Below are 72,089 nucleotides of genomic sequence, written 5' to 3' on the forward strand. Positions count from 1 at the left end.
AGAAGCTTTTAGCTAAACAAATGCTATTAAAATATTTAAAACCCCCAAGTATCAAAAGTGTAATAGCCACACAAATATTATGACCGATTTACGACATTAAGTTTCAAAAGTCTTCATTTCTTTTTTAAACTCTGTGCCCGTTCAACTTTTGCCACATAAATTGTTAGTATATCTGTGTTCAAAATCACAAAACCGGTATATACGAAATAATCTGGAAACAATTAAACCAGAAAATCAGAAACGTTAAACAAACATCCGAACCCACATAATTCACTGTGTATCCTTAAAGGAATTTAATCCTCTCACTGTACCCGAGGTTTTGGACTACTTCCTTGTAGCGGAACCTCAAATGCCACTAACTTTGTTGAACTCGACGAACAGAGCACTCACACGACTCTATGATATTTTTTGTTTTGAAAACAAATGCAGAGAACAGTTTTGAGGGGGAAAGAATCCAGATTTCAGTGTCTAAAATTTGAGGCTAAGACCTCTGAATTTGTAGACAATGAAAGGGTGAGATGGAGAGTTGCGATACAAAAAGTGTCTTTTGGGTGCACTTTAAAAGGTCATTTTCTCATTTCCATTCACACCTTAAAATCCCACCATAATTGGAACAGAGCTATCAGAGTAGTAACTTGAAATTGATCTCTTAAATAAAAAAAAATAAAAAAAACTTTGCCAAATGTAGCTTCTTCACTTACATTACAATTCTCTCTTTATTTCTCTATTAAGCATACATAATTCAGTTCAATACATCATCATTTTTGCTGCTATACGAATAAATTTACAATGAGGTTGATACAGACAGAATAACCAAAAAAAAAAAAAAAACTTTAAATAACACAGTTTCTATAAACAGAACAAATCAAATTCTTTAAGAAAATTTAAAGAAAACAAGTATTCAGTATCTATGTTGCTCGGACTCTTCCAAAATGCTCTCGGGTGCATGTCGGAACCGACACAAATGTGGAAACATTTTGGAGAGTTCGAGCAACTAGTTCAATATCTTTTGAGACATGTTGAGCACCTTTAGTTAGATTTCTGAGCCAGCAAACTTTCCAAGAATTTCTCCACATAATTCAGGCCACACTGTGTCTTCACAACGGGTAATACGGCAGGTACTTCCAGATAGAATTCTGAAACGGACCCGTCGAGCTTGCCCCAAAGTTTGAGCTGCTCTCGTGCTGCTTTAACGGCTGCTCTTGTTGCACAATGGACTGAAGCTGCTAGAAGCAGCGGCGGTTCACCAGATGCTGCAAAAAAGTAATCCAGAGGCTGATGAGGATTTGAAGTTTATGTGTTTAAGTTAAAATATAATAATAATTGGATTCACAGTAAACTATTTTTGGATATTTAGTGGATTTTTTAATATATATACAGGGGCTGGACAGAAGTTACTGGATCCTCGTAAACTTATGAATGAATATACATATGCCATATCGATCCAAAGTGAGATACAATGATTCTATTTGCAACATTTTCCGCTCAACCAAATGAAGAATGAGTTAAAAGACTGTCCACGACTTTCACAGTTATGAACGTTAAAAGACTGTCCACGATGTTCACAGTTATGAACGAACAAGCAAAGAACTTGGAAAACTTGTTGACAGCAGGGACAGGAAAGGAAACGAAGAAAGAGTAATACCTTTAGACGAGAGAATACGTTTTTCATGATGTCCGCTATTAACCACATGAACATTGAAATTCTGGGGTATGGTGTCAATTGTCGGGATCTTGTATGCCCAAGTGCTATTCGAGACCATTAAGCCGTCTTCGTTTGTAAGATATTCTTCGTGCATGAAAAATCCTATTCCTTGTACGAAAGCTCCTTCAATCTGCAAGGAAAAGAGAAGACATTTGCCACTATTTAGAACAATCTTGTAATCAAGAATTAGATAGTTCTGAAGTTTGAATAACAGCTCAAATGCATGATGCACCTCTAATTATATAAGCAAATTCTAATTACAAAATCTCAAAATCTACGATAAAGGGAAATACCTGTCCCATATCAACGGCTGGATTCAAACTCTGCCCGCAGTCATAAATAAGGTCCGACTGCAAAATTGTTGTCTGTCCAGTCAGAATATCAATCTCCACCTGCAAAAAAAGCACTATTGTTACATAGCCATATGAAATTGCTGCAGAAGATATATTGAGCTGCAAAATGGTCCATAATCCTTGAAGCAGACTGAAGCGGGGAACGTTACCAAGACATGGATGACAGAACCAGAAAAAGTGACAGAAACAACAAGTTTACCTCACTGACAGCAGCGCCGAAGTTCAAATAACTCATGGAACCGGATTCTGGTACATAATAAGAATTTGCTGCTAAATTTACTGACTGCATTTGTGCCTGCAAAACAAGGGGCGTGTGGGAGAGAAGTGCAAACTCAGATATTTAATAAACGAGAAAGATTGGCTAATCAACTTAAATTAACAAATGGTTCCCAAATTGCATGTATGTGATTGGTCCACCTATCGTTCCAAGCTATATACATGCAATTAGTTACTTTTAAGTGAATCACTTTGTTATGTCTTCAAATTGAATTCAAGACTAGACATTTCATAATGAATGACCCTGAGATTGCAGAGTTGAAATGTCGGAAAAAATGGAGGAGGTGGTCATATAGTGGGAAAACAAACCTGGCGAATCAGCATTGGCCAATCAACAGAACCATTTTGTTCCTGCAACTGTTTCTTCAGAGGGGTCAATCTTTCAACTAAGACATTACAGCAAAGTCTAACAGCTTCACAGCTTGATTCCGACGTAGTGCTACCTGCCGTAAACCCGCCTTGCACTACGCTTAAGGTGTCTGCTTGCACGACTCGTACTTTCTCGACAAGGTCTTCAGCCCAACTACTCTCAATTAAACCAAGAGCATAGGCAGTCATCTGTTTAACCTTTGTCCACAGTCCTTGGCCAATTTCAATCCCTCCAACCTCTACAACAATTGATCCGTCTAGCAAAATACTGACTTTTCCCGGGGTAGGTCGTTGCATAGCTTCATACACAATTGGCACTCGAGAAATACCCCTTTTCTTCCATGTATTTTTTTGGTTAAACTGTTCTACCATCTTGCTTCTTTGGGAAAAGCTCGAGGATGCAGCCAACTTCTCCATGATACTAGGCAATGTATATTCTCCTACTTCTGTTACAATGTTATCATAGAAAAAATTAAGACTTTCAATTGTATGAACATTTTTATTTCTCACACAGTCCACCTCCATCGATAGTAAACTCGATACGTGCTCCATTATAGCTTCGGCAATATAAGATCCTTGGACCTCACCAGGGGCACGCATAGCCGATTTGCTGGTAAGGTTCGTCTTGCATACTTTCACATCAAAAGATAAGGCACCCCAGTCATATTTTTTCAGTGCTTTAATCACATTTGATGGTAGGATAGGGCTTATATCTTCCGAGATACCGGCATTTATCAATATATCAAGATGCAATGCTGTAATCTTTCCGCTTGACTTAAATCCTACACTGTACGTTACTTTCATCGGGTGTCGACCTCCTGTCATTATCATGTCAGCGTTCCGGTTGACATATATCCTGACAGGTCGCCTTAACTTGTATGCTGCAAGTGCACAGGCTGTGGAGACCTAAAATCATACATAAACTTTGACATCAGAGTCGGAAAAGTTTACAAAGTAACACTAGAAGATAAACTAATAATGTTCCAAAATGTAACCATGCAGATTGTAAGTTCCCTATTATTATTACAACGTATTTTTTTTTTCAATATACTCACAGGCATTGCTCTGACTGCCTTGCCCCCGAAGCCACCTCCAACCCGTCTAGTAATTACACGGATATTGTGTTGAGGAACACCAAGACAACTGGCAATAACCTGATGCGCATTTTCAGGGCACTGGCTTGAAGTATAAACAACCATGCAGTTGTCTTCATCTGGAATTGCAAGGGCGGCCTGTGTTTCCATATAAAAATAGTACTCGGAACCGAGCCTTATCTGGAAATGATTAATAAAAGAGCTGATCAGTAACAAATTTGAACCTTTAGCATACATCTACGGTTAGCGTTAGACATGCTAGATCACCATCCAGGAAACAAAATTCAGGAAACGAACCGAACAGTAGAGAAATCGAAAGTACCTCAGCAGAGAGAATCTTGTGATCAGCTTCAGCCATTCCTTCTGAGAAATCGCCGACCTGTTTTGGATATAGAAATGGTGGGATTTGGATAAAGCTAGATTTCTCAACAGCTTCCTCAACTGTTAAAATGGGTGAATCTATATTTGCAGTGTCGTATTGAACAAGGGCCGTTCTTGCAGCCGCATCAGCAGACCTCTGACTGTCAGCAACCTGTGTCATTCGACCACCATATCGAACAACGTAAAAAAATAGTTCAAAATTCCTCTGGATTAAAGTGTATTAAGAATTAATAAGGAAACTTGAAGTGACTCACCACAACTGCAATTCTTTCACCAGCACATCGGGCGAGGTCGTCTGCAAATAAGGGCTCGGAACCAAAGAGTAACATAGCTCCTACGTTTGCCCCTCCACTTGGGATATCTTTATAAGTAATAATGTCGGTGACTCCTTCTGTTAACTGATTAGACTCAAGCTGGATTCCCTTTACAGCAGCTAATGGTTTTGTACTGTAGATAAACGCTCCATGCAGGCAGTTTGGTGGTGATGGAATGTCATCTACGTAAACAGCTTCACCTGCAATAGTATAAAAACCAGCACATTTGAAGTCTGGAATGTAGCAGACATTGTTGGAAAAGGTTTGGTGATGATCACATTAATAAGAACAAATAAGAGACAAATAAAATATAGTAGTAACAATAAAGATAAGAAAGAGTTGAAATTGAAAAACCCGATTCAAGGCACGCTATTGATGGCGTTGTCTTCAGAGTAGATTTCCGTCGCTACCCCGGTGCAAATAGCAAAGTGACGTTCTACTCCCAAGATACAACGAACCACTCAGGAATCATCTAATGTGCACTCAAATAGAAGTTCCGGAGAACACTTTTAATCTCTCGATGCTTTAAGTACTAGGAACTCAGAATAAGAAGAAAAACGGACTCTAGAAGAGAATGAAATTATAGAGAGCCTAAAGATCTAGATCTGCAATGGGATTGTATTTATATAAAGTGAAACACACCTCTTCATGAACAGATGTATCCGTTACACCTTTTCACAATGAATAGGTGTATCCTTTAAAGAATAGGTACCACCTTTTCATAATAAATTGTGTCTTGTCAAAGGTGCTTTTAAATTTTGAATTACTCCTAAAATTATTCCAACAAAGTTATCATTAAAATGATATGCAGATAAACTATATGTGTTAGAAAAATTAAAGCATGGCGAGAGGAATACGTGAAAACGAAGGCAGCAAAAAGGGAGAAGAAATGACCAAAACAACTGGTCTAGAAAAATACTGAACTTTTCCAAATCCACTTATATCTCAGGAACTTCAAAACAAAATGATTGTAATAATCCTAGGCATAGGTGTACCTTGTCCATTACCATTTATATCTCAAAAAGTCAGCAGCGTCAAAGCCAGAAAAAAGGGTATGAAAGAAAGTATTAAAAGGAGAGAACGAACCCGCAGCTTGCATTGCAGCTCCAACCTTCTTCATCGGTTTACCTACTGGACAGTACTCGGTACTTGATTCCACAACCTGCTTAGCAGAAGACAGTAGTGTTTGTTTTCTTCCCTGACTGATGCAACCATCCTTACTACTATTGGAAACTTTCTCAACCGAGATGTCATTAATTCCAGCGAGCAAACCACCAGAAATAGCAGAATGAACATCAGTGAAGGGATAAAGAAACTCGAAAACATAACAGACGGCCAAACTTGATCTGTACTCCGGGTGTAAAGTGCCATCTTCCGGTACCACTTCTAGTTTGACTAATTTAAGTGCTTCATATAAAACATGTACGTTTAATATCTTCCCGGTTAGATATTCCTCCACCTTTTTAGCCCTTGTTGCATGTTTTGTGCCATAAGCACCGAACGCCAACTTGATATTGTTTATCAGGACGTCATTCTGGCAGAGAGAAACATCAGCCTGGAAAGCAGCATTTACATATGCCAAAGCATTCCCGTGAGGTCGTGGAGCAGCTCGATAAGTTTCAAACAAAAATTTAGAATTTAAATCTTTCTTAAATGGGACTGAAACACTAAGAAGCACAGTCTTCAATTCTAGTGGTGGTCTCGATAATAATTCCTCCCATGTGAGCTTTTCAAGTCCATGACTGGTCATCAAGCTAACGCTAGCACAAAGCCCGAGAAATAATGTAGCAATATCTGAAGGAAAACCGTTCTTCTGTGCCATAACCAAATTTCCTCCCACGCTAGCAGAGTTTCTGACAAACGGTGTAGCGATCTTCTCCATGTGGTAAGCTAGCTTTTGGGACACCAACTTCCCATATGAACCCGAATCGACTTTGTTTTCGTCTTTCAAGAACGAAATGAGTTTAGAGATAGTCACAGTTGCTCCGACTTCAATGCCAGTCTGATCACTTTTGATGATTGAGAGTTCAGGAATGTACCTGAGATCAACGTAATGATCATATCGCTGAGTTTCCTTATAATAACCCGTGCCGGTATTACCAACGACTAGTTTAAAATTTGCACCGTTTTCCGTCACATTGGAGTTCAACAAGCTCCGTAGCTCCTCAAGGGAAACAGGACTGTACCAAGGGTACTTTGAGGAGTCCAAATTCGTGGCTGATTCACTTTTCAAGAACTCGGGATATGTACAAAAATTCTTGGTTGGATAATAGGGAGGTAATTTACTTACTTTCAGTTCCTTGGAATCTCCCTTTTTCCAAAAAGAATTGAACCCCAAATCCTCTATATCAATATCAGCAGCAAAAGTCTTGCAGGCATCAGCAATGGGACGGTATCCAGTGCACCGACAAAGGTTCCCCGCTATGGCCTTTTCAGCTTCGGATGAAGTAAGCTTAGAGAATCCTGGTGGAGGATCCGGCTTGTTTCCTTTTTCAGCATTGACAAGAGCTGAGAAAAATGACATACACATGCCGGGAGTGCAAAAGCCGCATTGAGAAGCATGGAAACCGGCGAATCTTTCATGAATAGAGTGGAAACCGTCTCTGGTGTTCCCAAGGCCTTCACTAGTAGTAATTGAACAACCATTTAAACTGCAAAGAAGTGTAAGGCACGAACTCACGCTAAAATCTTCGACCTTTTTAAGCTTCGAATCATACTTCGATACAAGAACAACACAAGCCCCACAACCACCTGTAACCATAAAAATAAGCAAATACTTGTGAAAGGGGCATACTTGAGGCTAACGGAATAACAGAATCAGAACCAGATTAAAGATGGAAGGTGAACAAATGATACACCTCTAAAAGTCTAATGAAGCAAAAAGGATTTCTATTTAGGGTGTGTTCGGTATGGCGGAATAAGTGTTCTTGGAAAATAAGTGAATTTCTACTTATTTTCTCATGTTCGTTTGGGTAGTGAAAAATAAGTGAATTTCTAACTTATTTTCTCATATTCGTTTGGTTGGTAGAAAATATTTTTCGAAAAATACCCACCCAAGCCCCACGAACTCCACCCCCTCTCGCCACCCCCCACCGCGTGGACCCATACCACACCAACCTCCACACCCCACCCCCCAATAAAAAAAATTGAAGTTTTTAATTTTCTTTTCTGGATTTTCTACACCACCACATCTCCCTCCCAAAAAAAAAAATCTTAAAAAAAGTTTTAAAAGTTACTTTTTTAGAATTTTTACACCACCCACCCTCCCAACACCCCACCGGGTCTTCCAAAAATTTTAATTTTTAACCATGCAAACTTTCAATTTTTATAATTTTTTTATAAAGGTAAAATTAAATATGAAGTAGAAAATTCGGGAGGGGGTAGGGGGTGCGTGCAGGGGTGGGTGTAGAGAATCAAAAAAAGAAAACTTTTCAAAGCTTTTAAAAAAAAAAATGAAGGGGGTGGTGGGATGTCGCGAGAAGGGGGGGGGGGGGGGCGGTCAAGGGGGTGGTGGGGTGAAAAATAAAAAAAAAACCTTTTTTTAATAAAAAAGGAAAAAAAATTTGGGGGGGAGGGGGGGGGGGGGGGGAGGGATGTGGTGGTGTAGAAAACCCAGAAGAAAAAATAATTTTTTTGGGAGGGGGTGGGTGATGCATGGGTTGCGGGAGTGGTTGGGGGTTGGGTTGGGTGGGGGATGGGTGGTGCATGGGTTGCGGAAGTGGTTGGGCTTTGGTAGTTAGGGGTTGGGTGGTTAGTGAAATATCACTTGTGGACTTGTTCTCCCTAGTTTGATTAGAGAAGTCATTTTCCCATTTTTAAGGAATTTGTTTTCCTACGGAAAATATTTTCCTAAATTTTTTATCAAAGGAATATGAGAAAATTTGAAAACATTTTACGGAAAATGTTTTCCTCAATATTGAACACACCCCTAGTCTAAATCAGCAAACAATGAATTAAACATCTCATTTAACATGTAATCTATGTAGAAAAACTACAGAAGTTAGCCATTTTATTTCATTGTACCAGGAAAGTAATTCTACACTCGGAAGCTGCAGTAGTTAGCCGACTATGTAAATCAGTTCCATATGGTGAAACCTTAAACTCTTTGTTGTTTTGATTAGTAACCTTAACTCTTAAGATTTAGATTAATCGAAAATAAAGGACATATTATTTAAAGAACTGATTGAACAACTCCTAATTAACCAGAAGAAAGAGAGGAAAAGGAATTACATAAAGTAGTTTAGGAATTACATAAAGTAGTTTAGTATGAAACTAAAAACTCCATTTACTTTATGGATGTGTTCGGTATGAAGAAAGTGTTTTTCACTGAAAATTTTTTCCTGAAAAATGTGTTCTTGAAAAATAGGTATATTATATCTCACGTTTGGTTGGATAGTGGAAAATAAGTAAGTTGTCAATCGGTTGGTTGGTAGAAAATAATTTTTGAAAAATACCACCCATGCCTCACTAACTCCACCACCCCATATCACACCAACCACCATACCCTCCCCACCTCCACCACCCACCCCAAGCACCCCCCCTCCACTCTCCAACCACTTCATTTTCACCCACCCCTACCCCACCCCAACCCCACCGTGCTCTAGCCAACCCTCCCACCCACCAACCCCTCCCAAATTTTCAATTTCATATATTTTATTTAACTTTTATAAAAAAATTCTTATCCACCCCACCACCACCCTCACCCCCACCCCCACCTCCCAACTACGACCCACCCCTCACCAAATTTAACCACACAAACTTTTCAGTTTTATAAATTTTTTATGAGGGTAAAATTAGATATAAACTTTTCTTTTAAAAGAAATTATTTTTGTTAGAGGGGGTGTTGGGCCCGCCAGGGGGGGGGGAGGGGCAGTAGTAGAAAACCAAAATTATTAAAAAAAGAATTAATATTTTTTTTTTGGGGGGGGGGGGGGGGTCCCACGGGAGGGCAGGGCCGATGGGTGGTGTAGAAAAATAAATTTAAGAACTTTAAAAAAAAAAATGGGGTTGGGGGAGGGTGGTGGAGGGGGTGGGTTGGGGTGGGGTGGGGTGGGTGCGTGGGGTTGTGGGAGTTGTTGGGTTTGGTGGTTGGGGGTGGGTTGGGTGGTGGTTGGTGAAATGTCGATTGTTCACTTATTTTCCCTACTTTGACTAGAAAAGTCATTTTCTTCATTTTTTAGGAACTTATTTTCCAATAGAAAATATTTTTCAAAAAATTTGATCAAACGAACATGAGAAAAATGAAAAACATTTTCCGAAAAATATTTTCCTACCTAGTTCCTACCGAACACACCCTATATGGAAAAAGAGAATAAAAAGCTTGCAACCCACGGTATAAAAGAAACCAATTCATGTGAATGGAAGATGTCATTGCATGAAAAAACTTCAAGCATCTGGTGTCCGGAATCCAATGGCTTGATTAATCCATTATAGCACTGTGTCTTGAAAAGGACCTCATTCTCAAGATTCAAACCCGAGACATTTGGTTAAGGGTGAAAAAACCTTTACCATCCCACCACAACCTTCGGTGGTCAGAATAAGAAATCTAATCATGCACAGAAGTCAAACCCAATGCAGAAGAAAGAAAGCACCCTAAAGAAATTCCTAATAAGTTGACATAAACTTTCTGCAGGATGATTGGTGAATCAGAAAAGTACAGTAGAAGTCAAATTTCCAAGAAAAGCACAGAAGCAACGCAAAGGGAGGATTTTCCATAAGAATGCCAATTTAAGTATCTACAGCTTTAATATTCCCTATGTACTAGTACCAAAACAAATAGCTAGTATAGAACCATCAAATTTCAGTTCCAAATTCCAGAGACAAAAACACTTAGTGATTTTTTCTGTTGTGAATGGGCCCGGACAAGTATTGACAAAATAGCCCAACACCGAATTAAGTGGCTATATTTGGAATCCAAATTGATAAATAGCGATTTATGGAACAAATTAGGCTTGTGTATTATGTTGCAACTTGCAAAGTCTATGTCTCTTATCCCCCTTTCTTTGATCCTACTGTAGTATCCTTACTTTCAGTACTTCAATTGTAATTCATTCAAGTATCAGTTTGATTACTAGCTATTGTAATTGCATCAGTTCCTATTTTGGTTACTGTTTCATTGGCGTTTGTTACATTTTCTTATCTGTCCAGCCTTAACGCACAGAGTTATCTGTTTACCGGTACCTGATGAGAGGTAGCAGGTATCATAAAATTAGTTGAGGTGCACGCAAACTGGTTGGACACTACGGTTATTAAAACATATAGTATACCTGTAACAGAATGGTAAAACAAAAAAAAAAGGAGAATTACCTTCGCCACAACCAAGTTTTGGACTCTTGAAACAAGTGCCAGAGCGCAAGAACTGAAGCAAAGTTGTAGAAGGATCAATACATGGCAACTCAAACCTCTCTCCATTAACTGCAAAAACCAAACTGCCTTTTTTCTGTCTTTCCTCCATTTATATAACAAGATTCTTTGGCTAGCTCAAACAGTGAAACAGATAACTTTCACACTGACCCTTTATCAACAATCTTGTCTTCTTCTACTTTGTTTTCACTGACTCAGCTGAAAAAACATCAGAACTGAAAAAATGTTGTCTTCGTCTACTTTTTGAGCTGAAAAAATATCAAAACTGAAAGAAAAAGCTTTATGGTACACATGCAAAATGGTCAACATACAACATATATAGTAGATTAATTCGCCATGTTCTTGCATATATCATTATTGGTTAAATTATAAAGACTTCTGAGCTTTCATGTGGTCCATTACTTCAGAAAATTATAAGCTAAGAGCCTGTTTGGATGGGCTTATGCCTAAGCTGTTTGCAGCTTATAAGCTAAAAACAAATAAGTTCGGGTAGTCTAACTTATTTTTTTTAGTTTATAAGCTGCTTTAGATAAGTTAAGTCAAATGGACCTAATTATATTTTTGAACTTATTTTAAGCACAAAATAATTTTAAGCTGACCAGTCAAACACTGAAAGCAACTTATAAGTCAATCAAACGGGCTCTAAGAGGATTTGATATATAGGTATGGCCATTATTTTTTGAGGCCATTAGTTTTTGTACTTTTTTAATTTGTGTTGACTTTTAGAGAATACATTTATTATTTTATTATATAGAAACATGAGTTTCACAAGCTGGATCGTCGACATCATTCCAAAGGTAATTTCGAAATTGTATGATTTTAGTGCCTTAAGAATATTATATTTGACTGCTTTATTAGGTGTACTTTTATCATTATTGGACATAAAAGCTGCCCATATTTTGTTTTCAACCTTTTGTCCGATGAAAAAGCTGCACCTCACTTTAACTTCCTATGCTATAGGGCCCAGCTGCTTTCCCTGTTTTCACGGCTCTTTGGTTCCTTACATTTTCTTTAACACCAGCGGACCCACCTCTTTATTTTGGATAGACAAATTTCATTTCTCTTTACTGTGTATTACTACTATTAATATGCGTATTAATTACTCTGTTACTAGTATATATTACTTCTATTAACTTGTTCGTTTTAGTGGCAAATCAATTTTTATTTATATAAGTCATTCAATTTTTCATCTGAATTCCTTCAAATGTTAATTACGTACTCCATTAATACTCATATTTTATTTACAAAACATTTTATAGATGAAATAAGGAACTCAAAGGCTATGTGATTGTTGTTTGTTCTTATACTAATGTTAATAATATTTATCCACGGTTAATTTTACGTTTAATGAAATGATTTATTATCATACAAAAATATAACTTTTCAAAGCGTTTCAAATAGTCTAAAACAAAAAAAAAATATACTATAATATAAATTATTAAATCCGTGCTTCCAAAACTTTTAGCTTTTCACACATTTTCACGAAAAATCGTAAACTGTGTAGATTTTTTTTTAATTGCATAGGGATAAAATTATATATTGGGCCGTGCTAGCACGGGATCCAGTATCTAGTATATATATATTGATGACACACTAGCATTGAGAAACTGCCACGTAAGTATTGTGCTCTGAGGAAAAGAACTATTCCCTCCGTGTGACACTTTTTGCCTGCAGAGATTCAAACCTACATGAATAAGGATAATTTTAAATTTTGTGATTCTAAATTAAAAATATATAAAATTTACAAAAATCCTCTTAAATCTTGTAATATTATATATTTCAAATAAGATATTGAAATTAAAAATTACTGGATATAAAAATTGCTCCATCCATTTTAATTTAAGTGTTTTAGTTTGTCTGGACACAGAGTTTAAGAAATAAAACGAGATTAAAAATAATCAAAACTTTAATCTTTATTTATATGAAAGAATTACAGGTCATAATAACTTTATAAATATATTTCTATGCAGGTAATGCAAAAACAATTAAAAAATAGAGGCAAATTTTTAAGAATGGTTTATTTATACTCTAAATGATTTTTATAATTTAAAAAATATTCCATCTGTGACAACGACTTGTTTATTTATATAAACAATAGATAATTTGAGAGAAGTGAAACTTAAATATACACACATGCATGTACCTACATATATATACATACTTACTGCATATAATATTGAAATAACAATCATAAAAAATAGCATTAGATTTTGTCACAAATTTATAAAAGTATTATTCTACTTATAATATTAATGAACTTAAATAAGAATCTATAAATATCTAGATTAAAAATATAAACATTATATATAATATAAAAATGTATTATATAAATGGAAGATTGAAAAAACAAGGGTGAAATAGTCATTGCATTGGATAAAGGGGGTAGAATGTCTATTGTTCAAAGTTGAGGGGGGAGTTTGATTTTTAAAGCAAAGTTGGGGGGTGAAAATGATTTTACTCCCTAGGTTTATATTTTGTAATATTGATTGTTTCTATCCAATTTGCTGCTTTTATATTCAGCTTCCGTTTGGCCATAAATTTTGGAAGCATTTAAAATATATTTTCAAATATCTATTTGGCTAAAGAATTTTGAGAAATTTTGAAAATATAAATCTTCAAATTTCAAAATCTGTTCGAGACTTATTTTTTGTCCAAGATATAATCATTGGTTTTTTGTTTTTGTTTTAACATTTAAAACTTGCCCAATTTTTTATATTTTGTAAGTGAAAAAAAAAACCCATCTAAGTTTTTACAGTCCTTCAGCCGTTTCATAATAAGTGGTGTTTTTATCTTATGCACACACCTTAAGAAATTGCTCACTTGTAGAAAATTAGGAGTATCTTTACCAACTTACCTCTAATCAAAATTTACCGCTTTCCTAGAAAAGCTACTTAATGATTCTTGATTATGTAAATAAGATTAATTTTGGAAGAATATGATCAATTTCTTTCTTGAAATCCTAAAACGTTACTTATTTTGAAACAAATTCAAAAGCCTAAAACACTATTTATTTAGAAAAGGAGGAAGTATATTGTAATGGATTCACTAAATCAGTATAAATAATAAATTTCAAACTTAATAAATAAAATAAACTATGCTAAAATTACAAATTCAAATTAATAAAATCTAAATCTTAAATTCGTTTTCTCCAGAGTGCTTGTTTGGATGATTGTTACATATTGTTGTATCATGTTGTATTATATACTTCGATGAACATATAACATTTTGATAGAAGTATCATTTTTCATTGATATAATATCACGTATTAGAAATTTAAAGAATAAAGTTAATATTATAAATAAGAAAGGATATGGGTAGAGTTATTATAAAACAAAATAGAATTATTAAATTGTAAAAAAATATGATGATGATGCCGTCATTACATAAAAAGTTTGATGTCTCAATCCATTCCAAGGGCATGTGATGGTTACCCAACGAACGTAGCACTGTTCATAAATCATAACCATTCCTAATTCTTACCAAGTTTTAATTTGTTCAAATTTTTTTATAATTTATTTAATTACCTAATTGATTTTTGTTCTTTATTAATTGAAATTATATAACATATCAAACAAAATAAAAAATTTATAAGGTTTTCATGGGTCAACAAGTAATAACTTTATCCAAAACTAAGGAAAAAGCTAAAAATATCATGAATCATTACTTACTATATACACAATAACATCAATTAACATTAGTTCAAATACACATTTTTTCATTAATAAGAAAATAAGCATAATGCAATTAGTAATTAATCCTTGGGACCTTGATATAATTAAGCCTCTGCTTATATTAGAGCAGCCAATAGCTTTGATTTTATTTGTAGTCTAAGGCTCCTCTTAAGTAGGTAGCCTATTAATTTTGATAATCGTAGATACATATTGAATAGCTCACATTTATTGATTTTTCTTGATATTGTAAGCCTATGCTTATACTGGATTAGATCATATATATCGACATTTCTCCTAGTAGCTCCCCATATAGGGAAGCCTATAATCTTGATATTCAATATTACACGTTATTTAAAAGCAATAAGGAAGTGTCATTGAAATGCAGAGGCGATTTAGAATTTGATCACTGATTTTGTAATATCATTTTATTAATTTTGAAATGGAAAACTTCTTCATGAATAGCAAACTTTATTAAAAGTTCTGATTTGTAGGAGTACAATTCTTCATTGTTTCTATAGGAGATCGACAAATATAACATGAAAGATATTTGTTGAAACATTTCTCCTATTCTAATTGTAACTAGTCATAAGAGATTATTTTCTCTTGGAAAAATGATAATATTTACACTTTAAATTACATAAATAAAATAGTGAAATTGTGAGGAGTTTGAACTTGTGGGTTTACATTTTCTTAATAAACATCTGGTACTATTTTAGCGATTCATATTCGTCGCATAGGGCCCATTAAGCCAGATAAGGCACTCTTTAATGTCCCTACTCGAAAAAAATTGTTGATCGAGATCGTGAAACTATCACTTGAGAAGTAATTAAGTAAGTTGGTCCTTGTTTAATCATAATATAATAATAATAATAATAATAATAATAATAATAATAATAATAATAATAATAATTCTTAGGTCAGGGACGGCTATGATAATTTATCCAATAGTCAATAGATGTTGACAGTCACTTCAATATTACTTGGCGAAAACATCAACTTGGGATGAATTATTTAAATTAAAATAAAGAAGATTTCTTTCGTTTCAAAAAGGGATAAGAGATCAACATCTGCCAGACGTATCGTATTTGAATTTTCTTTGCTTTTAATGTTAAATTATTTATTCAGAAAATTAAAGGTTCCTTCAATTATTTTAATTTAAATAATTGACTTATATGCATACTTTTTGGAACAGAAATTATAAATTTAGAAACTAAGAAAATGGAAGGCACGACTAAACTTCAATTTTAAATTGAAACTTATCAATCAACTTTTTAAAAAGCTTACTTAACAGCTACTTCACAACAAATGACCAAACGAAATTATCCGGTTCCACGAATTAGTATATCAGCCACATGTTTGACCTCTCTTATGTGCATATAATATATACATCCCCATCTCGATCCTCATCCATTCGTCTTTTTTGTCGAAGAAGATTTTTTTTCTTTTTTCTTTTTGTCATCTTGAGGTCAGGGAAAGATCCGATGTATGACAGATGGGCTCACGAGAACCCAATAGCTTTTTTTTATACCTTGTATATTTATTAAGAAATTAACTAAATATTGTTACATATTTGATTGTTAACGTACTGATCCGTTATTAATATTATATATTAACTCAAGATCATTATAAAAATTCATAAACTTCAAATTCTGAATCCGTCTCTGCTAGATGTTCGTACGGTTGGTGAGAGGACCTAGGAATCCTCTCACCAACAATATACATAGAATGACCCAAATGGAGGGTTTCCCCAGCAATCGCACGTACAACAAAAGAAATTTCTAATGCAATCTAGTTGAAGTAGTTTCCCACATGTTTTTAGCATCAGTTCTAGATATTGCAACGCGCCAATATAGTTGCACATAAGTTTAGGCGAGTTGACTTTGTCTCTCAGGATCCACCACAGGTTGAGTTTGAGAGCCGTGTGATGGATGACTATCAACATAAAATGAAAATGACACTATAACTACTTCAAAACAAAATTAAAAAGTAGGTAGAATTTAACTTTTGAAAATATCAACTCAATACATTCTCAAACAATATCAGTTGTGACCGACATCCAATCAAATCACAATAACCATAAACCAACATTGGTGTTTCATGCCACAGTGTTGTTGTTACATTCCATAAGCCGTTATTAATATGACCCAACTTATTATTAGTAAAACCTTTTTTTATTTAAATTATAATAACTTGTCATAGGAGATTATTTTTTCTTGGTAAATATAAAAAAATATACTCTTGAAATTAGAAGAATACGATACTGAAATTGTGAGAAATTTGAACTTGTCGGTTTTCATTAGTAAATAACAGTTAACTAATGAAATTGGTTCTGATAAGCTCAATTGTTTGACTGAAATCTTACTCTTCTAAAATGTGAAGGATGTTTATTTTATTATTTTGAAAAGTTAATGGGAGCTTTGGGTAACTAGAAAAACATAGAAGTTAGGCTGTGATTAACTTATCCAATAGCCAAAAGAAGTCGTCGAATTGGCAGTCACTTAATTTATTAAATAGATAATCTTTTAAATAAAGATAAAGAAGACACCTTTCTTTTTCAAAGAATATGAGACTAAAGTATTTGAAATTTCTTTTTTTGTTTAATGTTACTTATTTATTATCACGAAAGCAGCCTTCATATAAACTTTTAAACTAGGAAAACATATAAAAATAATATCAAAATTCTTCCATAAAGAATAAGGAAAAGTTGCCAAATTTGTGGCACCAAAACAAATCACACGCCTAACTCAATTTGGGTCATTACGGGCGTGAATTGCATTCCTTTGTGGGCTGAATTTTAGTTCCTCCCTTGGGTTCTTCTTGGCCTCCATGTGGGCCCTTTATCTTGGGCTTCGTGTGGACCCTATCCTATTATTTGCAGGACTGTCCTTCGCTGGGGGTGGTCTTTAATTTTTAGCCCTCAAAATGGTGGTCTTTAATTTTTATCCCTCAAAATGGTAAAGTTTGGCCTTCAGGCAGAATTTCTGCCTTACGGCAGAATTTGCATGGGCAGAAATTCTGCCTGTTTCGCTGGACAGATTTGCAAAATTCTGCCTTGCGATTTTTTTTTTTTACTGAGCTGGGGTTCGAACCCACAATCTCGGGGTGTTAGGCGAGGGGTAAAACTTAAAGACCACCAATTTGAAGGGCAAAAATTAAATACCACCCCAAATGAAGGCATTCCGCAGAAAAAAAATAAAAAAATTCAGGCCATTCGCACGAATGTCCTTATTCAGGAGTGGTCTTTAATTTTTGTCTCAAATTGCTAGTCTTTAAGTTTTGCCCTTCGGCACTTTAAGTGGCCGAAAATATCCCTGAGATTCTGGTTCGAACCCCAACAGAGTATAAAAAATAAAATTTCGCAAAGCAGAATTTGTAGCAAATTAGGCCTATTTTGGTAAGGCCCAACATCTATAGAATCGCAGCAGAGTTAAAAAAAAAATTGTAAGGACAGTTATGTCTTAAGGCATAGTTTCTATATAGAAGTTATCCCTTAAGGTATAACTTTACCCCTTGTACGATACAACTTTTGCCTTAGGCATAACTTAGAACTACAGAAGTTGTGCCTTATAGGCCTAACTTGAAACTACAACATAACTAATTCATTTTTTTTTTTGCGCGGATTGCCCTTCGTTTGGGGTGGTCTTTAAATTTTGCCCCTCAAATTTGTGGTCTTTAAATTTTGCCCTTCATATTTGTGGTCTTTAAATTTTGCCCTTTGCTTGGAAAGATGGGCGAATACATGAAGTTCTAGGTTCGAACCCCCGCTCAGGCATAAAATAAAAAAATAATTTCGCAAGGCAAGACTGGGGGAGTGTATGCCGGATCCAGCATACAATCTTTAAGAAAAAGTTAAAGTTATGCCGGATCCGGCATAACTAAAAGTCTGCCCCTCAAGGCAAAGTCTGCCCCCTCTGGCAGACTTTTAGTTAAACATAACTAAAAGTCTGCCGGAGGGGGCATACAAAATTTAAACTTTGCCTTATAAGGCAAACTTTTAGTTATGCCTTAAGGAAAACTTACGCCTTATGGGGCATAATTTTAGTTATGTTTTATGGGCACACTTTTAGTTAAGGCATTACTAAAGGTTTACCTTGAAAAGTTAAAAAAAAATACATATATATGCTTCAAGGCAAAGTTTGCCCATAAGGCATAAGTATGCCCCCATCGGCATAAGTTTGGTAATTCCTTAACAAGTTTATGCCGATGGGGGCATACTTTTAATGGGAAAACTTTTATGCCGGATCCGGCATAAACTTGTGAAGGAATTATCAAAGTTATGCCGGAACCGACATACTTATGCCAAGTCTGCCCATAAGGCATAAGTATGCCGGGTCCGGCATAACTTTGCTAATTCCTTCACAAGTGTATGCCGATGGGGGCATAGCGAAATTTAAACTCTGCCTTGCGAATTTTTTTTAAAATTTTGACTGTGTGGGGGTTTGAATCTGAAACCCATGGGATTTAGCGAAGGGCAAAATTTAAAGATTTCAAATATGAGGGGCAAAATTTAAAGACCACCCCAAAAGAAGGGCAATTCGCAAATTTAGGCCTTATAAGGCCTAACTTTAGCGAAACCTTACCTCACTAATTTTTTCTTTTGGTTGAGCCGGGCTTCGAACTCAGAACCTCAGGATATTTTCGACCACTTTTTTAGGCGAAAAACAAAAATTAAAGACCAACAAGTTGAGGGGCAAAATTAAAGAGCAGAGCATTTGAAGGACAATCTGCGCAAAAAATAAATAAAAATCCGTCTCTTAGACTTGGATTTGGACCTTTCAATACCTATAGCACTTAGCCACTTCTCGCCATAATTTTTGGGTTCATCTTTGGACACTTTTTCTACGATAAGCATCTTCTTAATTTCCCGTTGAAGCCCGTCAACTAAAGTAAGCCCCCGTGAATGCTATCAGTGGGGTTTAGCCTCCAAACTGCACGTGAGATGAGTTTTTGCCTCATACAGCTCGGGGTGAGTCATGGAGCTTGTAACAAATTCATTATACAAAAATAGAAATCGGATGTAGCCCGCCTACAGATCAAAAGTAAGAAAATGAACTGTGCCGCCACCAATCAAGTGTGTGGCCAGATCACTGAAGCTCTACATAGTAGTCCTCAACTCATGATGCAATATAAAGTAACCATTACCAAAACAGGAATTAAAAGTGGAAACAATATTACAACATTTTTACCTGTTATAGATCGTAGGTTATAGTAAGGTCCTTATACACCCAATGAACAAAGTGAATTTGTTCATATTTCTATTAATAGAATAATGCAAATAGTCATCAAGCAAAATAATGTACTACTAACTATTTAGCTTCATCTAGACATTAGAGGACCTTTACATAAAATACACATTGGTGCTCCAATCGACCCTCGTACCAAAACAAATGTGGAAAGTATGGGACGTTAGAACATGTTTTCGTAAAATTGAGGCCTTGGACACTCACCAATTAAGGCGTGTTAATCGGAAATTTAGGTGGATGGTTTGCTTATCAAAGTTTCCAAGTATTTCTCCACATAGTCCAGGCCACAAGTTGTCTTCACAACAGGCATTATGGCAGGGACATCCAGATAGAATTCTGAATCGTACTTGTCGAGCTTACCCCAATGTTTCAGCTGTTTTCGGGCTTCTCTAATGGCTGCCCTTGTAGCAGAATGGACTGTAGCTGCTAAAAGCAATGGTGGTTCACCAGAAGCTGCAAAAAGTACTCATGTTATGTTAAAAAATCCATATAATTACAATTGTTTTATTTAAGTATTCAAAAGTCGTACTATCAAGAAACTATGTTGCTCAGACTCTTCAAAAATACTGACAGGTGTGTGTCAGATCCTCCAAAAGTAGTGCATTTTTTAAGGATCCGACAGGGGTGCGACAGCATTTCCACAAAGTCCGAGCAATGTAGTCAAGAAATGCTTCCCACTGGAATATACTTATAACTTATGTCACTCGGACCCTCCAAAAATGTTTCTACACTCACTCAGATCCTCTAAAAATATACTAGTTTTAGAGGATTTGACTCTCACCCGTCGGTATTCTTGAAGAGTCCGAGCAACACAACAGTTAGGACCTATGTTGCTCGGACTCTTAGAAAATACTGCTAGGTGTGTATCGAATCCTCCAAAAGTCCGGCACCGGCGCGACAACATTTGAAGGGTCCGAGCAACACAACTTAGAACGGGGAACACATGATTTTTCAAGTTAATTAAGTTTCTAAAAGTCCATAAAATTTGTTCTTTTTTGTTTTGAGAAATTAGCACTTTTAGTCCCTCAAATACTGACAAATCTTGATTTTGGTCCTTGTGATTTCTGAGTAAGCATGCTTAACCTTCAGTTAATTCATATGTTCATTTTTGATCCTTCCGACCATGAATATTCACAAATTTAACAAATTGTTAAGTGCTAAACTCATTCAATTATTGATGTATTATGTTCAATATTGTTACTTCATATTTGAGGGTAATATAGCTCTGAGATAGTCTAAAATTCTAAATATCACATATTTCTTATACAAAGGGACCAAACACACACATTTAAGTTAATTGAAGATTAAATATGCTTAGCCTAATATTACAAGGACTTGCTTAGCCTAATATTACAACGACCACAACCAGAATTCATTAATAACTGATGGACCGAGAGTGCAATTGTCCTTTTTGTTTACGACGGTCTTAAGTCATTTCTAATGAAATTTCCTCTAATTCTAATCATCAGCATTCACATACTCTTTCACCTAATATTATTGAGAAATTATACATTGGCTGTTGCAAATTGCAATGTTGATTTGAATCAAAATCTATAATATACTACTAGTTGATAATACACTTTTTTTCTTTGAAACATTCTCCACAAGAATTTTTCTGCGCTCAACCATATTGAGAATGAGTTAAAGAAGTCCCTCACAACTCACTGAAGCAATCAGTATAACAAGCAAAGAAGATGAAATGAAGAAAGAATATTACCTTTAGACGATAGAATACGTTTTTTGTGATGTCCACTGTTTAACACACGAACATTCAAACGTTTAGTTATGGTATCAATCGTCGGGATATGGTATGTCCAAGTGCTATTTGTAACCATCAATCCGTCTTCGTTTGTAAGATATTCTTCAAGCATAAAATATCCAATTCCTTGTACAAAAGCCCCTTCAATCTGCAAAAATACAGCATTTGCGAATAGTGAACTCTGATATTCGTAATACTAGTGAAACGTTGAAAATTTTCTAAGAGATATGCTTCAAGTGAAAAATTCACTCATGAATTGCAACAACTTTTTTTCAAGTGAAATTCTTGCTAAACACAACTGCAACATCGAAATACTACTCTTTTTCAACTTCAACCATATATTGTCCAAAGTCCATATTTGTACAACGATTTCAAGTGCTAATAACTGATATCGAAACTTAGCATTTGTATGTTTTAGTAAATTTCTTAAACACATATAGGGTTTAGACCAAAGCTATTGGGTTCGTCAGAACCTATAGCTTACATTGTGTATCCGCTCCTGATTATAAATACTAATATCTAGATAAAAAGGGACAACAATCTTATAAAAGATGAACCTGTCCCAAGTCAACAGCTGGATTCAAGCTCTGACCACAGTCGTATATAATATCTGATTGCATAATTCTTGGTTGTCCTGTCAAAATATCTATCTCAACCTGCAAGAAATCAGCATCTTTATTGTTAGAAAGTGCTGCAGTTGGTCACTTAGTAGTCGTTTGGACATGAATTCAGTGATATTTGAAAAAAAAATGATATTTGAAATTAAGTTGAAAAATGGTATTTGAAATTTGAGATTGTGTTTGGACATGCATTTCACTGGAAAAGAAGTTGATGTTTTGTGAGAGAATCTTGGAAAGCTTTTCTTCAAGTTTGGAGTTAAAAACTGAGATAGTGTATAACCAAACAAATTTTCGAAAAACAATCTTGAAAAATGCAAAAAATATCACAGCCAAACGGGCCCTTAATTGGTTGCCATTGCCAAAAGCTCCAAAAGGTGAATGTCATGCCATGCTTTGCACTCAGTGAATCATGAGAGTTGATTTCGATTGGACTCTTCAAATTGCCACCGGGTGCGTGTCTGACCCTCCAAAAGTAGTGCATTATCGGAGGATCCAACACAGGTACGACAACATTTTTGGAGAGTCCGAGCAACATAGGATGTAATGCTTCAACGCCAATACATTGACCAGAACAATAAGTGGATAAAAAAACTTTACCTCGCTAACAGCAGCACCGTAGTTCAAATATTGCCCGGAACTTGAATCTGGGACAAAATAAGCATGTGCTTGTAGATCTATTGGTTGAGCTTCTGCCTGCAGAGAGAGATAGGCCCGCGGAATAATGGGGTTTTAAGAATTTGAAACTTTATGATATTCAACATATGGGAAACAATGTATAAAAAATCGTTCCCCAGCTACACATTGTGCAATTCACTTTAGCCAAATCATAGTAAGTTTTCATAGTAAGTTTTCAAAAGTAGCATAGGATAACAGTTGAGCTGGTCTTTTTCCAGAAATTATTAGCATTAACATCTTGAACTTAAGTCATCTTTCGAACTAGAATTTTAATTAGAGAGAGAAGAAAAACCTCGCGAATCAGTGTAGTCCAGTCGACAGAACCATTTTGTTCTTGAAGTTTTTCCTTCAGGGGAGTCAGTCTTTCAACCAGGATATTACAGCAACGCCGAGCAGCTTCACAGCTTGATTCGGACTTCGTGCTTTCAGCGGTAAATCCAGTTTGCACTAAGCTTAATGTGTCTATTTGTATGATTCGCACCTTCTCCACGAGTTCTTCGCTCCAACTTCTCTCGATTAAACTAAGAGCATAGGCGATCACCTGTTTAACCTTTGTCCATAGCCCTTGGCCGATTTCAACCCCTCCAACTTCACAAACTATCGATCCGTCCTGCAGAACGCTTACTTTTGCTGGTGTCGCGTGTTGCATAACTTCATGCACGATTGGCAATCGAGAAATACCCCGTTTCTTCCACGTGTTTTTCTCGTTAAATTCATCTATCATATTTCTTCTATCGACAAATCTTGAGGATGTCGCCAATTGATCCATGATACTAGGCAAGGTATATTCTCCTGATTCTCCTGCACTATGCTCGTAGAATAATTTAAGGCTTTCATAAGTATGTGTTAGGTGTGGAATTGGCCAAACAAGTCAATTCTTTTGTTCACATAGTCGTGATGTAAGCGCTTACCTCATGATAGTCGTGATGTAAGCGCTTACCTCATCATAGGAAATTCATTCCTATAAATAGGTAGCTTATGGTTCATTTGTAAACACACCAAATTGAAGAAGACAACACATCCCAAAGAGAGAGAAAAATCTAAGAGAAATACTCTTAGTGAAAGGCCTAAGTAAGAGAAGGTCTTTGAGAGAATTTTCTGTGGTAAAATTCTTGAGTGTAATTGAGATTGGGGTTGTGAGGTTGAGTGTTGTAAACACTTGTAATATTTCTTCTTTAATAAGATCTGCAGCAGCAACGTGGACGTAGCTCTCACATTGAGGGTGAACCACTATAAATCTGTGTGTGCTATTTATTCTTCGCTTACATCACGGCGTAAGTAGGTTCTGTCTAAGGAGGTTGGTATTTAAGTGGTCCAGCTGTGACCCTCCAATCTTTCCTGGGAACCTGCTTACAAAGGTCGGATTTGGGATTCAAATCCTAACAACTGGTATCAGAGCAACAGGTTGTGTTGTGATTTAGAAACGATGGGAGGCGAAGATGGTACGACGCACGGCATCGGTAAATTCGATGGTACAGACTTTGCGTTCTGGAGAATGCAAATTGAAGATTATTTATATGGCAGAAAGCTTCATGAACCTCTGAGTCCGAAACCAGAGGAGATGAAGCAAGCAGATTGGAATCTCCTCGACAGACAAGTTCTGGGAGTCATTCGGCTGACGTTGTCGAAGAACGTTGCTCACAACGTGGCAAAGGAGAAGACCACCGCTGATATGATGAAGGTATTGTCTGACATGTATGAGAAACCTTCGGCAAATAATAAGGTATTTCTCATGAAGAAACTATTTCATCTAAAGATGATGGAAAATGCTCATGTTGCTGCACACGTAAATGAATTCAATACCATTGTAAATCAATTGTCATCGGTAAAAATTGACTTCGATGATGAAGTGCAAGCTCTAATTTTGTTGGCATCCTACCAAATAGCTGGGAGCCAATGAGAGCAGCGGTTAGTAATTCTGTCGGTAGTGAAAAACTAAAGTTCAACGATGTTAGGGATCGTATCCTTGCTGAGGAAGTGCGCAAGACAGATTCTGGAGAGGCATCGACGAGTTCTGCTTTTAATGTTGAAAACAGAAGCAGAAATTATGACAGAAACTACAACCGAAATAGGGGCAGATCGAAGTCAAGGAATGGCAGGGGTCAATCCAGACCAGGACGAACATTTGAGTGTTGGAACTGTGGAAAACCAGGTCACTTCAAGAAGAACTGCAGGGCGCCAAAGAAGGAGGACAACAAGGGGGCTGGAATCAACGCTGCTACGGAAGACATTGGCGATGCGTTGTTGCTATCGGTTGACAGCCCGATAGACTCTTGGGTGCTTGACTCAGGAGCGTCCTTTCATACCACCCCACATCATGATATAATGACAAACTACGTGGCTGGGAATCTCGGCAAAGTTTATTTAGCCGATGGAGAGCCGCTAGATGTTGTTGGCACGGGAGACATTAATTTGAAGATGTCAAATGGATCCTCGTGGAAGATTACAAAAGTTAGACATGTTCCAAAGCTGATGCGAAACCTGATCTCAGTAGGTCAGCTTGATGATGAGGGATATGATCTCAATTTTGGTAATGGGTCTTGGAAGGTGGCGAAAGGTGCTATGGTAGTTGGCCGAGGAAAGAAGATTGGCACTCTCTACATGACGACTAGCTGTCGTGATACTGTTGTTGTGGTTGACAACACAAAGAAGACAGATTTGTGGCATTGTCGGCTGGGGCATATCAGCCAGAAGGGGATGAAGCTGTTGGTGACAAATGGCTTAATTCCGGAGCTGAAGACGGTGGACCTTCATACGTGTGAGAGCTGCATTCTCGGAAAACAAAAGCGAGTAAGCTTCTCAAATGCAGGCAGGGAGTTGAAGGTCGTGAAGCTGGAATTGGTGCACACAGACGTGTGGGGACCTACCACTGTCCCCTCTCTTGGAGGATCACACTACTACGTGACCTTCATTGATGATTCAACCAGGAAGGTATGGGTTTATTTTATGAAAAATAAATCCGATGTGTTTAGTGTATTCAAAAGATGGAAAGCCATGGTTGAGAATGAAACAAACCTCAAGATGAAGTGTTTGAGGTCCGACAACGGCGGAGAATACACTGATGGTGATTTCAAACGGTACTGTGCCGATAATGGGATCAAGATGATGAAGACTATTCCTGGAACGCCGCAACAGAATGGAGTAGCCGAAAGAATGAACCGAACGTTGAACGAGCGTGCTCGGAGTATGAGAATACACTCTGGACTGCCCAAGACATTCTGGGCAGATGCAGTCAATACCGCGGCCTTCTTAATTAACCGAGGACCGTCAGTTCCCTTGGATTTCAGAATTCCAGAAGAAGTCTGGAGTGGCAAGAAGGTAAATCTTTCATTTCTGAAAGTGTTCGGTTGCTTATCATATGTTCATAATGATGATACGGCTAGAAGCAAGCTTGATCCAAAATCAAAGAAGTGTTACTTTATTGGCTATGGTGACACCGAGCTTGGGTACCGATTTTGGGATGAACAAAATCGGAAGATCATCCGAAGCAGGAATGTTGTCTTTAACGAAGAGGTACTGTACAAAGACAAGCTGCAAAAGAATTCAGAATGTCAGGACAAGGAATCGGAAATAGTCGATTTGAGGGACTTTCCGGCACCTGAGCCGCAGCCAGGTACAACCGAGGCAGAGGAACAAACAATCCGAGAAGGTGCTGATGAAAGTGCTGATTCTGAAACAAATGAACAGACGTCAATCACAGAACTGCGTAGATCATCCAGGATCAGGAAGCCGCTTCACAGGTACTCTCCATCCCTCAACTACATTCTACTCACTGACAGAGGGGAACCAGAATGTTATGAAGAAGCAATGCAAGTCGATGAATCGACTAAGTGGGAGCTGGCAATGAAGGATGAGATGGATTCACTATCGGCAAATCATACATGGGAGTTAGCCGAGTTGCCAAAGGATAAAAAGGCATTGCAAAACAAATGGGTTTATCGGATAAAGGAAGAACCTAATGGAAGCAAGCGTTATAAAGCAAGGCTGGTTGCAAAGGGATTTCAACAGAAAGAAGGCATTGACTATACGGAGATCTTCTCTCCCGTAGTCAAGATGGTGACTATCAGAACTGTTCTTGGGCTGGTAGCAAAGGAAAATCTACATCTGCAACAGATGGACGTGAAAACTGCATTTCTTCACGGTGATCTAGACGAGGAAATCTACATGCGACAGCCGGAGGGATTCAAAATCAAAGGAAAGGAGAATCTGGTGTGCAAACTTCAAAAGAGTCTGTACGGACTAAAACAGGCTCCAAGACAGTGGTATTTAAAGTTTGACAGCTTTATGAAGAAAGCTGATTTTTCAAGGTGCGAGGCAGATCACTGCTGTTACTTCAAAAAATTTGAAGACTCGTACATGATACTGCTACTCTATGTCGACGACATGCTAATCGTAGGAGCAAACCTACAGGAGATTGATCGGTTGAAAAAAGGGTTATCGGAAGAGTTTGCAATGAAGGATTTGGGAGCTGCAAAGCAAATCCTTGGGATGAGAATCGACCGAAGCAAGGAGGGCATCAAACTCTCACAAGAAGAATATGTGAGGAAAGTTATCAAAAGGTTTAACATGCATGATGCCAAGCCAGTCAGCACTCCCTTGGCTGGACACTTTCGGTTGTCAAAGGACCAGTCGCCGACAACCGAGGATGAGAAGAAGCAGATGGACAAGATACCTTATGCATCTGCAATCGGTAGTCTTATGTATGCAATGATATGTACAAGGCCAGACATTGCACATGCAGTGGGAGTTGTCAGCCGATTTATGAGCAATTCGGGAAAGCAACACTGGGAGGCTGTGAAGTGGATATTCAGATATCTGAAAGGCAGCTCGAGTTCAGCTCTGTATTTCCGAAAATCAAAAACAGGATTGCAAGGGTATGTTGATGCTGACAACGGTGGTGATATTGATAGCAGAAAGAGCACATCCGGGTATGTTTACACATTCGGAGGTACTGCAATCTCTTGGGTTTCCAAGTTGCAAAAGATAGTAGCTCTCTCTAGTTGTGAGGCTGAGTACGTTGCTGTGACGGAGGCCATAAAGGAAATGATGTGGCTACAATCTTTTCTGCGGGAATTGGATCAGGACCACGAGGGAAGTGTGCTATATTGTGATAGCCAAAGCGCCATTCATTTGGCAAAGAACCCGGTTTACCATGCTCGAACGAAGCACATACAACTCCGATACCATTTCATTAGATCAGCTTTGGAAGATGGAGCGCTAGTGCTTGAGAAGATCGCAGGGAGTCAGAATCCAGCAGACATGCTGACAAAGGCAGTGACGATAGACAAACTGAAGCTATGCTCAACTTCAGTTGGCCTGCATGAAGTATGAAAGTAGGAAAGAGCTGCTGCATCGATCAAAGTGTGAAGACAAATTAAAATTAGTCTTCAAGTGGGAGATTTGTTAGGTGTGGAATTGGCCAAACAAGTCAATTCTTTTGTTCACATAGTCGTGATGTAAGCGCTTACCTCATGATAGTCGTGATGTAAGCGCTTACCTCATCATAGGAAATTCATTCCTATAAATAGGTAGCTTATGGTTCATTTGTAAACACACCAAATTGAAGAAGACAACACATCCCAAAGAGAGAGAAAAATCTAAGAGAAATACTCTTAGTGAAAGGCCTAAGTAAGAGAAGGTCTTTGAGAGAATTTTCTGTGGTAAAATTCTTGAGTGTAATTGGGATTGGGGTTGTGAGGTTGAGTGTTGTAAACACTTGTAATATTTCTTCTTTAATAAGATCTGCAGCAGCAACGTGGACGTAGCTCTCACATTGAGGGTGAACCACTATAAATCTGTGTGTGCTATTTATTCTTCGCTTACATCACGGCGTAAGTAGGTTCTGTCTAAGGAGGTTGGTATTTAAGTGGTCCAGCTGTGACCCTCCAATCTTTCCTGGGAACCTGCTTACAAAGGTCGGATTTGGGATTCAAATCCTAACAGTATGAACATTTTGGCTAATGACAGAGTCCACTTCCATTTCCAGTACACTTGCTACATTTTCTATTATAACGTCTGCGATATATGATCCTTGGACATCCCCAAGTGCCCGCATAGATGATTTGCTGGTAAGGTTTGTCTTGCAATTCTTTAAATCGAAAGAAAAGGCGCCCCAATTGTATTTCTTGAGCGCTGCGATTACATGAGATGCTATGACAGGGGTTATATCATCTGATATCCCTCCATTTATTAAGATATCAGCATGTAAGGCTGTGACCTTCCCGTTTGACTTGAATCCAACACTGTACGTTACTTTCAGGGGGTGTCTTCCTCCCGTTATTACCATGTCAGTATTTCTGTTGACGTATACCCTGACAGGATGTCGTAACTTGTACGCTGCAAGTGCACAGGCTGTGGAAACCTGAAGTATCACACAAATCTCAAAGTAGAATCTGTGCATTCTGAATGAATAACAATCTTTAACCAAAAAAAACTCCGTTGCGTGTAAACAAAAGTGGTCTTTTCCCTATTGAACCTTCCTATTATCCTTTTTAACAAAGAGTTAAGGTTACACAATAGTTTTAAAAAAAGAAAAAAAAAAAAAAAAAGGGCTGTGGTTTTTTTGTTGGCGGGGGGGGGGGGGGGGGGGGGGGGGGAGCCCGGTGCACGATGCATCTCGCAAGGTCCGCGGAAGGGTCGCACCAGAGGGATGGAATGTATGCTGCCTACCCTGATGCAAATATCAGTGGCTGATTCAACAGCTCGAGCCCATAACCTATAGGTCACACCGGAGACAACTTTTCCGTTGCTCCAAGACTACCCTTCTATGGATACACAGTAGTATTACAGCAAAAACAATTGCTAATGTTTCAAAACTTTTCTAAAACTCAGTTTTTTTCTTCTGTTAATAGGTACTTACTGGCATATTTCTTATTGCCTTGCCACCGAAGCCACCTCCAGCCCTTCTTGTTTTCACGCGGATATTATGCTCGGGAACACCAAGACAACGAGCAATTACACTATGCGTATACTCAGGGAACTGAGTTGAAGCATAAACAACCATCGTGTTGTCCTCATCCGGAACTGCTAAGGTAGTCTGTGGCTCCATATAAAAGTAGTACTCTGATGGAAGTCTCAACTGGAAATAATCGATACTGATCAATTATACATTTGAAGTGTTACCATACATTTATAATCAATCGTATTATATTTCAACAGACAAGGTACCTCAGCAGAAAGAATTTTGTGGTCAGCTTCAGCCATTCCTTTTGAGAAATCACCAACCGGTTCAGTGTCCAGAAACACGGGACCTTGAAGAAAACTTGACCTATCAACAGCCTCCTCAACAGTTAAAATCGGCGAATCTATGTTTTCTGTGTCATATTCAACAACGGTTGTTCTTGCAGCCACATCAGCAGACCTCTGACTTTTAGCAACCTGTCATTCCACCAAAATTGAACATCTTTAATGAACTAGTTCAGAGTATATGAATAATCAATGCTGCATAAAACCGATTATGCAGATAGAATCTTAAATGACAGCATACCACAACAACAATTCGATCACCAGCATATTCGCAATGATCCTCTGCAAATAAAGGTTCAGTGCCAAACTGGCTCAAAGCTCCTACATTTTCCCCTCCTCTCGGTATATCTTTAAATGTGATAATGCCAATAATTTCCTCTGCTATTGAATTAGGCTGATGCTGGAGATGAACGCTCTTTACCCTTGCTAGTGGCTTCGTACTATAGATAATTGCTCCGTGTAGACAGTTTGGTGGTGATGGAATGTCGTCTACATAAACAGCTTCTCCTGGAAAAAAAACAGCAATAGCCAACAAAATCAATGTTGTGTTGGAGAAAACAAATTCATCTGTAAAATGTAGTACAAAACCTGTATCAGTCAGCGACTATACATCAATTCCGAATAGCTGGCGTGGGATATGTGAATCCTCTATACTCATTACTACTCTTTTTAAACTTGAATGTAATGTACTCTATATGTCATAATCACTACATCTCCAACTGTAACCATTGCCAAAGCCAGAAAGTAGGAATAGAGAATAACACATAATTTTAACTAGGCTTAGCATGCTCAAGATGAAATACATACATGCATACATACAGAGAGAGAGAGAGAGAGAGAACAAACCAGAAGCTTGCATGGAAACTCCATACTTCTTCATCGGTTCACCGACTGGATAGTACTCGGTACTTGATTCCACAACCTGCTCAGCAGGTGATAGTATTGTCTTTGTATTTCCTTCACTAGTATCACCATCTTCCACAGAAGTTTCACCAACTCCGTCGAACAAACCACTGGAAACAGCAGAATCAACATTGGTAAGCGGATACAAAAACTTGAACAGAAAACTGACAGCCAAGCTTGACCTGTACTCGGGGTATGAAGTCCCCGGTTCAGGGACTATGTCTAGCTTGACAAATTTCACTGCTTCATACAGAATCTTGACGTTCAATATTTTCCCGGTTAGATGTTTCTCTACTGTTTTCGCCCTTATTGCATGATTTGTGCCAAAAGCACCAAATGCCAACCTGATTGAATGTATCACGACCCCGTTTCTTCGGGGAGAAACATCAGCTAAGAAAGCAGCATTTACATATGCCAATGCACTTCCGAGAGGTCGCGGTGCAGGTCGATAGGTTTCAAACAAAAACTTTGAAAAGTTCTGAAGAACATTTCCGTCCTTTTTAAAAGGGATCCGAACACTTAGAAGCACACTTCTTGAGTCTAATGCTGGCCTTGCTAAGAGCTCCTCCCATTTAAGTTTTTCTCGTCCACGAACGGTCAATATACTAACCGTAGCATCCACTCCAAGAAATAATGTAGACATATCAGACGGAAAACCAAACTTCTGCGCCATAGCTAAATTTCCCCCCACACTGGCAGTGTTTCTGACAAACGGATTAGCAATCTTCTCCATATGTTGAGCCAACTTTTGGGACACCATCTTTCCGTACAATCCCAAATTGACATCGGTTCCCTCATTCAGAAATGAAATAACTCTAGATATTGTCGCAGTTGCTCCAATTTCAATTCCTTTGCGATCCCTATTGAGGATCGAAAGTTCAGGGATACGTCTCAGATCGATGTACTGGTCATAGCACTGCGTTTCCTTGTAATAACCAGTGCCAGTATTGCCAACAACTATTTTAACACTCCCAACATTTTCAGCCACACTAGAATTCAACAAGGTTTGTAGCTCCTCTATAGAAACAGGGCTAAACCAAGAATACCTCGTGGAGTCCAAACGCGTGATGGATTCACTTTTCAAGAATTCAGGATATGTAACAAGATCCTTACTTGGATCATAGGGAGGCAATTTACCTGCTTTGGTTTCTGTGGAATCTCCGTTTTTCCAAAAGATATTGAGTCCCAAATCCTCTATGTCAACATCAGAAGCAAAACTCCTACAAGCATCAGCGATGGGCCGGTATCCAGTGCAACGACAAAGGTTCCCCGAAATGGACTTTTCAGCTTCAAATGAAGTCAGACTAGAGAATCCTTGTGGAGGAGAAACTTGAGGGTTCCCTTTATCGGCATTGACAAGAGCAGAGAAAAACGACATACACATTCCAGGAGTGCAAAAGCCACATTGAGATGCATGGAAACCAGCAAATCTTTGGTGAATTGGGTGATAGCCATCTCTGGTGTTACCAAGACCATCACTTGTAGTAATAGCACAACCATTTAAACTACAAAGAAGTGTAAGGCATGAACTCACACTAAAATCTTCAACTTTGTTTAGCTTGGGATCATACTTTGAGACTAAAACAACACAAGCTCCACAACCACCTGAAAACAATCAAACTTGCAATTAATTTCTGACAAAAAAAACTACGCCTCGATCCCACGCAAGTTGGGGTCGACTATATGAATCGTCACTAACTATATCACACAATTTAATTTCAATAACAACAATATTATACAACAACTATAACAACTAAGCCTCAATCCCAAGCAAGTTGAGGTAAGCTATATGAATCAGTGACCATGACGCTCGATTTTAGCTCATTTCTGTCTATATTACACAACAATAATAACAACTGAGCCTCAAAACTAAGAATTTGGGGTTGGCTATATGAATCTTTTTTTTTTTTTTTGGGAGGGTAATTTTGGCTATATGAATTTTCACTGACCATATCACTCAATTTAAGCTCATTTCAATCGATATTATACAACAATAATAACAACTAAGCCTCAATCCCAAGCAAGTTAGGATATGTTATATGAATTATTACTGACCATATCGCTCAATTTAAGCTCATTTATGAAAATATTATCTAACAACAATAACAAGTAAACTTCAATCCCAAGCAAGTTAGGGGTCGGCTATCTAAATCCTCATTGATCATGCCGATCCATTTAAGCTTATTTATGTCAATAAGCCTCAACCCAAGTAATATGGTGCCAGCTATCATCATCACTGTCATATAACTCAATTTAAGCTCATTTATGTTAATATTATACAACAATAACAACTAAGCCTTAATCCCGAGTAAGTTGAGATAGGCTATATGAGTCATCATTGACCATATCCCTCAACTTAAGCTCATTTATGTCAATATTATACAACAATAACAACTAAGCCTCAATTTTAAGCAAGTTGGGTAGACCATAAGACCATATCGCTCGATTTAAGCTTATTTATGTCAGTATTATACAACAATAATAGTAACTAAGCCTCAATCGATGTAAGTTGGGGTTGACCATATGAATACTCACTGAACATACTGCTCAATTTAAGCTCATTTATGTCAATATTATACAACAACAATAAAACTAAGTGTCAGTCCCAATTAAGTTGAGGTAGGCTATATGAATTATCACTGACCATATCGCTCAATTTAAGCTCATTTATGTCAATATTATACAACATGAATAACACCTAAGCCTCAATCCTAAGCAAGTTGGTTCACATGAATCCTCATTGATCATGTCGCTCCATTTAAGCTCATCTCAGAGCCCGTTTGGATTAGCTGAAAAAAATGGCTTTTAAGCATAAGTACTTTTTAAGTGTGAAAGTTATTTTATAAATAAGCAGTTACATGTTTAGATAAAAGTGCTTAAAGGGTTTTTGCTTAAAGAATTTTTAAAAGTAGGGATAGTATTGAAATTAACAGAAAATATAAGGGATAAAAGGATAAAGTTGTTGGTCAAACTAAAATGGCTTTTAAGCCAAAAAAAAAAAAAAGTTGAGATTGAGCAACTTTTTGGTTTTGGCTTATGCAATTTTTAACTTAATTTAAGGTGTTTTTTATTTTACCAAACACCCAAATAAGTTAAAAAATGGCTTATCAGCTAGTTTGACCAACTTATAAGCCAATCCAAACGGGCTCTTAGACCCCTATATCAGTCTAATATAAGAAGTAAAATCACAATTTATGACACAAGCATCTAGTCTAGTACTCCCTCCAGGTCAAAAAAAGTGTCCACTAAGGCTTTTTGTTTTGGTAAAAAAAATATCTACTTATTAAATCAAGAAACAGTTAGCCTTATCTTTTCATATTTGTCCCTATTAAGTGTTATATGATCAAATTCAATGCCAAAGTGTGCAAATAGTTAAGTGGACTTTTTTTTTTTTTAAATCCGGGGGAGTATTATACAAAAAAAAAGTTAATGGTACATCCTATGACCTATATGTTTAAAACATGCAGAAGTTTGCCATTAAGTTGCATATAATGGAAAGCTTTCACTGCTAATTTCCTTTTCATTCCCATAAACGAGAAGGAAAAGGAAAGAAATCAAGCAAAACTAGTAACTACTCACCTCCATTTCATTTTACATTTGACAGGACATGAATTTTAAAAAAGAAAGAAAAGAAATTTTAGAATTTATGGTCATGTTATGATATTTTTGTGGCTATAAGAGCGTGAGAATATAATAAGAAATATAAAGTGAAAAAGTTTTCAAATGCAAAAATATTTTTTTTTGGAACAAACTAAAAAAAACGTGTCACATATAACGAAACAGGAGAGTAGTGGGTAATGCAAATTCTCCTATTTGTTCCCTTTCAACTGTAAGGACACCTTTTTTCCATTTTTAATGCTAAAGTAAGAAAAATTGATTTCATAATTTTTTTACTAATTAATTATAAGTATGCGATAAATGTTTACTTCCTATATTTCAATTTACATGGCACAGTTCGATTTTCGAGAGTCAAATCTTTTAATTTTGACTGTAACTTTGCACATAATATCTTATGTTTTTTTGAAATAAAAAATTACATATTTAAAAACTATATAAAAAATACTATAAGTGACAATTTAAAATATTTAAAAGTTATATGAAAAAATCGCAGTCAAAGAAAAACTCGTTTGATTCTCGAAATACGAGAGCTGCCACACAAAATTGGGATTGAGAGAGTACTATCTTTGGTCTCTCATTCAGTAACCAGTGCTCCCCTCTAAAGGCGATCCAATTCCCGAGGCTCTAACCTGAGACCACTTGTCAAGTAAATATTATTTATTTTTTATCAGAAGTCTCTGGGTCGAACCCTCGAAAAGGAGATGATCGTCTGTGATAACAAGCTAGTTACCCTCCAAAATAGAATTTATCTGACGCAAATTTAACTTAATCGGATCCCGAAGTGAGTACAGAACACCAAGTAAACCAATTACCTTCACCACAACCAAGCTTGGGACTCTTGAAAGAAGCATGATATCTCAAGAACTGAAGCAAAGTAGTAGAAGGATCAACACATGCTAACTCAAATCTCTCTCCATTAACCGCAAAAACCAAATTTCCATTTCTCTGTGACCCCTCCATTAAATAAAATATAAACTTATTTGTGACTTGTTTAATCTAAGCAGATAAAAACCAATAAAACATAATACTTGTTAGGTGTATAAAGTATTTCTCTCATACAGATTCATGCACGTTCCTTGAATTATTAATTTATAGACTTCTGATTAGATTAGCTAGTATTGTGTAAATTTGAGAAAATGTCAAAAATGACTCCTTATCTTTGGTGATAGGCTCAAAGTAATCCATTAAGTTATCATCTGAGCAGTTTTGGTCCTTTAAGTTTTGTCAAAGCTGAGCACTTCTATCTCCGTCGAAATATTTATGGAACTTTGATAATTAAATTAAATCCTAATTGTGAAAACATAAAATATTTAACTGGAACTCACATTTGGATTTTGGAAGTACAATTTTTGCAGTTTATGTTACTTTGATCTATTTCAAGAGTCTAGTGCAACTTTTCGAGGTGCAATTTCTGTTTTTTTTAATCTATTTTTTTGTTTGGTGTAGTTTCTTATATTGTGATTTCTGAAATTTTGGCAGAAATTTTTGATGTTTCTAGGAATTTTTTATTTTGCAGTTCAGTTAAATTTAACAATCAGAATTTCGTAAATATCTGACGCAAATCGAAAGTGCTCACTTTTAAAAAACTTAAAGGACCAAAACTGCTCAGATGATACTTAAAGTACTACTTTAAACCTACTATGCAAGATAATGGGTCAGTTTGGCGAGTAAATTTGTTTAGCTATCGTTCAATATGTGACTTCTTGTTTACTAGCTAGTTCTCCCATATATTCTTTATTTCTTTCTTTCTCCTGTATAAGAAGAGTTGGTGAACAGCTTAACAGGCATGCTTTCGTTGTCATGTCTGTTTGGTAATGAGGGCATTTTTGACATTTTGTGATATTTGTGCTTTAAACTTATTGTCCCTGCTGTCTGGGGCGGAGATAGTAAGAGATCAGGGGTTCACCGGAACCCCCTTCATTAAAAAATTACACCATATATGTAAGGTTGAAGTGTAAATGTAATAGATGTTGGATCTCTTGACTTCTTCGTGTGTTTTTTTTTTTTATATATTTTTGAAGTTCCTTAATAAAAATTCTGATTCCGTCATTGCTTAATATTGTGTTGTGTGTATGTTTTCCTTTTTCTCCTCTTCCTATATAAGAAGTCATGCAGAGGCGGCTGAAGCAGCTACCTCTCCGTTGACATCCCCGCTTGCTTCCAGGGTTATTTTTTATCTTTCATTGCCTTTGTGCTTTATGGCTGTTGCACTTGATGGCCTTATGGTTGTTCATTCACTACAAAAAAAAATTGAGTAATTTGCGGAGATTGAAAGATATAATTTGCGGAATTTTAGCCTCCACTATTTATTAGCAGAGTGGAAAATAAAATCTCCGCGAATTGCAACTTTGAAACTCCATAAATTACCTTTTTTTTTTTTAGTGATTTCCCGAAATGGACAAAAAGACCTATGTGTACTGCATATTACTGATTGTCGTTCTTCACACGTTATATGATATCATCTTTTCCTAGGTCTATATTTGCCCCTGATTTGGGCTCTTATTACTTTTTGTACCTTCTGGGTTTGAGTAAGAAAAACAATGTTCAGTCCTTTATGTAATTCTAAAAGTTTCTTGTAAATAATATTTACAGTTGTTTATTCATGTGGTTCCCACTACTCTTAATATAGGAGAAATTTGCTCCCATCATAATTAATGCTATGCAGATTTTCTAACTCATACGTCAAGAGAGTTTAGCTTTTTCTTTTTGCACGGTATATTGATGTTGCAAAATTGTAAGTTATTAATGTTTATTTAAAGGTTAACTTAGATTAAGTATCATAATAAACTGAATATTAATTTATTTTTCATATTCGTGAATACTATTTTTTTCGCTTCCACACAGTAAATGTGAAAACATATAAAGTACACACCTTTAAGAAAATTCTTTATGCTATTTTATCTATAAAGTTTTTGATGTTAAACGAACAAAATAATAAAGACTCCATTATAGTAGCATAATGGAATATACAAACTTAGAGATTGGCAACATCCCGCTAGTATATAAGAAGTGCCGGTGAACAGCTTAAGCAGGCATGTCTCGTTGTCATGTTTGTTTGGTGATGAGGGCATTTTTGGTGTTTTGTGATATTTGTGCTTTAAACTTATTGCCCCGGCTGTCAGGGGCAGAGCCAGTAAGGGGCCAGGGGTCACCCGAATTTCCTTCAGCGAAAAATTACACTATATACAAAAGGTTAAAAATGTTTTTTATGTGAATATAATGGATGTTGAATCTCCTTACTTTTTTATATTTCAGAATCCCCTTAATAAAATTTTTTATTCCGCCACTGTCTGCTTTTATATTTTATGTATCTTTTCCTATATTTTGTGTATTTTTTCCTTTTGAAAGGTAAAATAGACACGTTTTGTTCAATTACATATATATCCTTAGGGCTCATTCTATCACTTAGACATGAATTCTGCCACATATGCATAGTACTACTCACGTAATTAAATGACTTATATATCTAGACATTTAATTTTGAATTAGCTCTTCTTTACCAAAAAGAACGAGCCTCACAACTCTGTAATTTAAGCTCACAATCTTAAAATTTTGGAGAAAAGAGAAAGATACATTCTTAATTTTGCATTCTTTCTTTTGAGTTATTATTTTTACCATACAGTCAACACAATTATGTACAAGGGAAAAGAAGATCTGAAGCAAAGTACGTAGAAGGATCAACACATGCTAACTCAAATCTTTCTCCATTAACTGCAAAAACCAAGTTCCCATTTCCCATTGAACTCTCCATCTAATAATATATAATCTTATTCTTAACTTTGTTATTTCTAAGCGGAAAAATAAATTATAAAATATCTCTCGTATACAGATTCATGCACATTTCTTGAAACAATTTATAGTGTGATGAGATTAGCTAGTTGTGAGTAAAATTTTTAGTTACCTTTCTATATGTGACTTTCTTGTTTATTTTATTAGTAAAAAGAAGAACAACACGTTATTGGAAGTTTAAATTACATTTTAGAAAAAATTCATATAGGAAGGAGTAAATTGTATGGTACCTATCAATTTTAAAAGTTCTTAGCTTGCTTCCACCCAAAAAAAGTTAGATGGGGTGGTACGTGTTCAGTAGGCAATTAAAGCTTAACCATCGCTTTAAATATTATTAGAAAGTAGTTGTTTTTAGTATCTAGACAAAAGATATACCTAACTAAAATAAGGAACAGTTGCAACACACGTTATTAGAGTTCAAAAATAAGAACTTTGACAATAGGAACTTCAGCACAGTGCTGGAGTTTGAAATTCCTGGAATAACATTAAATTTTTCGTGGAGTTTGAAATACGTAACATCAGTGAGATACAACAACAACAACATACTGTCACGCCCCGAACCATGGCCTGGACGTAACACGACACTCGGTGCCTGACTGCATGTGACCGAGCGAACCACATGGCTTGCTGAATCATCATGATACATAACATAAGCGGAATATAACGTGAATGCATGATGAGCCTTTATAAAACATGATAGGTCATAATACTTAATAGAATACTTGTTTAAACATGAGTGAGCCAAAATGGCTATACGACTCCAAATGTCTGACATGACATAACTGACTTGTCTAGTCTATGAAACCTCTATCATGAGCCTGACTGGAAAACATACTTACTGGGACAAGGCCCCCAGCATACCTTTAGATGCAAAACTAAATAAAGAAATACAATGTCTAAACCCCGAATGAGATGGGGCTCACCAATAAGCTGGCACGTGCAAATCCTAATGATCAGAAGCGTCGTCCTGTAAATCCGTACCTGCATCGTGAAATGCAGTCCCCCGGGCAAATAAAAGGGGACGTCAGCACATTGAATGTACTGGTATGTAAAGCAACCGAAAGAAACAACATGGGACATGGAATAACATGATAAGAACTGAAACTGAAAACATGGACATGATCATGAGCATGAGTACATATGTATATATATAACATAAGTAAAAACATGATAAGTAGGGAGAGCATTTCATAAACCGACATGTGATATCACCACGTGGGTACGTGGAGTCTGGTACCTCGCCGGACCAGCAGAGCCCTTATACCTTGCCAGGGTATAAGGTGGTAACGTACCTGATGGATCCATTTAGTGAAAAAATAAGGTATCGTCCTAACTGGGCGGAGCGATCCTTGTCCTATGGTGGCTACATAGTTTCAGGCTATCTGAGCCTTCTCGGTAATTCGTGCAACTCCCAAAAACATGAACATAATATAGTTGGCTAAGAAGCCCATGACTTTCGTGAATTAACTTGTACTTGTCTTGAAATCATGATTTCACGAAATAACTTGCAAACATGGTTTCATGAAATAGCTTGTAAACACGTTCTTGATTTATGAGTAATACAATAGTTCATAATCATATATTTGTAATTGACTTGAAAACACGCTTGTAACTTGCAAAATAAAATCATACAGTTTCATATGAACATAATGAGAACACATGAGGAAGAATTCATGATTCATGGATTAAGCTAGGATTCCTAATATCCGTAATGGAAGATTAGGAATACAATAACGAACATAGATACGAAATTCATATACATACATACATAATTACGGGCTACCAATATGTTCGGTTTAATGCCCTAGGATTTGAACTTCATAGATTTTACGAAACTGATCATGGGGAAGAACGTAGAGATTCCCACATGTGGATGGAAGTTCTACATACCTTAACTTCCTGCTTTTGAGCGTATCACAATGTCCTCCAATCCCTTCAACTTTAATCTATAGCAATACAGGTCATAGGGATTCTATATTAGCAACAATATCCATGCTTTGTTCATCTAACCATTTTATCAAACACTTGGTGGGAATGAAGCTCCACAACTCTCATTAATGGTGTTTTCTTCACCAAATCCCCAATTTATTACTTCTAGCTAATTATACAATCTCAATTAGATGTAATTAACATCATTCTTCATCACCCATATGAATACAACAATCCCAAGTCAACAATCCAACAACTCTAGCATAGTTCATATAATTCTCTTCATCAAACCCAATTATTATTCTCCCAAGAATTCATCAATTCACAACTATAAATGATTAGGGAGTAGAAACATTACCTTTTATGAGTAGTCACCACGAAATCAACATCCCCATGTTCGATTTTTAGCTTAGAATGACGGCAACAACTTGTACTACGCTTTATCCTTCACGAGCCTCGGGATTCGGGGCCTTCAACTTAGTTGATTCTCTACTCTCTCTCTCTCTAATTCTTCTCCCTCTCACTTTATCTCTCTAAAATCTGAAAATATGGAGGAAATGGGGCTTCTAGGGTTAACATTTCCCTTAAATACCAAGGGGAAATGGGTTTGACCCAACTTGAAATTGGGTTGGGACCTTTCTGTCTTAAAACGTCCATATCTCCCTATCCCGATGTCACCTATGGGCTCACAACCTATGGTTGGAAAGGTATTTCAATTATCTACAACTTTCGTTCTTTGAGTTTTCCCAAATTCCCAATTTATGATAGGGTTATGGCCTCCCGAAGTCAGGTGACCCGAAATGTACTTACATACCAAGATACGCCCCATGTTACGGTCCGGTAACACGAAGTACGGACCGTAACTTGGTACCGTACCTTGGCGAAAATTTCCAGTGAGGTTCTGGAAATTTTCTCTGTATTACGGCTCACTGTTACGGCCCGTAACACGAAGTACGGACCGTACCTTGGTGAAAATTTCCAGTGAGGTTCTGGAAATTTTCTCTGTGTTACGGCTCACTGTTACGGCCCGTAACACGAAGTACGGACCGTAACTTGGTACCGTAACGCAGACGAAATTTCCAGCGAACAAGCTTCAGTAAAATGTGCATAACTCTTTGCACATATGTCCGTTTGACCCCCATAATATAGCGTTGGAAATCTATTTCAAAGGGCTACAACTTTCATCAAGGAATTTTTCCCAAATTCCCAACGAAACAAGGAGTTATCGCTGCCCGAAATAGGCCTATCAACCATTTTCGCAAAACGTTCAAACCTTCAGTGTTTCCACTATAACTCTAATGATATGAGCTTAAACTCAGTTCCAAGATGCGGGGTGTTACACATACCCAGTAAAATCTCATCATATGGGGTCTGGGAAGGGTAGAGTGTACGCAGACTTTATCTCTACCTTTTGACGGGTAGGGAAGCTATTTCCGATGGACCCCCGACTCAAAGAGAGATGAAAAAGTATCGGTAAACAATAAGCAGTATTTTTGAACAAATATTTTTTGGTGGTTTGGTATAAATACCTAGTGTGGTAAGTCTTTACTGATTGAGAAAGTATAGGCCATTGATAGAACTATCCTTGTCTGAGGAGTGTCAATACCCTTTCGCTAGAAAATTACGTCGTGTAAATTGAAAAATAATTTGTTTTTGTATTTACTTAATATGATGATGACATGATGAATTGAGATTAAATGAAGCAGCGAGGATTCATACGAGTTTAACACCCCGCATCTTGGAACTGAGTCTAAGCTCATATCATTAGAGTTCTAGTGGAAACATTGAAGGTTTGAACGTTTTGCGAAAATGGTTGATAGGCCTATTTCGGGCAGCGATAACTCCTTGATCGGTTTGGAATTTTGGAAGGTACTATCAATGAAGTTGTAGTATGTAGAAATACCTTTCTAACGATATAAGGACCAAGCCAATCAGAGATCGGAGCAAGGAGATATGATCGTCTCAATATGGCTAATAGTAAGGCACTTGAAATCCTACAGAATCGGCTAAGTTTTTGATACGTCTGCCTTACAGTCAAATTTCGTGGAAATCCGTTGGGAATTTGAGAAAACTTCCTTGATAAAAGTTGTATCCCTTTGAAATAGCTTTCCAAAGGTATCTTACGGGGGGTCAAACAGACATCTGTGCAAAGAGTTATGCCCATTTTACTGAAGCCTGTTCGCTGGAAATTTCACCTGAGTTACGGTCACTGTTGTAACACACCAAAAATTTCCAGAACCTCACTGGAAATTTTCACCAAGTTACGATACCAAGTTACGGTCCGTCCTTCGTGTTACGGGACCGTAACATGTGGTGTATCTTGGTCCGTAAGTACATTTCGGGTCACCTGACTTCGGGAGGCCATAACCCTATCATAAATTGGGAATTTGGGAAAAATCAAAGAACGAAAGTTGTAGATAATTGAAATACCTTTCTAACCATAGGTTGTGGGTTCACAGGTGACATCGGGATAGGGATATATGGACGTTTTAAGACAGAAAAGTCCCAACCCGTTTTCAAGTTGGGTCAAACCCATTTCCCCTTGGTATTTAAGGGAAATGTCAACCCTAGCAGCCCATTTTCCCCATAATTTCAGATCTTAGAGAGAGAAATTGAGAGAGAGGAGAGTTAGAGAGATAAATTAGAGAATCAACCAAGTTTAAGGCCCTGAATCCCGAGGCTCGTGAAGGATAAAGTGTAGTACAAGTTGTTGCCATCATTCTAAGCTAAAAATCGAACTTGGGGATGTTGATTTCGTGGTGACTACTCATAAAAGGTAATGTTTCTACTCCCTAATCATTTATAGTTGTGAATTGATGAATTCTTGGGAGAATAATAATTGGGTTTGATAGAGAGAATTATATGAACTATGCTAGAGTTGTTGGATTGTTGACTTGGGATTGTTGTATTCATATGGGTGATGAAGAATGATGTTAATTACATCTAACTGAGATTGTAGAAGTAGCTAGAAGTAATAGAATGGGGATTGAGTGAAGAAAACACCATTAATGAGGGTTATAGAGCTTTATGCCCACCAAGTGTTTGGTAAAATGCTTAGATGAACAAAGCATGGATATTGTTGCTAATATAGAATCCCTATGACCTGTATTGCTATAGATTGAAGTTGAAGGGATTGAAGGACATTGTGACACGCTCAAAAGCGGGAAGTTAAGGTATGTATAACTTCCATCCTCATGTGGGAATTTCTACGTTCTTCCCCATGATCCGTTTCCTAGAATCTATGAAGTTCAAATCATAGGGCATTAAACCCAACATATTGGTAGCCCGTAATTATGTATGTATGTACATGAATTTTGTATCTATGTTCGTTATTGTATTCCTAATCTTCCATTATGGATATTAGGAATCCTAGCTTAATCCATGAAATCATGAATTTTTCCTCATGTGTTCTCATCATGTTCATATGAAACATTATGATCTTATTTGCAAGTTACAATCATGTTTTCAAGACAATTATAAATATATGATTATGAACTATTGTAATTACTCATGAATCAAAATTATGTTTATAAGCTATTTCATGAAACCATGTTTACAAGTTATTTCGTGAAATCATTATTTCAAGACAAGTACAAGTTAATTCACGAAAAATCATGGGCTTCTTAGCCAACTATATTATGTTAATGTTTTTGGGAGTTGCAAAAATTACCGAGAAGGCTCAGATAGCCTGAAACTACGTAGCCACCGTAGGACAAGGATCGCTCCGCCCAGATAAGACGATACCTTAATTTTACACTGAATGGATCCATCAGGTACCTTACTACCTTATACTCGGGCAAGGTATGAGGGCTCTGCTGGTCCGGCGAGGTACCAGACTCCACGTACCCACGTGGTGATTTACTACCTTATACTCTGGCAAGGTATGAGGGCTCTGGTGGTCCGGTGAGGTACCAGACTCCACGTACCCACGTGGTGATATTATATGTCGGTTTATGAAATGCTCTCCCTACTTATCATGTTTTTACTTACGTTATATATATACATATGCACTAATGCTCATGTTCATGTCCAGGTTTTCAGTTTCAGTTCTTATCATGTTATTCCATGTCCCATGTTGTTTCTTTCGGTTGCTTTACATACCAGTACATTCAATGTGCTGACGTCCCCTTTTATTGCCCGGGGGCCTGCATTTCACGATGCAGGTACTGATATACAGGACGACACATCTGCTCAGTAGGACAACATTCGTATCAGCTTATTGGTGAGCCCCATCTCATTCGGGGTTTAGTCAACTTTTGTTTTATGATTAATTATGCATCTAAAGGTATGATGGGGGCCTTGTCCCAGTAAGTATGTTTTCCAGTCAGACTCATGATAGAGGTTTCATAGACTAGACAAGTCAGTTATGTCATGTCAGACATTTGGAGTCGTGTAGCCATTTTGGCTCACTCATGTTTAAACAAGTATTTTATTAAGTATTATGACTTACCATGTTTTATAAAGGCTCATCATGCATTCACGTTATATTCCGCTTATGTTATGTATCATGATGATTCAGCAAGCCTTGTGGTTCGCTCGGTCACATGCAGTCAGGCACCGAGTGCCGTGTTACGTCCAGGCCATGGTTCGGGGCGTGACAAAGCTTGGTATCAGAGCCTAGGTTCAAGTGTCTTAGGGAGTCTATGAAACCGTGTCTAGTGGGGTCACTTTTATATGTGTGTGCGCGCCACACATATAAACAGTTGACCACCAAGACATTCAGGATTGTCTCATTTCTTTCTACTCTAGATCGTGCCATGAAGCTTAGAGCAATAAGAAACTTCTCTTCCTCTCGAATTACGTACGTTTCGAATGCGCAGGAGATGAACAGAAAATTCAAGGTCCAATTAAGGATGTTTACCCATAGGGGGTACAATTGTGCAGTACTTACTGGTAACGAATGAGACTTCAAGAGCTATTGAAAGTGGAATACAATGTAAGTTGCCCGAGAAGGGGTGTAGTGGAATGAATGGTATGTTGAATGATAATGATGTTCTTGAGAAAGGAGAATGGAATACAACAAGGAGAGGATATCAGAGAAATTAGAAAAGGAGCTAAGTCAACAGGAAAAAGGTAAATCATGGAGGATCTCAAGGGAGTGGTGGTAGACAGTTTTCTACCGGAGGTCATCAGGACCCACTCCATCTGCAGTTAAAGATTGAAAGGGAAAATAAACAGGAAAGTGTAACAGGTACAGTTTGAGTTGGACATATGAGGTAAGTTCATCATTTTTATACTGTTGTCGAAATTGGGAGCCCTGTGTGGCTACGATATAATATGATATATGTATATATGTTGGCCTTGTGAGGCATTGTTGGTATTTCCTGCGTGTAGGTTTTGGGATAGTAAGAAATACAGAGGAAACTCTGCCAAATTTTTCCTAGAAATAGAAGGAGAATAAGATATAAGTTCGTAATATGTCTAGAAAAGTCATGTCAACAGTAATGATAAGATTTGACTAAGTTACGAGTATGGCTGACCTTGAGAAATATAATTTGATTTCCTATTCAGATGAACACCTTGAGTGGGTGACAGTTCGGATACATCCGAATGTGTGTTAGAAACCAAGGGCTTAAGTTAAGTTCAGAGTAGAGTGATTAGTGGAAGAAGAAATCAGCTAAGCCGTAAAAGAACAAACTACAGAAGAATAGCCTTTAAGAGTTGTCAAAAAGGGGTTGTCCTAATATTTACAGTGTGAGCAGAGTTAAGTCGTTAAGATGGAGTATGCCAGTTATGAATACAGTAGCAACCCGTACATATAAGTAAATTTAGTTTTTCCCCATGAGAAATTGCTCAGATGTGAGTAAAAAAAAAATCGTCAGTGTTGTAGAGTACAAAGAAATTACAGAAGATAAGGAATGTTAATTGCAATCCCATCAGAAGAGAAGAATTTATAAGTATAAGATGTTAGCCTTGGTCTAAGGGGGAGATGCATAAATCGCTGGTAAGTCCAGCGAGATAATTGAAGACCTGAATGGTTAGTATGAGATATGAAGAACCTCAGTTCAGTTAAGTTGGCATAATGATATAGTCTCCATAAGGAATATGCCTCATCTTAGAGGAAACCCGAAGTGAGTAGAATGATCGTCGAACGAATCGTGTCAAGTTCAATTACTATCGATTAGGCGATCACAGAAAAACTATGAGATCATGCCCAGTTATGTGTCATAAGGGTAGTGCCATTGCACAAGACTCTAATCTCTAAGGTGCTCATAAAAGACTTAGCGTACAACCGTACTATGAGTATTTTAGGAAGTATCTCAAAAAAAAAAAAAAAAATCAAGTATGGGAAGTACAACTCATGATTTAGGCAGACAAGAGAACTAAGGTGAAAGAATTTCACTACTTCTCCAAGCTAGGAATTCGACTTTCAGACTCCGAAGTGGGTGGAGTTATTGCCCAGAACATGGCATTCCTGCTTGGCCATTGAAGTTAGAGAGAAGCAGTTTGGTGATTCCTACTTGCTGCAGATGAAAGAGGGGATTCACGAATAGAAAGCCTTAACTTTTGAACAGGAGGGAGATAATGGTACCTTGAGATATCGAGGCAGATTATGCGTTCCAGATGTTGATGGGCTCAGAGAGCGAATCATGTTAGAAGCTCACAACTCTAGGTATTCCATTTACCCAGGTTCCACTAAGGTGTATCATGGTATCAAGGAGATTTACTGGTGGAACGATATGAAGAAGGATGTGGCAGATTTTGTAGCTAAGTGCCCGAATTGTCAGCAGGTGAAAGCCGAACACCAGAGGCCTGGTGGCTTGGCTCAGAATGTTGATATTCCTGTCTAGAAATGGGAAATGATCAATATGGGCTTTGTATCAGGTCCACCTCGTTCAGCTAGGAGGCATGATTTAATTTCGGTGATTGTGGACAGACTTACGAAGTCAACGCACTTCTTGCCAGTTAAGACCACAGATTGAACAAGAAGATTATGCCAAGTCATTTGTTAATGAAATTTCCGGATTGTATGGGACCCTAGTGTCCATTATTTCAGATTTTGGTGCCCAGTTCACAACGAACTTCTGAAAATCCTTTCAGAAAGGATTTGGGTACGGAGGTGAACCTTAGCACAGCTTTTCATCCTCAGACAAATGGTCAGACAGATACACTATTCAGATCTCATGTTATGATATTCATCTTAGTTCAATACTCAGATATTTATGTCAGCTTAGTACTCAGGTATCAGTCCAGTACTCACGTATTCATGCCAGCTCAGTATTCAGCTAATCCAGTATTCAGTTAGCTCAGTATTCAGTCAGCCAGTCTTCAGTCAGTTCAATAGACATTCAATTTAGTATCTCAGCAGTTTAGTAGTCATGTATTCATTCAGTTCAGTAACCATGTGTCCTTGATTTCAATGGTAATTGGGATGACCACCTGCCTCTTATTGAGTTTACTTACAAAAATAACTACCATGCTAGTATTGGGATAACACTGTTTGAAACCCTTTTAAGCAAAGGTGTAGATCACCAATTGGTTGATTCGAAGTTGGTGAAGCAGAGTTGTTAAGATCAGATTTGGTTTACCAGGTTATAGAAAAAGTTAAGTTAATACAGGAGCGTTTGAAAATGGCTCAGAGTCACCAGAAGTCTTACACAGATGTGAGGCGAAGGGACTTAAAATTTTCAATAGATGATTGGGTGTTCCTTAAAGTATCACCCATGAAGGGTGTCATGATATTTGGCAAGAAAGGCAAACTCAGCCCCAGATATATTGGACCGTACAGAGTTCTACGAAAGGTCGGACTAGTATCTTATGAACTTGAGTTGTCACAAGGTTTGGCTGCTGTATGTCCCGTGTTTCATGTGTCCATGTTGAGGAAGTGTGTAGGAGACCCGTCGTTGGTTGTTCCTACTGATACTAAAACAGTTAAGGATAGTTTAACGTATGAGGAGATCCCCATAGCCATTCTTGACCGTCAGATTCGCAAGTTGAGGACTAAGGAAGTAGCCTCAGTGAAAGTCCTGTGGAAGATTCAGAGGGTTGAGAAAGCTACATGGGAAGCAGAGGAGGATATGAAATCCATGTACCCGCACTTGTTTCAGCCCACAGAAGATATTTATGATGAAACACCAAGATTTCGAGGTATGTAAGCTTTCTTTTCATGCTTTTGGTCGTGTGTGGCCAATTTATAGTGCTATTGTGATGTAGCCCTGTGAGGCAATGATATTATGGGCTGTTGTGACAGGTTGGTAGTGCCATATTACAGGGGAAACTCTGGCGAAATTTTTGTAGAATCCCGAATGTTATCATTTGAGGACGAATGTTCCAACAGAGGGGGAGAATGTTACACCTAGGAAATTTCCCCGTTAGCGTACCGCGAATAGACCCACGAAGGGTATGACGTATACGACAAATTGACGAGTAAGAAGTAATATTTAATGATTCTAAATGAGATTTCAAAGACGTTGGAGGTAGGAGACGAAGGTTGTTAAGGAAAGCAAGGTATATGTTGTGTGTCGGGCAAGAATTACGAGTATCGACAAAATGATGGCTTAATGACATTTTGTAGAAGAGTTATAATGTCCCTTATGTATTCATGCCTCACGTTTCACGTTCGAGTTCATGTATTCGCTATTCATGTCTCATTTTTGGGCACTGATGTTTTCATGAAACTATGTCATGTCAGTTTCCATGCCCCATGTTATGTTATGTCTCATGTTCCACGCTCATGTAAGCTATCCAGTGCCCATGTTCATGTCTCAGTATTCACGTTTCCATGTAACCATGCCATGTTAGTTCAGTCTCCATGTTTCATGTCATGTTTCCTTCACGTTCATGTAGTCAAGCCATGTCTAGCCATATTCTTAACCATGACCCATCATTCGAGGACGAATGATCCCAAGGGGGAGATATTGTAACACCCCGCATCTTGGAATTGAGTCTAAGCTCATATCATTAGAGTTTCAGTGGAAACATTGAAGGTTTGAACGTTTTGCGAAAATGGTTGATAGGCCTATTTCGGGCAGCGATAACTCCTTGATCGGTTTGGAATTTTGGAAGGTACTATCAATGAAGTTGTAGTATGTAGAAATACCTTTCTAACGATATAAGGACCAAGCCAATCAGAGATCGGAGCAAGGAGATATGATCGTCTCAATATGGCTAATAGTAAGGCACTTGAAATCCTATAGAATCGGCTAAGTTTTTGATACGTCTGCCTTACAGTCAAATTTCGTGGAAATCCGTTGGTAATTTGAGAACACTTCCTTGATGAAAGTTGTAGCCCTTTGAAATATCTTTCCAACGGTATCTTACGGGGGGTCAAACGGACATCTGTGCAAAGAGTTATGCCTATTTTACTGAAGCCTGTTCGCTGGAAATTTCACCTGAGTTACGGGCCGTAACACGTGTTACGGGCCGTAACAGTGGGCCGTAACACACCAAAAATTTCCAGAACCTCACTGGAAATTTTCACCAAGTTACGGTCCGTCCTTCGTGTTACGGGACCGTAACATGGGGCGTATCTTGGTCCGTAAGTACATTTCAGGTCACCTGACTTAGGGAGGCCATAACCCTATCATAAATTGGGAATTTGGGAAAACTCAAAGAACGAAAGTTGTAGATAATTGAAATACCTTTCTAACCATAGGTTGTGGGTTCACACGTGACATCGGGATAGGGAGATATGGACGCTTTAAGACAAAGGGGTCCCAACCCGTTTTCAAGTTGGGTCAAACCCATTTCCCCTTGGTATTTAAGGGAAATGTTAACCCTAGCAGCCCATTTTTCCCATAATTTCAGATCTTAGAGAGAGAAAGTGAGAGAGAGGAGAGTTAGAGAGATAAAGTAGAGAATCAACCACCCCCGAATCCCGAGGCTCGTGAAGGATAAAGTGTAGTACAAGTAGTTTCCATCATTTTAAGCTAAAAATCGAACTTGGGGATGTTGATTTCGTGGTGACTACTTGTCACGACCCAACCCCGTAGGCCGTGACTAGTGCCCTAGTTGGGCACCCTGACATACCTGTACGTATCGAATCACATCCAAATAGTATATGTGGCTAAAATGCTATATGCCATCTCAAACTATATCAAACTGCATCAGACGCATTTCAACGCAACCATGTGCGGACACACACACACACACACACACACACACACACACACACACACACATATATATATATATATATATATATATATATATATATATATATATATATATAATCAAAAAGCCGGCAAGGCTGTCAAATGTATCAAGAGCCAACAAGGCTATCAAAGATGTCAAAAAGCCGACAAGGCTATCAAATGGCACAATGGCCCAAAACACGTATACAAAATGCACGCCGACAAGGCTGCCATAACAAATGAGATCATACAAACCCAACTGTACAAAAGTAGGCACACACACCCACAAATACGTCTACAGACCTCTATACAGACCAAACGAATCATATGGCGGGACAGGGCCCGTCGTACCCCTGAACGAATATATACAAACATAGCGAACAAAAGATATACCAAAAGATATGCTCTGATAGGAGAAGAGCACTCCAACAGCAAAAGGGGTGTCCTAAAGCGGTGGATCACCAAACTGTGCGTCGGTACCTGCGGGCATGAAGCGCAGCCCCCCGGAGAAAGGGGGGTCAGTACGAAATATGTACTGAGTATGCAAAGCAGAATATACAGAAAGCATTTATGAGACTTTAAATAAAAGGGGAGTATCAAACATAAGCGCAAATCCAACATATCAAAATTTGTTTACTTTCAAAAATATGTAAGTAATGCATAGGGTACAGAAGAATATGGTCGCTCGCCTGTCAATGGCGCCAATACACAGCATAACTCCAGATGTAAGTTTAAATTCTCCGAATCCCCGTCACATATCATAACCCAACATAACGCCATATACAGCATAACACCAAACATAAGTGGAACCCGACCCTCATTAGCGAGTAGCTCGGAGGACCATAAACACAGCATAACTCCGGAGTATATCAAAGCGCGCACGATAACAGAACCGGCCTGGGACTCGGCGAAAGGAATAACAGAATGCACGAATAGAGTCGTGAGTAGTCATATGCATAAAATCAATATCATAAATTCAAACATAAGCAAAATAATCATATTTGAAAATCAAAATAATAGTCCTAACAAATTCTTTCAAAAGCTCCCGAATTTCATAAAGGGAAGTCGCGGGACCCACGGACGGGAATTTACCCAAGTCGGGCCCGCTTATGGAAAACATACTCGTTATACGTAATGCAAACTTTTAATAAAATATATTGGAGCAATCCGAGCATTTATGTGAAAGATATGGCATCCGGAAATTTCGAAGTTCTTTAAAGTGAAACCTTTTTGCGGAAAGTTCGAAAAGAGATTTTTCAAATACATAAAGGTTCATATTTCATCAAATCATACATAAGAGTGCCAAAGAACATATACCGATCATAACATGCTCGGATTTCGGATTTGGAATTTTCCTTAAGGCTCTAATTTAGCCTATGAAAACTAAGACATGCCAAAAAGAAAGGAAGTTGCCTTACATACCTCGAACGCACTTCCAAGATAGCCAATCTAAAGCTAATCCAAATCTACGCCTCGGGCTCCCCAAGGTCTACAATTACGCCAGCGAATACCAAACATTAGCTAAGGGCACTTAAGCCATTCATTCCAAACTAATCATTAAATTCTACAGAAAATTCGGCAGCAGTTCCCCTGTAAATAGGCCATCCCGAGAATTTATCTCGCTCAAAATCAACAACAACAACCACAATAACCAACCTAGTAGCATTGATAACTAATTCGAAAGGCAATAAAACATTAATAGCTTTCTTTTACATCTTTCAACAACTTTCCAAATATTCGTTTCGACGGCTTACATTCAAGCCACATTATCGCTCATACATTCGATTATTAACCCAAGCCCATACTAACAACATTCAAAACAATTCACATAATATTTCAAACGATCCGAAAAATTTTCCACTGTTGGCCGAAAACAGTCCCCTTTAGCCGAGCAACCCTCTTTTCATTTTTCCTCATTTTCAAGTCATGTTTTGCGTCACAATCCACAATATAACGATATGATTTTCATAAAATATACAAATTACGTCAACGCACAATGACTCTCCAATCAGCCCGCACAATCTCAATATTAAGCTTAAGTCATTTAAAGCTCATTTCCAAACTAGAATTCGTATCGACGATAACTAAAATACCAAACGATAATAAAGCGATCTTCGACACATTATAAGACTCACATTCGTCCACACTACACATATACATATGTTAATGATTCTTATATATAAGGATTGCATTAAGTGCACCAAGTTCTCCAAATCAGTCCGCGACGCCTACTATATCAATTCGGGACATTTAACTCTCATTTGCAACATACAAGTCATCACAACAATCATTACGGCGCTAAACGACACTAATTCATTCCTTGCCAATTATTTGGGGGCTATACACGGCTACATTGCACACATATATACATATATTGACGATTTGTATTCTCTTCTCCATTCTACAACAATTTAACATGATACAAGAATAAATTCATCAATTCAATTCACATCCATATACACGGCCAACCTACCAAACACACAACCCCACTTCAACATTCCATATTTCATGATTTCTATCCATTTTAGCATACTACAATAGGCATACAAGATTCACAATACATAAACAAGATGAAATCTTACCTTTGTTCTTCACTTCCTTCACTAGCTAGGGTTTGCAAATGGGCACTACTAATGGTTGGATGACCCAAACAACTCTTCCACGCTAGTTAGGGACCTTAAATTAGTGGGTTAACACCAAGGAAATAATTTTAGGGAAGCTAAAAATGGGGGTTGGATTTCCCCTTGGCTGGCCGAAACAGTGGGGAAAAAAAAGGGCTCTCAATGTCTTGTTTTCTCTTCTAAGTGTTGAAATGAGTGAATGAGGAAAGAAGACTTGGTTTCATCTTTTAAGTCCCCTAAAGAAATATCTCCATATTGTCTTTGGCCCACACAATGTGTTGGACCAATTAAAATTGGCCACACAAGCTGTGGGACCATATCAACTTACACGGCCACCAAGGCATTTTTGCACCACATTTTTAAATTCCAATTTTATGAATTGTGGTCCCAATTTTTCCTAAGTGTTCAATGCCATCAATTTAATACATAACTTATATCTCAAAATAAAATCAAATGGTCAAAAGTCCCGACTTCAAATCCCGAAATAATCTTGGCCTTAAATTATCATAGTTCATCCGGGTTGTCCCAATATGTAAAAATACGGGACGTAACATCCTCCCCCCCTTAAGAACATTCGTCCTCGAATGTTGGATTAGTTCTACGGATCCTACTCAAATTCGGGGGAGTTTCTCTTAAAGTCAACATGAACAAATCATTCACACATCAATCATAAGCAAACAAAGAATTTGGATTAACTGAAGGTACCGGAAATAGGTGAGGATACTTTTTCTTCATCTGCTCCTCAGCCTCCCAGGTCATTTCCTCGCGGTTATTATTCCGCCACAGCACTTTAACAGAAGCCACATCCTTGTTCCGCAACTTTCTCACCTGACGATCCAATATGGCTATAGGCTGCTCTTCGTAAGATAGCTCCTTTGTGACCTGCATATCATCTGAAGGAAAGATTCTGGAAGGGTCACCAATACATTTACGAAGCATAGAAACATGGAATACCGGGTGAACCGCTCCCAAGTCAGCTGGCAAATCCAATTCGTAGGCCACCTTGCCTATTTTCCGAATAATCAGATAAGGCCCTATATATCTCGGACTGAGCTTTCCTTTCTTGCCAAATCGCATAACACCTTTCATAGGTGACACTTTCAGGAACACCCAATCGCCAATCTGAAACTCTAACGGTCGACGTCGCTTGTCAGCATAAAATTTCTGTCGACTCTGGGCCGCTAATAGTCGCTCTCGAATCAGTTTCACTTTATCGACTGCCTGCTGGACCATATCTGGACCCATCAACTGAATCTCACCCACGTCAAACCAACCGATCGGAGACCTGCATTTCCTGCCATACAAAGCCTCATATGGTGCCATCTGAATACTGGAGTGGTAGCTGTTATTATGAGCAAACTCAACAAGCGGCAAATGGTCGTCCCAGCTACCCCTGAAATCGATAACACAGGCACGCAACATATCTTCCAATGTCTGAATAGTGCGCTCGGCCTGTCCATCGGACTGGGGATGAAATGTTGTACTCAGACTCACCTGGGTCCCCAATCCCTCCTGAAATGATCTCCATAAATTTGCTGTAAACTGGGCATCTCTATCGGAAATAACAAACACGGGAACTCCGTGCAGTCTCACAATCTCCTTAATATATAGCCTGGCATAATCTTCAGCTGAGTACGTAGTCCGAACTGGCAGAAAATGGGCTGATTTTGTCAGTCGATCAACGATAACCCAAATGGAGTCATACCCTCGTGGAGTGCGAGGCAAACCTGCAATAAAATCCATATTAATTATTTCCCACTTCCACGCTGGTATCTCCATTTCCTGCAATAACCCACCGGGCTTCTGATGCTCAATTTTCACCTGCTGACAATTAGGGCACTGGGCAACGAACTCTGCTATATCCTTTTTCATACCGTCCCACCAATACAGACATCGAAGATCATGATACATTTTCGTCGACCCTGGGTGAACAGAATACCTAGCATGATGTGCCCCACCCATAACCTGTCGTCGCAGTCCCGCAACGTCAGGTACACATAATCTGCCCCTGAATAATAGCACTCCATCGGATGTAATCTCAAACGGGGTCTGCTCTTTTTCACTGACTGCATCTCTATACTGTATCAGAACAGGATCATCATACTGACGCCGCTTTATCTCACCCAGAATGGAGGAGTCGGCCACTCCTCGAACAGAAATCCCAGTATCTCCAGAATCGGCTAAGCGGACTCCCAAACTGGCTAGCTGATGAATATCACGAACCATTTCTTTCTTACCAGACTGTACATCAATCAAACTGCCCATAGACTTGCGGCTAAGCGCATCTGCTACGACATTGGCCTTCCCCGGATGGTATAGAATATGAACATCATAATCTTTCAGTAACTCTAACCACCGCCTCTGCCGCAAATTCAATTCTTTCTGTCTGAAAAAATACTGGAGGCTCTTATGGTCCGTATAAATATCAACGTGGACCCCATATAAGTAATGTCGCCAAATCTTCAAAGCATGAATAACCGCGGCTAACTCCAGATCAAGAGTGGGATAATTCTTCTCGTGCGGTCTGAGCTGCCGGGAAGCATAGGCTATGACTCGACCGTGCTGCATCAACACACAACCCAAACCCGAACCAGAGGCATCACAATAAACCACATACCCGTCTGGTCCTTCTAGAAGGGCTAAAACTGGAGCTGTAATTAATTTTTGCTTCAACATCTGAAAGCCGCGCTCACAGGCATCAGTCCACTAAAATTTCGCTGCCTTCTGAGTTAACTTTGTCAATGGTGCCGCAATAGAAGAAAAATTCTCTACAAACCTTCTGTAATAACCGGCCAACCCCAGAAAACTGCGTACCTCTGTAGGTGTAGTAGGCCTGGGCCAATTCTGTACAGCTTCAATTTTCTGCGCATCAACCTGAATACCATCTGCTCCGACTATATGTCCCAAGAATGCCACAGAAGTTAACCAGAATTCACATTTCGAAAATTTAGCATATAATTGCTGCTGCCGAAGAGTGCCAAGCACTGTCCTCAAATGATCAGAATGTTCCTCTGCTGATCGTGAATAAACCAATATATCATCAATAAACACAATTACGAACATATCAAGGAAAGGCCGAAATACCCGATTCATCAAATCCATGAATACCGCTGGAGCATTAGTCAGCCCAAAAGACATAACTCTGAATTCATAATGCCCATACCGGGTCCTGAAAGCAGTCTTCGGAATATCAGACTCTCGTACTCGTACCTGGTGATAACCCGAACGCAGATCTATCTTCGAGAAGTATTTGGCACCCTGCAACTGATCAAACAAATCATTAATCCGGGGGAGGGGATATCTATTCTTGATGGTCACCTTATTCAATTGCCTGTAGTCAATACACATCCGCAGTGACCCATCTTTCTTTCTCACAAATAATACCGGCGCTCCCCAGGGCGATGTACTGGGTCTATTTAAACCTTTTTCTAATATATCTTTCAACTGTTCCTTCAATTCTTTTAATTCTACCGGTTCCATCCTGTACAGAGGAATAGATATGGGCTGCGTATCTGGCAACAAATCAATAGCAAAGTCTATCTCTCGCTCAGGCGGAAGACCCGGAAGTTCATCTGGGAATACATCTGAAAATTCATTAACAACCGGAACTGACTGCAAAGTAGGTGCCTCGGCTGTAGTATCGTGTACACGAACCAGGTGATAAATATAACCCTTCTGAATCATCTTCTTAGCCTTGAGGTATGAGATAAACTTACCCCTCGGCGACGCTGTACTCCCGGGCCACTCTATAACTGGTTCCCCTGGGAACTGGAAACGAACTACCTTCTGCTAGCAGTCAACATTAGCATAACAGGACGCTAACCAGTCCATGCCCATAATAACATCAAATTCAAGCATATATAAATATATCAAATCAGCTTTAGTGCAACGATCAGATATGATAACAGAACAATCCCGATAAACCTGTCTGACTATAACAGAATCCCCTACAGGTGTAGCTACCTCAAAAGGCTCTATCGGCTCAGACTCTATCCCAATTTCATTAGCAACAAGTGGAGCAATATATGATAAAGTCGAACCAGGATCAATCAATGCATACACAGATCGAGAGAAAACCAGTAAAGTACCTGTAATAACATTTGGCGAAGCCTCCTGATCCTGGCGGCTAGCCAATGCATATATACGGTTCGAAGGACCGCTAAAACCTGAAGCACCGCCACGGCCTCGACCGTGACCCGCCTGTACCGGCATACCTCACCCCGCAGGGTGCACAACTGAGGGAGTAGAAGATGAACCTGCGGCTAACCCCGTCAGCTGAACTGTACTGCCAGAACCACTCGCCATCGGACAGTCACGCATGATATGGCCCTGACGGCCGCAAGAAAAACAAGCACCTGTAGCTCAGTAGCACTCCCCTGGGTGCGATTTACCGCAATAAGAATAACGGGGCCTGGGTGGTCTGGACTGGCTGGAACCCCTGACTGTCTGGGAACCCGATGCCCTGGAACTCTGACCGGCCCCAGATGGTCCTGCACTGTCGAATCGTCTGCCGGCTGACTGTGTACTCCGGCCTGACAGGGGAAAATATCTGCCCGACGACTGCTGCTGAGGCTGTCCGCCTCGAGAACCTCCAGAATACCCAGCGGACCTGGCCCTCTTGGGCGGCCTCCTGTCTCGATCTCTACCAGAATAATCGGCCCTATGTCGATCCTCCATACCCTGAGCGTGGGCCTGTAACCGGGCGATATCCATATCTGTCTGTGACGTCATCGCTATGCAACTGTCAACCAAGTAGCGGTCCAATCCTATCACATACCGGTCAGCCATATCCGCTACTACAGCAGGGGCATATCGGGCCAAAGAATCAAACTCCAAATTATATTCGTGAACACTCCGGCCCCTCTGCTGTAACTGTAAAAAACCTATCGACCCGCGCCCGCCGTAACTCCGGGGGCAAAAAGTGGCGGGTAAAAGCAGCCACAAATTCATCCCAAGTAGCTGGGGAAGCACTCTCACCCCTGGATAGCTCCCGGGACTCATACCAATTGGCAACAACATCTCGTAGTCTGTGCGAGGCTAACTCAACAGACTCGGTCTCTGAAGCCCTGACCAAATCTAATGAACGCCGAATCCCCCGAATGAAGTCGTGGGCGTCCTCCTCGGGCCTAGACCCGTAAAACTCTGGGGGACGGCATGTCAGAAAATCTCGAACCCTCAGGCTATCACGCCTGTCATCATCATCATCTCTCAGCCCACGTCTGCGAACCTGTCCCGCTACCAAGGCTGCCAATAGCTGTACTTCCTCCCTCAACGTCCTATCCTCCACCCCTGGCTGTGGAGCTGGAGGCGCGGCCGCTGGAGCCTCTGGAGGTAGTGGTGAAGCCGCCCCTTGATCCATAGAGGCAGCGGCTGGTACTCCAGACTCCTCTGATGATGAAGACGTAGCAGAGTCTGTTGGCTGGGGCGCAATATCACGCATCATCTGAGCAAGGGTCCGAGTACCCTTCCGAGCCCGGCTAGTCTCTCCGGCCGCTGATGACTTGCCCTTCTGGGCAGCTGCCGCCTTTTTCGGAGGCATCACTGAAAGAAAAACACAACAACTGATCAGAACAGAGTCATCCTAATAGCACAGCTCTATCGCACGATCTAAGATTCAAAGGAAGGAAACATCCTAAATGTCCTGTAGCCTCCTGTTTATCGATGTGGTGCACAACGCATCGATAAACAAGACTCTACTAGACACGGTCTGTAGACATCCCAAGGACAAACTGCTCTGATACCACTTCTGTCACGACCCAACCCCGTAGGCCGTGACTAGTGCCCTACTTGGGCACCCTGACATACCTGTACGTATCGAATCACATCCAAATAGTATATGCGGCTAAAATGCTATATGCCGTCTCAAACTATATCAAACTGCATCAGACGCATTTCAACGCAACCATGTGCGGACACATATATATATATATATATATATATATAAATCAAAAAGCCGGCAAGGCTGTCAAATGTATCAAGAGCCAACAAGGCTATCAAAGATGTCAAAAAGCCGACAAGGCTATCAAATGGCACAATGGCCCAAAACACGTATACAAAATGCACGCCGACAAGGCTGCCATAACAAATGAGATCATACAAACCCAACTGTACAAAAGTAGGCACACACACCTACAAATACGTCTACAGACCTCTATACAGACCAAACGAATCATATGGCGAGACAGGGCCCGCCGTACCCCTGAATGAATATATACAAACATAGCGAACAAAAGATATACCAAAAGATATGCTCTGAAATGAGAAGAGCACTCCAACAGAAAAAGGGGTGTCCTAAAGCGGTGGATCACCAAACTGTGCGTCGGTACCTGCGGACATGAAGCGCAGCCCCCCGGAGAAAGGGGGGTCAGTGCGAAATATGTACTGAGTATGCAAAGCAGAATATACAGAAAGCATATATGAGACTTTAAATAAAAGGGGAGTATCAAACATAAGCGCAAATCCAACATATCAAAATTTGGTTACTTTCAAAACTATGTAAGTAATGCATAGGGTACAGAAGAATATGGTCGCCCGCCTGTCAATGGCGCCAATACACAGCATAACTCCAGATGTAAGTTTAAATTCTCCGAATCCCCGTCCCATATCATAACCCAACATAACGCCATATACAGCATAACACCAAACATAAGTGGAACCCGACCCTCATTAGCGAGTAGCTCGGAGGACCATAAACACAGCATAACTCCGGAGTATATCAAAGCGCGCACGATAACAGAACCGGCGCGGGACTCGGCGAAAGGAATAACAGAATGCACGAATAGAGTCGTGAGTAGTCATATGCATAAAATCAATATCATAAATTCAAACATAAGAAAAATGATCATATTTGAAAATCGAAATAATAGTCTTAACAAATTCTTTCAAAAGCTCCCGAATTTCATAAAGGGAAGTCGCGGGACCCACGGACGGGAATTTACCCAAGTCGGGCCCGCTTATGGAAAACATACTCGTTATACGTAATGCAAACTTTTAATAAAATATATTGGAGCAATCCGAGCATTTATGTGAAAGATATGACATCTGGAAATTTCGAAGTTCTTTAAAGTGAAACCGTCACGCCCCGAACAATGGCCTGGACGTAACATAAGCGGAATATAACGTGAATGCATGATGAGCCTTTGTAAAACGTAATAATTCATAATACTTAATAAAGTACTTGTTTAAAACGTGAGTGAGCCAAAATGGATATACGACTCCAAATGTCTGACATAACATAACTGACTGGTCTAGTCTATGAAACCTCTATCATGAGTCTGACTGGAAAACATAATTACTGGGACAAGGCCCCCAGCATACCTTTACATGCAAAACTAAACAGAGAAATACAATGTTTAAACCCCGAATGAGATGGGGCTCACCGATAAACTGGTACGAGTAAATCCTAATGATCAGAAGCGTCGTCCTGTAACTCCGTACCTGCATCGTGAAATACAGGCCCCCGGGCAATAAAAGGGGACGTCAGAACATTGAATGTATTGGTATGTAAAGCAACCGGAAGAAACAACAGGGGACGTGGAATAACATGATAAGAACTGAAACTGGAAACTTGGACATGAACATGAGCATAAGCATAAGTACATATACGTATACATAACATGAGTAAAACATGATAAGTAGGGAGAGCATTTCATAAACCGACATATCATATCATATCATATCACCACGTGGGTACGTGGAGTCTGGTACCTCGCCGGACCAGCAGAGCCCCTATACCTTGCCAGGGTATAAGGTAGTAATTTACCACGTGGGTACGTGGAGTCTGGTACCTCGCCGGACCAGCATAGCCCTCATACCTTGCCTGAGGTAGTAAGGTACCTGATGGATCCATTCAGTGTAAAATTAAGGTATCGTCTTATATGGGCGGAGCGGTCCTTGTCCTACGGTGGCTCCGTAGTTTCAGGCTATCTGAGCCTTCTCGGTAATTTGTGCAACTCCCAAAAACATGAACATAATATATTTGGCTAAGAAGCCCATGACTTTCGTGAATTTACTTGTACTTGTCTTAAAATCATGATTTCATGAAATGACTTGTAAACATGGTTTCATGAAATAGCTTGTAAACATGGTTTCATGAAATAATCTTGTAAACATGTTCTTGATTCATGAGTAATACAATAGTTCATAATCATATATTTGTAGTTGACTTGAAAACATGTTTATAACTTGCAAAATAACTCATGCAGTTTCATATGAACATAATGAGAACACATGAGGAAGAATTCATGATTCATGGATTAAGCTAGGATTCCTAATGTCCGTAATGGAAGGTTAGGAATACAATAACGAACATATATACGGGAATTCATGTACATACATACATAATTACGGGCTACCAATATGTTGGATTTAATGCCCTAGGATTTGAACTTCATAGATTTTATAAACGGATCATGGGGAAAAAACGTAGAGGTTCCCACATGTAGATGGAAGTTCTACATACCTTAACCTCCCGCTTTTGAGCGTATCACAATGTCTTTCAATCCCTTCAACTTCAATCTATAGCAATACAAGTCATAGGGATTCTATATTAGCAACCATATCCATGTTTTGTTCATCTAAGCATTTTATCAAACACTTAATAGGCATGAAGCTTTATAACCCTCATTAATGGTGTTTTCTTCACCAAATCCCCATCCTTTTACTTCTAGCTAATTCTACAATCCCATTAGATGTAATTAACATCATTTTTCATCAACCATATGGATACAACAATCCCAAGTCAACAATCCAACAATTCTAGCATAATTCATATAATCATCTTCAACAAACCCAATTATTATTCTCCCAAGAATTCATCAATTCACAACTATAAGTGATTAGGGAGTAGAAATATTACCTTTTTGGGTAGTCACCACGAAATCAACACCCCCAAGTCCGATCTTTAGCTTAAAATGACGACCACAACTTGTACTACAAATTATCATTCACGAACTTTGGGATTTGGGGCCTTAAAATTGGTTGATTTTCTCCTTCTTCTCTCTAGATTCCCTTCTCTCTCACTTCCTCTCTCTAAAATCTGAATTTTGGAGAAAAAGTGGGTTGCTAGGGTTTTACTTTCTATATATACCAAGGGAAAAATGGGTTGACCCAACTTGAAAAGGGGTCGGGACTTTTCTGTCTTAAAACGTCCATATCTCCCTATCCCGACGTCGCCTGTGAACTCAAAACCTATGGTTGGAAAGGTATTTCAATTATCTACAACTTTCATTCTTTGAGGTTTCCCAAATTCTCAACTTACGATGGGGTTATGGCCTCCCGAAGTCAGGTGACCCGAAACTCAACTGCAGACCAAAACACGCCCATGTTACGGTCCCGTAACACAAGGGACGGACCGTAACGTGGCGTCGTACCTTGTCGAAAATTTCCAGAAAGTTTCTGGAAATTCTCCCTGTGTTACGGTACACTGTTACGGTCCGTAACCCAAGGTACGGCCCGTAACACAAGGGACGGACCGTATCGTGAACGAAATTTCCAGTGAGGTTCTGGAAATTTTGTCTGTGTTACGGCTCACTGTTACGGCCCGTAACACGAGTTACGGTCCGTAACGTCACCGTAACGCAGACGACTTTTCCAGCGAACAGGCTTCACTCAAATGGGCATAACTCTTTGCACAGATGTCCGTTTAGTCCTCATAATATACCGTTGGAAAGCTATTCAATAGGGATACCACTTTCATCAAGGAGGTTCTTCCAGATTCGCAATGGATCAAGGAGTTATCGCTGTCAGAAATAAGCCTATCAACCATTTTTGCAAACGCTCAAACCTACAGTGTTTTCACTAGACTTCTAATGATATGAGCTTAAACTTAGTTCCAAGATGCGGGGTGTTACAATATCTCCCCCTTGGCATGAACATGGGCACTGGATAGCTGACATGAGCGTGGAACATGAGACATAACATGACATGGGGCATGGAAACTAACATGACATAGTTTCATGAAAACATCAGTGCCTAAACATGAGACATGAATAGCGAATACATGAACTTGAACGTGAAACGTGAGGCATGAATACATAAGGGACATGACATGAATACTAAAGGTATTTACCTTGAAGTCTATCTGCCTGCTCTTCAAACAAGTAAGGATATCTGGATTTCATGTCCTCTTCGGCTTCCCATGTGGCCTCTTCAACTTTCTGGCTCCTCCACAAGACCTTTACTGAGGCTACTTCCTTAGTTCTCAACTTGCGAACTTGACGATCAAGAATGGCTACGGGGACCTCCTCATAGGTCAACCCATCCTTAACTGTTATAGTATCCGTAGGAACAACCAACGATGGGTCTCCTACACACTTTCTCAACATGGACACATGAAACACGGGATGCACAGCAGCCAAATCTTGTGGCAACTCAAGTTCATAAGCTACTAGACCGACCTTTTGTAGAATTCTGTAAGGTCCAATATATCTGGGACTGAGCTTCCCTTTCTTGCCAAATCGCATAACACCCTTCATAGGTGAGACTTTAAGGAACACCCAATCGTCAACTGAAAATTCTAAGTCCCTTCGCCTCACATTTGCGTAAGACTTCTGGCGACTCTGAGCCGTTTTCAAACGCTCCTGTATTAACTTGACTTTCTCCATAGCCTGATAAACCAAATCTGGTCCTAACAACTCTGCTTCACCAACTTCGAACCAACAGATTGGTGATCTGCACCTCCGCCCATACAGAGCCTCAAATGGTGCCATTCCAATACTAGCATGATAACTGTTATTATAAGAAAACTCAATGAGAGGTAAATGGTCATCCCAATTACCTTTGAAATCCAAGACGCATGCTCTCAACATGTCCTCTAGAGTCTGAATAGTACGCTCTGCTTGGCCATCTGTCTGCGGATGAAAAGCTGTGCTAAGGTTCACCTTGGTACCCAGTCCTTTTTGAAAGGATTTCCAGAAGTTCGCGGTAAACTGAGCGCCACGATCTGAAATAATGGACACTGGTGTCCCATGCAATCTGACAATCTCATTAACATACAGCTTGGCATAATCTTCTGCTGAATATGTGGTCTTGACTGGCAAAAAGTGTGTTGACTTAGTAAGTCGATCAACGATCACCCAAATAGAGTCATGCCTCCTAGCTGAACGAGGTAAACCTGATACAAAATCCATATTGATCATTTCCCATTTCCAGACAGGAATATCAATATTCTGAGCCAAGCCACCAGGCCTCTGGTGTTCGGCTTTCACCTGCTGACAGTTCAGGCACTTAGCTACAAAGTCTGCCACATTCTTCTTCATATCGTTCCACCAGTAAATCTCCTTAAGATCATGATACATCTTAGTGGAACCTGGGTGAATGGAATACCTGGAATTGTGAGCTTCTGACATGATTCGCTCTCTGAGTCCATCTACATCTGGGACACATAATCTGTCTTGGTACCTCAAGGTACCATCATCTCCCCCTTGTTCAAAAGCCGTCGTCTTATGCTTGTGAATCCCTTCCTTCAGCTGCAACAAATAGGGATCACTAAATTGTTTCTCCTTGACTTTAACGACTAAAGAGGAATGTGCACTATTCTGAACGACCACACCACCATCCCCGGATTCCATAAGTCGGACTCCAAGGTTGGCCAAACGGTGAACTTCCTTCGTCATAATTCTCTTATCCTTGTCCACGTGGGCTAAACTTCCCATGGAGTGTCGACTAAGAGCATCGGCTACAACATTTGCTTTTCCCGGATGATAAAGAATATCCACATCATAATCCTTAAGCAATTCGAGCCATCTCCTCTGTCTAAGATTTAACTCCCTTTGCTTGAAGATATACTGCAGGATTTTATGATCCCTGAAGATATCAACGTACACTCCATACAAATAATGACGCCATATCTTAAGTGCAAAAATTACAGCTGCCAACTCTAAGTCATGAGTCGGATAATTCTTTTCGTGTACCTTGAGTTGACGAGATGCATAAGCTACAACCTTACCATGCTGCATTAAGACACATCCGAGACCAACTCCCGAAGCATCACAATAAACCACGAATCCTTCAGTTCCCTCTGGAAAAGTCAAAACTGGAGCAGAAGTCAATCTTTTCTTCAACTCCTCAAAGCTTAGCTCACACGCATCTGACCATTGGAACTTAACTTTCTTCTGTGTCAACTTAGTCAACGGAGTCGAGATAGAAGAAAATCCTTCTACGAAGCGTCGATAATAGCCTGCCAGACCCAAGAAACTTCTTATATCAAAAACTGAGGTGGGTCTGGGCCAACTCTTTACGGCGTCAATCTTTTGAGAATCAACTTTAACACCTTCACCCGAGATCACATGGCCTAAGAATGCCACTGATTTAAGCCAAAACTCACACTTTGAGAATTTTGCAAAAAGTTCACGATCCTTAAGAGTCTGCAACACTATTCTGAGATGTTCTGCATGTTCGGCCTCATTACGGGAATACACCAAAATATCATCAATGAAGACAATGACGAATAAATCGAGATAAGGTTTGAAGACCCTATTCATAAGATCCATGAAAGCAGCTGGCGCATTTGTCAACCCAAATGACATAACAAGAAATTCAAAATGGCCATAACGGGTCCTGAAAGCTGTCTTCGGAATATCAACTTCCTTAACCTTCAACTGATGATAGCCTGTTCTGAGGTCAATCTTGGAATAACATTGGGCGCCTTGCAGCTGATCAAATAAGTCATCGATTCTAGGAAGAGGGTACCTGTTCTTAATGGTGACCTTGTTCAGCTGACGGTAATCTATACACATACGTAAAGAACCATCCTTCTTTCGGACAAATAGGACTGGTGCACCCCAAGGCGAAACACTAGGCCTAATAAACCCCTTATCAAGAAGATCTTTCAACTGGGCTTTTAACTCTTTTAACTCTGCTGGAGCCATTCTGTATGGCGGAATAGATATCGGCTGAGTATCGGGAAGTAAATCAATTCCAAACTCAATCTCCCTGTCAGGAGGGACTCCTGGAAGATCTTCTGGGAAGACTTCCGGAAATTCATTTACAACTGGAATAGATTGAAGAGTTGGAGTCTGAGCATCTGAATCCTTGACTCGAACTAGGTGGTAGATATGACCTTTGGAAATCATTTTTCTGGCTTTTAGGTAAGAAATGAATCTACCCCTGGGTACTACTGAATTACCCTTCCATTCTATGACTGGCTCATTAGGAAACTCGAATCTTACTGCCTTAGTTCTACAACATACTGTGGCATAACATGAAGCTAACCAATCCATACCCATGATCACATCGAAGTCTACCATTTCTAATTCTGCTAAATCAGCTATGGTTCTGCGGTGGTAGACCAAAACTGGGCAACCCCTATACATATGTCTAACTGTGAGTGATTCCCCAACGGGGGTGGACACCTCAAAGGGTTCATGCAATTTTTCAGGTTCAATACCAAATTTCTTAGCAACAAAAGGGGTTACATAAGATAGGATGGATCCTGGGTCAATAAGGGCATATACTTCGAAAATGAAAACTGTTAGAGTACCTGTAACAACATCTGCTCGAGCTTCTGTATCCTGACGGCCTGTCAATGCATACATGCGGTTTCGCCCCCCGCTTGTGTTTCCAGACCTAGCTGCATTGTTCCCCTGCTGGGCCTGATTATTACGAGGAACCGCTGAATTTATGGATGGCGTCGTATTACCTCCAGTACCCTTCCTGGTTGATGGACAGTCTTTCTAAAAATGGCCCTTCTGACCACATCTAAAACAGGCATCAGTACCCACACGACAATTACCTAAGTGTCTCTTATTACACTTGCCGCACATCGGATAAGTATTAGTTGACTGACCCCCACTAGCTTGAGGGTACGAACTTGATGGCCTGAAATTCGGCTTCTTATCATTGCGGAACTTAGGAAGTGGGGCACTTGCTGAGGACGGAGCCGGTACTGCTGACCTGTTCTTAAAGAATTTCCTGTTTCGGTTCCCGCTTAACTGTCCGGTAAACTTGACTCTCTTGTTGAACTCCTTGTCCTTCTCTTTTTGTAAGGCTTCTTCCTCCTTTAGCCTTGTCTCCTTGCCCTGTACAAAAGCAACCATTTTGGAAATAGTCATTGTCCCATTCTGTGCAACAATATTGGCTCCATCATACAAATGGGAATCAAGACCTCCAACGAATATTCTCACTCTTGCCCTCATATCGGGTAACATGTGTGGGGCATGCTTTGCCAGGCTAACGAACTCCAAATAATATTCTTGAACTGGTCTGCCATTTTGTTTGAGCTTCAGGAATTGTTCAGCCTTAGCCTCTCTGAGCTCTACTGGCATAAAGTGGTCTAGGAATGCACTAGCAAATTCATCCCATGTAGCATCAGGCGCATTCTCACCTCGGGACAATTCCCAAGATTCATACCATGTGTTAGCAATACTCTGTAGCTGATGAGCTCCAAAAGTAGCTGCCTCGGTTTCGGTAACTGTCATAACCCTGAAGATCTTTTGTAGAGCATCAATGTAGTCTTGAGGGTCTTCATCTTTCTTCGTCCCCGTGAATACTGGGGGATTCATTCTGAGAAAATCCTTCGTCTTAGATGACTCTCCATTACTTCCTGAACTTGACCCAGATTCCTGACGTTGGGCCTGAGTTGCTACCAGCTGGGTGAGCATGTTGATAGCACTCCTAACATCCCTGTCTGAAGCATTAGGAGGTGTAACGGTAGAGGCGGTTGGAGCTGTTGCCTGGGTTGGAACAGTATCTTCGCGAGCTACTCCGGCGGCAGCCCTTTGGCTGGTGGCTGTGTTTTTCTTCTTGTAAGTTCTCTTGTAAGGTATTTTCTGAAAACACGTACACGCACGAATTAGGAAATCATCCTAAAAATACTGCTCTACTGCACGATCTAGATTATGAAAGAAATGAGACAATACTGAATGTCTTGGTGGTCAACTGTTTATATGTGTGGGGCCCTCACACATATAAAAGAGACCCCGCTAGACACGGTTTCATAGACTCCCTAAAGATCCTTGAACCTAGGCTCTGATACCAAGCTTTGTCACGCCCCGAACCATGGCGTGGATGTAACACGGCACTCGGTGCCTGACTACATGTGACCGAGCGAACCACATGACTTGCTAAATCATCATGATGCATAACATAAGCGGAATATAACGTGAATGCATGATGAGCCTTTGTAAAACGTAATAATTCATAATACTTAATAAAGTACTTGTTTAAAACATGAGTGAGCCAAAATGGCTATACGACTCCAAATGTCTGACATAACATAACTGACTGGTCTAGTCTATGAAACCTCTATCATGAGTCTGACTGGAAAACATAATTACTGGGACAAGGCCCCCAGCATACCATTACATGCAAAACTAAACAGAGAAATACTATGTTTAAACCCCGAATGAGATGGGGCTCACCGATAAGCAGGTACGAGTAAATCCTAATGATCAGAAGCGTCGTCCTGTAACTCCGTACCTGCATCGTGAAATACAGGCCCCCGGGCAATAAAAGGGGACGTCAGCACATTAAATGTACTGGTATGTAAAGCAACCGGAAGAAACAACAGGGGACATGGAATAACATGATAAGAACTGAAACTGGAAACTTGGACATGAACATGAGCATGAGCATAAGTACATATACGTATACATAACATGAGTAAAACATGACAAGTAGGGAGAGCATTTCATAAACCGACATATCATATCATATCATATCACCACGTGGGTACGTGGAGTCTGGTACCTCGCCGGACCAGCAGAGCCCCTATACCTTGCCAGGGTATAAGGTAGTAATTTACCACGTGGGTACGTGGAGTCTGGTACCTCGCCGGACCAGCAGAGCCCTCATACCTTGCCTGAGGTAGTAAGGTACCTGATGGATCCATTCAGTGTAAAATTAAGGTATCGTCTTATCTGGGCGGAGCGATCCTTGTCCTACGGTGGCTCCGTAGTTTCAGGCTATCTGAGCCTTCTCGGTAATTTGTGCAACGCCCAAAAACATGAACATAATATATTTGGCTAAGAAGCCCATGACTTTCGTGAATTTACTTGTACTTGTCTTGAAATCATGATTTCATGAAATGACTTGTAAACATGGTTTCATGAAATAGCTTGTAAACATGGTTTCATGAAATAATCTTGTAAACATGTTCTTGATTCATGAGTAATACAATAGTTCATAATCATATATTTGTAGTTGACTTGAAAACATGTTTATAACTTGCAAAATAACTCATGCAGTTTCATATGAACATAATGAGAACACATGAGGAAGAATTCATGATTCATGGATTAAGCTAGGATTCCTAATGTCCGTAATGGAAGGTTAGGAATACAATAACGAACATATATACGGGAATTCATGTACATACATACATAATTACGGGCTACCAATATGTTGGATTTAATGCCCTAGGATTTGAACTTCATAGATTTTATAAACGGATCATGGGGAAAAAACGTAGAGGTTCCCACATGTAGATGGAAGTTCTACATACCTTAACCTCCCGCTTTTGAGCGTATCACAATGTCTTTCAATCCCTTCAACTTCAATCTATAGCAATACAAGTCATAGGGATTCTATATTAGCAACCATATCCATGTTTTGTTCATCTAAGCATTTTATCAAACACTTAATAGGCATGAAGCTTTATAACCCTCATTAATGGTGTTTTCTTCACCAAATCCCCATCCTTTTACTTCTAGCTAATTCTACAATCCCATTAGATGTAATTAACATCATTTTTCATCAACCATATGGATACAACAATCCCAAGTCAACAATCCAACAATTCTAGCATAATTCATATAATCATCTTCAACAAACCCAATTATTATTCTCCCAAGAATTCATCAATTCACAACTATAAGTGATTAGGGAGTAGAAATATTACCTTTTTGGGTAGTCACCACGAAATCAACACCCCCAAGTCCGATCTTTAGCTTAAAATGACGACCACAACTTGTACTACAAATTATCCTTCACGAACTTTGGGATTTGGGGCCTTAAAATTGGTTGATTTTCTCCTTCTTCTCTCTAGATTCCCTTCTCTCTCACTTCCTCTCTCTAAAATCTGAATTTTGGAGAAAAAGTGGGCTGCTAGGGTTTTATTTTCTATATATACCAAGGGAAAAATGGGTTGACCCAACTTGAAAACGGGTCGGGACTGTTCTGTCTTAAAACGTCCATATCTCCCTATCCCGACGTCGCCTGTGAACCCACAACATATGGTTGGAAAGGTATTTCAATTATCTACAACTTTCATTCTTTGCGTTTTCCCAAATTCTCAACTTACGATGGGGTTATGGCCTCCCGAAGTCAGGTGACCCGAAACTCAACTGCGGACCAAAACACGCCCATGTTACGGTCCCGTAACACAAGGGACGGACCGTAACATGGCGTCGTACCTTGTCAAAAATTTCCAGAAAGTTTCTGGAAATTCTCCCTGTGTTACGGTACACTGTTACGGTCCGTAACCCAAGGTACGGCCCGTAACACAAGGGACGGACCGTATCGTGAACGAAATTTCCAGTGAGGTTCTGGAAATTTTGTCTGTGTTACGGCTCATTGTTACGGCCCGTAACACGAGTTACGGTCCGTAACGTCACCGTAACGCAGACGACTTTTCCAGCGAACAGGCTTCACTCAAATTGGCATAACTCTTTGCACAGATGTCCGTTTAATCCTCATAATATACCGTTGGAAAGCTATTCAATAGGGCTACAACTTTCATCAAGGAGGTTCTTCCAGATTCGCAATGGATCAAGGAGTTATCGCTGTCCGAAATAAGCCTATCAACCATTTTTGCAAACGCTCAATCCTACAGTGTTTTCACTAGACTTCTAATGATATGAGCTTAAACTTAGTTCCAAGATGCGGGGTGTTACAGAAACCTTTTTGCGCAAAGTTCGAAAAGAGATTTTTCAAATACATAAAGGTTCATATTTCATCAAATCATACATAAGAGTGCCAAAGAATAGATACGGATCATAACATGCTCGGATTTCGGATTTGGAATTTTCCTTAAGGCTCTAATTTAGCCTATGAAAACTAAGACATGCCAAAAAGAAAGGAAGTTGCCTTACATACCTCGAACGCACTTCCAAGATAGCCAATCTAAAGCTAATCCAAATCTACGCCTCGGGCTCCCCAAGGTCTACAATTACGCCAGCGAATACCAAACATTAAGCCATTCATTCCAAACTAATCATTAAATTCTACAGAAAATTCGGCAGCACTTCCCCTGTAAATAGGCCATCCCGAGAATTTATCTCGCTCAAAATCAACAACAACAACCACAATAACCAACCTAGTAGCATTGATAACTAATTCGAAAGGCAAAAAAACATTAATAGCTTTCTTTTACATCTTTCAACAACTTTCCAAATATTCGTTTCGACGGCTTACATTCAAGCCACATTATCGCTCATACATTCGATTATTAACCCAAGCCCATACTAACAACATTCAAGAACATTCTAAACAATTCACATAATATTTCCAACGATCCGAAAAGTTTTCCACTGTTGGCCGAAAACAGTCCCCTTTAGCCGAGCAACCCTCTTTTCATTTTTCCTCATTTTCAAGTCATGTTTTGCGTCACAATCCACAATATAACGATATGATTTTCATAAAATATACAAATTACGTCAACGCACAATGACTCTCCAATCAGCCTGCACAATCTCAATATTAATCTTAAGTCATTTAAAGCTCATTTCCAAACTAGAATTCGTATCGACGATAACTAAAATACCAAACGATAGTAAAGCGATCTTCGACACATTATAAGACTCACATTCGTCCACACTACACATATACATATGTTAATGATTCTTATATATAAGGATTGCATTAAGTGCACCAAGTTCTCCAAATCAGTCCGCGACGCCTACTATATCAATTCGGGACATTTAACTCTCATTTGCAACATACAAGTCATCACAACAATCATTACGGCGCTAAACGACACTAATTCATTCCTTGCCAATTATTTGGGGGCTATACACGGCTACATTGCACACATATATACATATATTGACGATTTGTATTCTCTTCTCCATTCTACAACAATTTAACATGATACAAGAATAAATTCATCAATTCAATTCACACCCATATACACGGCCAACCTACCAAACACA

The 72,089-nt window shown here is 39.0% G+C and overlaps 2 protein-coding genes across 3 annotated transcripts; both read right to left on the bottom strand.

Annotated features, from left to right (window-relative positions):
• Nucleotides 1–697: 697 nt before the first annotated feature.
• Nucleotides 698–11,267, bottom strand: LOC132600695 (abscisic-aldehyde oxidase-like). Its single transcript, XM_060314020.1, has 10 exons — nt 10,799–11,267; nt 5,579–7,243; nt 4,433–4,692; nt 4,120–4,329; nt 3,759–3,977; nt 2,644–3,609; nt 2,258–2,353; nt 1,999–2,097; nt 1,646–1,835; nt 698–1,253 (listed from the first exon to the last, which is right to left on the bottom strand). Exons 1-10 carry the CDS (start codon nt 10,944–10,946, stop codon nt 1,030–1,032), a joined length of 4,077 nt encoding a protein of 1,358 aa, XP_060170003.1. The 5' UTR covers nt 10,947–11,267; the 3' UTR covers nt 698–1,029.
• An 8,430-nt stretch (nt 11,268–19,697) lies between these two features.
• Nucleotides 19,698–35,648, bottom strand: LOC132600696 (aldehyde oxidase 4-like). 2 transcript variants are annotated; one of them, XM_060314022.1, is made up of 11 exons: nt 35,402–35,648; nt 30,915–32,576; nt 30,310–30,575; nt 29,991–30,200; nt 29,683–29,901; nt 28,765–29,184; nt 23,116–23,661; nt 22,746–22,841; nt 22,086–22,184; nt 21,487–21,676; nt 19,698–20,222 (listed from the first exon to the last, which is right to left on the bottom strand). In XM_060314022.1, the coding sequence occupies exons 1-11, from the start codon at nt 35,547–35,549 to the stop codon at nt 19,999–20,001; spliced, it is 4,080 nt and encodes a 1,359-aa protein (XP_060170005.1). In that variant the 5' UTR covers nt 35,550–35,648; the 3' UTR covers nt 19,698–19,998. The 2 variants fall into 2 exon arrangements, with proteins under 2 accessions (XP_060170005.1, XP_060170006.1); XM_060314023.1 differs by lacking the exons at nt 23,116–23,661; nt 28,765–29,184.
• Between the last annotated feature and the right edge of the window lie 36,441 nt (nt 35,649–72,089).

Source organism: Lycium barbarum, chromosome 6 (genome assembly GCF_019175385.1).
Source record: "Lycium barbarum isolate Lr01 chromosome 6, ASM1917538v2, whole genome shotgun sequence".
In the NCBI taxonomy this organism is placed as follows: Eukaryota; Viridiplantae; Streptophyta; class Magnoliopsida; order Solanales; family Solanaceae; genus Lycium; species Lycium barbarum.

What these genes read in the sequence shown, in the direction of transcription:
- LOC132600695 (XM_060314020.1), bottom strand. Translation starts at nt 10,946, where the DNA reads ATGGAGGAAAGACAGAAAAAAGGCAGTTTGGTTTTTGCAGTTAATGGA. An exon ending in ACAAGATTCTCTCTGCTGAG is followed by an intron (nt 3,978 to 4,119) that starts GTACTTTCGATT and finishes AATCATTTCCAG; the next exon opens with ATAAGGCTCGGTTCCGAGTA. An exon ending in AGGCAGTCAGAGCAATGCCT is followed by an intron (nt 3,610 to 3,758) that starts GTGAGTATATTG and finishes GTATGATTTTAG; the next exon opens with GTCTCCACAGCCTGTGCACT.
- LOC132600696 (XM_060314022.1), bottom strand. Translation starts at nt 35,549, where the DNA reads ATGGAGGGGTCACAGAGAAATGGAAATTTGGTTTTTGCGGTTAATGGA. An exon ending in AGTTTCCATGCAAGCTTCTG is followed by an intron (nt 30,576 to 30,914) that starts GTTTGTTCTCTC and finishes TTTTTTTTCCAG; the next exon opens with GAGAAGCTGTTTATGTAGAC. An exon ending in ACGTATTCTATCGTCTAAAG is followed by an intron (nt 20,223 to 21,486) that starts GTAATATTCTTT and finishes TACTTTTTGCAG; the next exon opens with CTTCTGGTGAACCACCATTG.